The sequence below is a fragment of the Haematobia irritans genome, chromosome 4 (assembly GCF_050003625.1).
Source record: "Haematobia irritans isolate KBUSLIRL chromosome 4, ASM5000362v1, whole genome shotgun sequence".
In the NCBI taxonomy this organism is placed as follows: domain Eukaryota; kingdom Metazoa; phylum Arthropoda; class Insecta; order Diptera; family Muscidae; genus Haematobia; species Haematobia irritans.
The window spans coordinates 72,509,868-72,581,956 of NC_134400.1; the positions used below are offsets into that span (position 1 = coordinate 72,509,868).

At 37.7% G+C, this 72,089-nt stretch overlaps 2 protein-coding genes and 1 long non-coding RNA gene across 4 annotated transcripts; 1 reads left to right on the top strand and 2 right to left on the bottom strand.

The window, feature by feature from the left end:
• Nucleotides 1–26,226: 26,226 nt before the first annotated feature.
• LOC142233514 (uncharacterized) lies at nt 26,227–27,305 on the bottom strand. The gene is made up of 3 exons (XR_012721416.1): nt 27,018–27,305; nt 26,770–26,958; nt 26,227–26,714 (listed from the first exon to the last, which is right to left on the bottom strand). It is a non-coding gene; the product is annotated as an uncharacterized LOC142233514 (long non-coding RNA).
• Nucleotides 27,306–27,421: 116 nt separating this feature from the next.
• LOC142235569 (uncharacterized) lies at nt 27,422–28,373 on the top strand. The gene is made up of 2 exons (XM_075306830.1): nt 27,422–27,625; nt 27,681–28,373. The coding sequence occupies exons 1-2, from the start codon at nt 27,422–27,424 to the stop codon at nt 27,846–27,848; spliced, it is 372 nt and encodes a 123-aa protein (XP_075162945.1). The 3' UTR covers nt 27,849–28,373.
• A 15,645-nt stretch (nt 28,374–44,018) lies between these two features.
• Nucleotides 44,019–47,404, bottom strand: LOC142233510 (uncharacterized). Of its 2 annotated transcripts, none has more exons than XM_075304471.1 (3): nt 45,148–47,404; nt 44,580–45,060; nt 44,019–44,505 (listed from the first exon to the last, which is right to left on the bottom strand). In XM_075304471.1, the coding sequence occupies exon 1, from the start codon at nt 47,382–47,384 to the stop codon at nt 45,534–45,536; it is 1,851 nt and encodes a 616-aa protein (XP_075160586.1). In that variant the 5' UTR covers nt 47,385–47,404; the 3' UTR covers nt 44,019–44,505; nt 44,580–45,060; nt 45,148–45,533. The 2 variants fall into 2 exon arrangements, with proteins under 2 accessions (XP_075160586.1, XP_075160585.1); XM_075304470.1 differs by having other exon boundaries at nt 44,019–44,524.
• Nucleotides 47,405–72,089: the final 24,685 nt, after the last annotated feature.

Below are 72,089 nucleotides of genomic sequence, written 5' to 3' on the forward strand. Positions count from 1 at the left end.
AATCCACCCAAAACCTAAAAAAAATTTAAAATTTGATATGAAAAACTTATTTTGCCCATATCTCCTAAACTAAGCGCCCTAGCGCGAAAAGGACTTTAATTCATGACCACCCCCAAAAAAATTGAATAATCCTCCCAAAACCTAAAAAAATTGAAATTTTTATCTGAAAAACTTATTTTGCCCATATCTGCGTCCTAGAGCGAAAAGTACTTTAATTCGTAACATCCCAAAAAATTTAATAATCCGCTCAAAACCTAAAAAATTGCAATTTTTATATGAAAAAGTTATTTTGCCCATATCTCCTTAAATATACGTCCTAGGGCGAAAAGGACCACCCCCAAAAAATTGACAAATCCACCCAAAACCTAAAAAAATTTAAATTTTGACATGAAAAACTTATTATGCCCATATCTCCTAAACTAAGCGCCCTAGCGCGAAAAGGACTTTAATTCATGACCACCCCCAAAAAAATTGAATAATCCTCCCAAAACCTAAAAAAATTTAAATTTTTATCTGAAAAACTTATTTTGCCCATATCTTCGTATATACGCGTCCTAGAGCGAAAAGGACTTTAATTCGTAACACCCCAAAAAATTTAATAATCCGCTCAAAACCTAAAAAATTGCAATTTTTATCTCCTTAAATATACGTCCTAGGGCGAAAAGGACTTTAATTGACAAATCCACCCAAAACCTAAAAAAAATTTAAATTTTGATATGAAAAACTTATTTTGCCCATATCTCCTAAACTAAGCGCCCTAGCGCGAAAAGGACTTTAATTCATGACCACCCCCAAAAAAATTGAATAATCCTCCCAAAACCTAAAAAAATTGAAATTTTTATCTGAAAATTTTATTTTGCCCATATCTTCGTATATACGCGTCCTAGAGCGAAAAGGACTTTAATTCGTAACACCCCAACAAATTTAATAATCTGCTCAAAACCTAAAAAAAATTCAATTTTTATATGAAAAAGTTATTTTGCCCATATCTCCTTAAATATACGTCCTAGGGCGAAAAGGACTTTAATTCGTAACACCCCAAAAAATTTAATAATCCGCTCAAAACCTAAAAAAATTGCAATTTGTATATGAAAAACTTATTTTGCCCATATCTCCTAAACTAAGCGCCCTAGCGCGGAAAGGACTTTAATTCATGACCACCCCCAAAAAAATTTAATAATCCTCCCAAAACCTAAAAAATTGAAATTTTTATCTGAAAATCTTATTTTGCCCATATCTTCGTATATACGCGTCCTAGAGCGAAAAGGACTTTAATTCGTAACATCCCAAAAAAATTAATAATCCACTCAAAACCTAAAAAAATTGCAATTTTTATATGAAAAAGTTATTTTGCCCATATCTCCTTAAATATGCGTCCTAGGGCGAAATGGACTTTAATTCGTGACCACCCCCAAAAAATTGACAAATCCACCCAAAACCTAAACAAATTTAAATTTTGATATGAAAAACTTATTTTGCCCATATCTCCTAAACTAAGCGCCCTAGCGCGAAAAGGACTTTAATTCATGACCACCCCCAAAAAATTGAATAATCCTCCCAAAACCTAAAAAAATTGAAATTTTTATCTGAAAAACTTATTTTGCCCATATCTTCGTATATACGCGTCCTAGAGCGAAAAGGACTTTAATTCGTAACACCCCAAAAAATTGAATAATCCACTCAAAACCTAAAAAAATTGCAATTTTTATATGAAAAAGTTATTTTGCCCATATCTCCTTAAATATGCGTCCTAGGGCGAAATGGACTTTAATTCGTGACCACCCCCAAAAAATTGACAAATCCACCCAAAACCTAAAAAATTTAAATTTTGATATGAAACACTTATTATGCCCATATCTCCTAAACTAAGCGCCCTAGCGCGAAAAGGACTTTAATTCATGACCACCCCCAAAAAAATTGAATAATCCTCCCAAAACCTAAAAAAATTGAAATTTTTATCTGAAAAACTTATTTTGCCCATATCTTCGTACATACGCGTCCTAGAGCGAAAAGAACTTTAATTTGTAACATCCCAAAAAATTTAATAATCCGCTCAAAACCTAAAAAAATTGCAATTTTTATATGAAAAAGTTATTTTGCCCATATCTCCTTAAATATACGTCCTAGGGCGAAAAGGACTTTAATTCGTGACCACACCCAAAAAATTGACAAATCCACCCAAAACCTAAAAAATTTAAATTTTGATATGAAAAACTTATTTTGCCCATATCTCCTAAACTAAGCGCCCTAGAGCGAAAAGGACTTTAATTCATGACCACCCCCAAAAAATTGACAAATCCACCCAAAACCTAAAAAAATTTAAATTTTGATATGAAAAACTTATTTTGCCCATATCTCCTAAACTAAGCGCCCTAGCGCGAAAAGGACTTTAATTCATGACCACCCCCAAAAAAATTGAATAATCCTCCCAAAACCTAACCAATTGAAATTTTTATCTGAAAATCTTATTTTGCCCATATCTTCGTATATACGCGTCCTAGAGCGAAAAGGACTTTAATTCGTAACACCCCAAAAAATTTAATAATCCACTCAAAACCTAAAAAAATTGAAATTTTTATATGAAAAAGTTATTTTGCCCATATCTCCTTAAATATGCGCCCTAGGGCGAATGGACTTTAATTCGTGGCCACCCCCAAAAAATTGACAAATCACCCAAAACCTACAAAAATTTAAATTTTGATATGAAAAACTTATTTTGCCCATATCTCCTAAACTAAGCGCCCTAGCGCGAAAAGGACTTTAATTCATGACCACCCCCAAAAAAATTGAATAATCCTCCCAAAACCTAAAAAAATTGAAATTTTTATCTGAAAAACTTATTTTGCCATATCTTCGTATATACGCGTCCTAGAGCGAAAAGGACTTTAATTCGTAACACCCCAAAAAATTTAATAATCCGCTCAAAACCTAAAAAAATTGAAATTTTTATATGAAAAAGTTATATTGCCCATATCTCCTTAAATATGCGCCCTAGGGCGAATGGACTTTAATTCGTGACCACCCCCAAAAAATTGACAAATCCACCCAAAACCTAAAAAAATTTAAATTTTGATATGAAAACCTTATTTTGCCCACATCTCCTAAACTAAGCGCCCTAGCGCGAAAAGGACTTTAATTCATGACCACCCCCAAAACCTAAAAAAATTGAAATTTTTATCTGAAAAACTTATTTTGCCCATATCTTCGTATATACGCGTCCTAGAGCGAAAAGGACTTTAATTCGTAACACCCCAAAAAATTTAATAATCCGCTCAAAACCTAAAAAAATTGCAATTTGTATATGAAAAAGTTATTTTGCCCATATCTCCTTAAATATACGTCCTAGGGCGAAAAGGACTTTAATTCATGACCACCCCCAAAAAATTGACAAGTCCACCCAAAACCTAAAAAAATTTAAATTTTGATATGAAAAACTCATTTTGCCCATATCTCCTAAACTAAGCGCCCTAGCGCGAAAAGGACTTTAATTCATGACCACCCCCAAAAAAATTGAATAATCCTCCCAAAACCTAAACAATTGAAATTTTTATCTGAAAATCTTATTTTGCCCATATCTTCGTATATACGCGTCCTAGAGCGAAAAGAACTTTAATTTGTAACATCCCAAAAAATTTAATAATCCGCTCAAAACCTAAAAAAATTGCAATTTTTATATGAAAAAGTTATTTTGCCCATATCTCCTTAAATATACGTCCTAGGGCGAAAAGGACTTTAATTCGTGACCACACCCAAAAAATTGACAAATCCACCCAAAACCTAAAAAATTTAAATTTTGATATGAAAAACTTATTTTGCCCATATCTCCTAAACTAAGCGCCCTAGAGCGAAAAGGACTTTAATTCATGACCACCCCCAAAAAATTGACAAATCCACCCAAAACCTAAAAAAATTTAAATTTTGATATGAAAAACTTATTTTGCCCATATCTCCTAAACTAAGCGCCCTAGCGCGAAAAGGACTTTAATTCATGACCACCCCCAAAAAAATTGAATAATCCTCCCAAAACCTAACCAATTGAAATTTTTATCTGAAAATCTTATTTTGCCCATATCTTCGTATATACGCGTCCTAGAGCGAAAAGGACTTTAATTCGTAACACCCCAAAAAATTTAATAATCCACTCAAAACCTAAAAAAATTGAAATTTTTATATGAAAAAGTTATTTTGCCCATATCTCCTTAAATATGCGCCCTAGGGCGAATGGACTTTAATTCGTGGCCACCCCCAAAAAATTGACAAATCACCCAAAACCTACAAAAATTTAAATTTTGATATGAAAAACTTATTTTGCCCATATCTCCTAAACTAAGCGCCCTAGCGCGAAAAGGACTTTAATTCATGACCACCCCCAAAAAAATTGAATAATCCTCCCAAAACCTAAAAAAATTGAAATTTTTATCTGAAAAACTTATTTTGCCATATCTTCGTATATACGCGTCCTAGAGCGAAAAGGACTTTAATTCGTAACACCCCAAAAAATTTAATAATCCGCTCAAAACCTAAAAAAATTGAAATTTTTATATGAAAAAGTTATATTGCCCATATCTCCTTAAATATGCGCCCTAGGGCGAATGGACTTTAATTCGTGACCACCCCCAAAAAATTGACAAATCCACCCAAAACCTAAAAAAATTTAAATTTTGATATGAAAACCTTATTTTGCCCACATCTCCTAAACTAAGCGCCCTAGCGCGAAAAGGACTTTAATTCATGACCACCCCCAAAACCTAAAAAAATTGAAATTTTTATCTGAAAAACTTATTTTGCCCATATCTTCGTATATACGCGTCCTAGAGCGAAAAGGACTTTAATTCGTAACACCCCAAAAAATTTAATAATCCGCTCAAAACCTAAAAAAATTGCAATTTGTATATGAAAAAGTTATTTTGCCCATATCTCCTTAAATATACGTCCTAGGGCGAAAAGGACTTTAATTCATGACCACCCCCAAAAAATTGACAAGTCCACCCAAAACCTAAAAAAATTTAAATTTTGATATGAAAAACTCATTTTGCCCATATCTCCTAAACTAAGCGCCCTAGCGCGAAAAGGACTTTAATTCATGACCACCCCCAAAAAAAATGAATAATCCTCCCAAAACCTAAACAATTGAAATTTTTATCTGAAAATCTTATTTTGCCCATATCTTCGTATATACGCGTCCTAGAGCGAAAAGGACTTTAATTCGTAACACCCCAAAAAATTTAATAATCCGCTCAAAACCTAAAAAAATTGCAATTTTTATATGAAAAAGTTATTTTGCCCATATCTCCTTAAATATACGTCCTAGGGCGAAATGGACTTTAATTCGTGACCACCCCCAAAAAATTGACAAATCCACCCAAAACCTAAACAAATTTAAAATTTGATATGAAAAACTTATTTTGCTCATATCTCCTAAACTAAGCGCCCTAGCGCGAAAAGGACGTTAATTCATAACCACCCCAAAAAAATTGGATAATCCTCCCAAAACCTAAAAAAATTGAAATTTTTATCTGAAAAACTTATTTTGCCATATCTTCGTATATACGCGTCCTAAAGCGAAAAGGACTTTAATTCGTAACACCCCAAAAAATTTAATAATCCACTCAAAACCTAAAAAAATTGAAATTTTTATATGAAAAAGTTATTTTGCCCATATCTCCTTAAATATGCGCCCTAGGGCGAATGGACTTTAATTCGTGACCACCCCCAAAAAATTGACAAATCACCCAAAACCTAAAAAAATTTAAATTTTGATATGGAAAACTTATTTTGCCCATATCTCCTAAACTAAGCGCCCTAGCGCGAAAAGGACTTTAATTCATGACCACCCCCAAAAAAATTGAATAATCCTCCCAAAGCCTAAAAAAATTTAAATTTTTATCTGAAAAACTTATTTTGCCCATATCTTCGTATATACGCGTCCTAGAGCGAAAAGGACTTTAATTCGTAACACCCCAAAAAATTTAATAATCCACTCAAAACCTAAAAAAATTGCAATTTTTATATGAAAAAGTTATTTTGCCCATATCTCCTTAAATATGCGTCCTAGGGCGAAATGGACTTTAATTCGTGACCACCCCCAAAAAATTGACAAATCCACCCAATACCTAAAAAAATTTAAATTTTGATATGAAAAACTTATTTTGCCCATATCTCCTAAATTAAGCGCCCTTGCGCGAAAAGGACTTTAATTCATGACCACCCCAAAAAAAAATTGAATAATCCTCCCAATACCTAAAAAAATTCAAAATTTTTATCTGAAAAACTTATTTTGCCCATATCTTCGTATATACGCGTCCTAGAGCGAAACGGACTTTAATTCGTAACACCCCAAAAAATTTAATAATCCACTCAAAACCTAAAAAAATTGCAATTTTTATATGAAAAAGTTATTTTGCCCATATCTCCTTAAATATGCGTCCTAGGGCGAAATGGACTTTAATTCGTGACCACCCCCTAAAAATTGACAAATCCACCCAAAACCTAAAGAAATTTAAATTTTGATATGAAAAACTTATTTTGCCCATATCTCCTAAACTAAGCGCCCTAGCGCGAAAAGGACTTTAATTCATGACCACCCCGAAAAAAAATTGAATAATCCTCCCAAAACCTAAAAAAATTGAAATTTTTATCTGAAAAACTTATTTTGCCCATATCTTCGTATATACGCGTCCTAGAGCGAAACGGACTTTAATTCGTAACACCCCAAAAAATTTAATAATCCACTCAAAACCTAAAAAAATTGGAATTTTTATATGAAAAAGTTATTTTGCCCATATCTCCTTAAATATGCGTCCTAGGGCGAAATGGACTTTAATTCGTGACCACCCCCAAAAAATTGACAAATCCACCCAAAACCTAAAAAAATTTAAATTTTGATATGAAAAACTTATTTTGCCCATATCTCCTAAACTAAGCGCCCTAGCGCGAAAAGGACTTTAATTCATGACCACCCCCAAAAAATTGAATAATCCTCCCAAAACCTAAAAAAATTGAAATTTTTATCTGAAAAACTTATTTTGCCCATATCTTCGTATATACGCGTCCTAGAACGAAAAGGACTTTAATTCGTAACACCCCAAAAAATTTAATAATCCGCTCAAAACAAAAAAAAATTGCAATTTTTATATGAAAAAGTTATTTTGCCCATATCTCCTTAAATATACGTCCTAGGGCGAAAAGGACTTTAATTCGTGACCACACCCAAAAAATTGACAAATCCACCCAAAACCTAAAAAAAATTAAATTTTGATATGAAAAACTTATTTTGCCCATCCACTCAAAACCTAAAAAAATTGCAATTTTTATATGAAAAAGTTATTTTGCCCATATCTCCTTAAATATGCGTCCTAGGGCGAAATGGACTTTAATTCGTGACCACCCCCAAAAAATTGACAAATCCACCCAAAACCTAAAAAAATTTAAATTTTGATATGAAAAACTTAGTTTGCCCATATCTCCTACACTAAGCGCCCTAGCGCGAAAAGGACTTTAATTCATGACCACCCCCAAAAAATTGAATAATCCTCCCAAAACCTAAAAAAATTGAAATTTTTTCTGAAAAACTTATTTTGCCCATATCTTCGTTTATACGCGTCCTAGAGCGAAAAGGACTTTAATTCGTAACACCCCAAAAAATTTAATAATCCGCTCAAAACCTAAAAAAATTGCAATTTTTATATGAAAAAGTTATTTTGCCCATATCTCCTTAAATATACGTCCTAGGGCGAAAAGGACTTTAATTCATGACCACCCCCCAAAAAATTGAATAATCCTCCCAAAACCTAAAAAAATTGAAATTTTTATCTGAAAAACTTATTTTGCCCATATCTTCGTATATACGCGTCCTAGAGCGAAAGGACTTTAATTCGTAACACCCCAAAAAATTTAATAATCCGCTCAAAACCTAAAAAAATTGCAATTTTTATATGAAAAAGTTATTTTGCCCATATCTCCTTAAATATACGTCCTAGGGCGAAAAGGACTTTAATTCGTGACCACACCCAAAAAATTGACAAATCCACCCAAAACCTAAAAAAAATTAAATTTTGATATGAAAAACTTATTTTGCCCATATCTCCTAAACTAAGCGCCCTAGCGCGAAAAGGACTTTAATTCATGACCACCCCAAAAAAATTGAATACTCCTCCCAAAACCTAAAAAAATTGAAATTTTTATCTGAAAAACTTATTTTGCCCATATCTTCGTATATACGCGTCCTAGAGCGAAAAGGACTTTAATTCGTAAGACCCCAAAAAATTTAATAATCCACTCAAAACCTAAAAAAATTGCAATTTTTATATAAAAAAGTTATTTTGCCCATATCTCCTTAAATATGCGTCCTAAGGCGAAATGGACTTTAATTCGTGACCACCCCCAAAAAATTGACAAATCCACCCAAAACCTAAAAAAATTTAAATTTTGATATGAAAAACTTATTTTGCCCATATCTCCTAAACTAAGCGCCCTAGCGCGAAAAGGACTTTAATTCATGACCAACCCCAAAAAAAAATTGAATAATCCTCCCAAAACCTAAAAAAATTGAAATTTTTATCTGAAAAAATTATTTTGCCCATATCTTCGTATATACGCGTCCTAGAGCGAAAAGGACTTTAATTCGTAACACCCCAAAAAATTTAATAATCCGCTCAAAACCTAAAAATATTGCAATTTTTATATGAAAAAGTTATTTTGCCCATATCTCCTTAAATATGCGTCCTATGGCGAAATGGACTTTAATTCGTGACCACCCCCAAAAAATTGACAAATCCACCCAAAACCTAAACAAATTTAAATTTTGATATGAAAAACTTATTTTGCCCATATCTCCTAAACTAAGCGCCCTAGCGCGAAAAGGACGTTAATTCATGACCACCCCAAAAAAATTGAATAATCCTCCCAAAACCTAAAAAAATTGAAATTTTTATCTGAAAAACTTATTTTGCCCATATCTTCGTATATCTCCTAAACTATATATCTCCTAAACTAAGCGCCCTAGCGCGAAAAGGACTTTAATTCATGACCACCCCAAAAAAAAATTGAATAATGCTCCCAAAACCTAAAAAATTGTAATTTTTATCTGAAAAACTTATTTTGCCCATATCTTCGTATATACGCGTCCTAGAGCGACACGGACTTTAATTCGTAACACCCCAAAAAAATTAATAATCCGCTCAAAACCTAAAAAAATTGCAATTTTTATATGAAAAAGTTATTTTGCCCATATCTCCTTAAATATGCGTCCTACGGCGAAATGGACTTTAATTCGTGACCACCCCCAAAAAATTGACAAATCCACCCAAAACCTAAAAAAAATTAAATTTTGATATGAAAAACTTATTTTGCCCATATCTCCTAAACTAAGCGCCCTAGCGCGAAAAGGACGTTAATTCATGACCACCCCAAAAAAATTGAATAATCCTCCCAAAACCTAAAAAAATTGAAATTTTTATCTGAAAAACTTATTTTGCCCATATCTTCGTATATCTCCTAAACTATATATCTCCTAAACTAAGCGCCCTAGCGCGAATAGGACGTTAATTCATGACCACCCCAAAAAAATTGAAAAAAAAAACTAAAAAAATTGAAATTTTTATCTGAAAAACTTATTTTGCCCATATCTTCGTATATACGCGTCCTAGAGCGAAAAGGACTTTAATTCGTAACAACCCAAAAAATTTAATAATCCACTCAAAACCTAAAAAAATTGCAATTTTTATATGAAAAAGTTATTTTGCCCATATCTCCTTAAATATGCGTCCTACGGCGAAATGGACTTTAATTCGTGACCACCCCCAAAAAATTGACAAATCCACCCAAAACCTAAAAAAAATTAAATTTTGATATGAAAAACTTATTTTGCCCATATCTCCTAAACTAAGCGCCCTAGCGCGAAAAGGACTTTAATTCATGACCACCCCCAAAAAAATTGAATAATCCTCCCAAAACCTAAAAAAATTGAAATTTTTATCTGAAAAACTTAGTTTGCCCATATCTTCGTATATACGCGTCCTAGAGCGAAAAGGACTTTAATTCGTAACACCCCAAAAAATTTAATAATCCGCTCAAAACCTAAAAAAATTGCAATTTTTATATGAAAAAGTTATTTTGCCCATATCTCCTTAAATATGCGTCCTATGGCGAAATGGACTTTAATTCGTGACCACCCCCAAAAAATTGACAAATCCACCCAAAACCTAAACAAATTTAAATTTTGATATGAAAAACTTATTTTGCCCATATCTCCTAAACTAAGCGCCCTAGCGCGAATAGGACGTTAATTCATGACCACCCCAAAAAAATTGAAAAAAAAAACTAAAAAAATTGAAATTTTTATCTGAAAAACTTATTTTGCCCATATCTTCGTATATACGCGTCCTAGAGCGAAAAGGACTTTAATTCGTAACAACCCAAAAAATTTAATAATCCACTCAAAACCTAAAAAAATTGCAATTTTTATATGAAAAAGTTATTTTGCCCATATCTCCTTAAGTATGCGTCCTAGGGCGAAATGGAATTTAATTCGTGACCACCCGCAAAAAATTGACAAATCAACCCAAAACCTAAAAAAAATTAAATTTTGATATGAAAAACTTATTTTGCCCATATCTCGTATATAAAACTAACCTAATCACCCTAGCGCGAAAAGGACTTTAATTCATGACCACCCCCAAAAAAAATGAATAATCCTCCCAAAACCTAAAAAAATTGAAATTTTTATCTGAAAAACTTATTTTGCCCATATCTTCGTATATACGCGTCCTAGAGCGAAAAGGACTTTAATTCGTAACACCCCAAAAAATTTAATAATCCGCTCAAAACCTAAAAAAATTGCAATTTTTATATGAAAAAGTTATTTTGCCCATATCTCCTTAAATATACGTCCTAGGGCGAAAAGGACTTTAATTCGTGACCACCCCCAAAAAATTGACAAATCCACCCAACACCTAAAAAAATTTAAATTTTGATATGAAAAACTTATTTTGCCCATATCTCCTAAACAAAGCGCCCTAGCGCGAAAAGGACTTTAATTCATGACCACCCCCAAAAAATTGAATAATCCTCCCAAAACCTAAAAAAATTGAAATTTTTATCTGAAAAACTTATTTTGCCCATATCTTCGTATATACGCATCCTAGAGCGAAAAGGACTTTAATTCGTAACACCCCAAAAAATTTAATAATCCGCTCAAAACCTAAAAAAATGAAATTTTTATCTGAAAAACTTATTTTGCCCATATCTTCGTATATACGCATCCTAGAGCGAAAAGGACTTTAATTCGTAACACCCCAAAAAATTTAATAATCCGCTCAAAACCTAAAAAAAATTTCAATTTTTATATGAAAAAGTTATTTTGACCATATCTCCTTAAATATACGTCCTAGGGCGAAAAGGACTTTAATTCGTGACCACACCCAAAAAATTGACAAATCCACCCAAAACCTAAAAAAAATTAAATTTTGATATGAAAAACTTATTTTGCCCATATCTCATAAACTAAGCGCCCTAGCGCGAAAAGGACTTTAATTCATGACCACCCCCAAAAAAATTGAATAATCCTCCCAAAACCTAAAAAAATTGAAATTTTTATCTGAAAAACTTATTTTGCCCATATCTTCGTATATACGCGTCCTAGAGCGAAAAGGACTTTAATTCGTAACACCCCAAAAAATTTAATAATCCGCTCAAAACCTAAAAAATTTGAAATTTTTATCTCCTTAAATATACGTCCTAGGGCGAAAAGGATTTTAATTCGTGACCACACCCAAAAAATTGACAAATCCACCCAAAACCTAAAAAAAATTTAAATTTTGATATGAAAAACTTATTTTGCCCATATCTCCTAAACTAAGCGCCCTAGCGCGAAAAGGACTTTAATTCATGACCACCCCCAAAAAAATTGAATAATCCTCCCAAAACCTAAAAAAATTGAAATTTTTATCTGAAAAACTTATTTTGCCCATATCTGCGTCCTAGAGCGAAAAGGACTTTAATTCGTAACATCCCAAAAAATTTAATAATCCGCTCAAAACCTAAAAAATTGCAATTTTTATCTGAAAAACTTATTTTGCCCATATCTTCGTATATACGCATCCTAGAGCGAAAAGGACTTTAATTCGTAACACCCCAAAAAATTTAATAATCCGCTCAAAACCTAAAAAAATTGCAATTTTTATATGAAAAAGTTATTTTTCCCATATCTCCTTAAATATACGTCCTAGGGCGAAAAGGACCACCCCCAAAAAATTGACAAATCCACCCAAAACCTAAAAAAATTTAAATTTTGACATGAAAAACTTATTTTGCCCATATCTCCTAAACTAAGCGCCCTAGCGCGAAAAGGACTTTAATTCATGACCACCCCCAAAAAAATTTAATAATCCTCCCAAAACCTAAAAAAATTGAAATTTTTATTTGAAAAACTTATTTTGCCCATATCTTCGTATATACGCGTCCTAGAGCGAAAAGGACTTTAATTCGTAACACCCCAAAAAATTTAATAATCCACTCAAAACCTAAAAAAATTGCAATTTTTATATGAAAAAGTTATTTTGCCCATATCTCCTTAAATATGCGTCCTAGGGCGAAATGGACTTTAATTCGTGACCACCCCCAAAAAATTGATAAATCCACCCAAAACCTAAAAAAATTTAAATTTTGATATGAAAAACTTATTTTGCCCATATCTCCTAAACTAAGCGCCCTAGCGCGAAAAGGACTTTAATTCATGACCACACCCAAAAAATTGACAAATCCACCCAAAACCTAAAAAAAATTTAAATTTTGATATGAAAAACTTATTTTGCCCATATCTCCTAAACTAAGCGCCCTAGCGCGAAAAGGACTTTAATTCATGACCACCCCCAAAAAAATTGAATAATCCTCCCAAAACCTAAAAAAATTGAAATTTTTATCTGAAAAACTTATTTTGCCCATATACGCGTCCTAGAGCGAAAAGGACTTTAATTCGTAACACCCCAAAAAATTTAATAATCCACTCAAAACCTAAAAAAATTGCAATTTTTATATGAAAAAGTTATTTTGCCCATATCTCCTTAAATATGCGTCCTAGGGCGAAATGGACTTTAATTCGTGACGACCCCCAAAAAATTGACAAATCCACCCAAAACCTAAAAAAATTTAAATTTTGATATGAAAAACTTATTTTGCCCATATCTCCTAAACTAAGCGCCCTAGCGCGAAAAGGACTTTAATTCATGACCACCCCCAAAAAAATTGAATACTCCTCCCAAAACCTAAAAAAATTGAAATTTTTATCTGAAAAACTTATTTTGCCCATATCTTCGTATATACGCGTCCTAGAGCGAAAAGGACTTTAATTCGTTCAAAATCTAAAAAAATTGCAATTTTTATCTCCTTAAATATACGTCCTAGGGCGAAAAGGACTTTAATTCGTGACCACACCCAAAAAATTGACAAATCCACCCAAAACCTAGAAAAAAAATTTAAATTTTGATATGAAAAACTTATTTTGCCCATATCTCCTAAACTAAGCGCCCTATCGCGAAAAGGACTTTAATTCGTGACCACCCCCAAAAAATTGACAAATCCACCCAAAACCTAAAAAAATTTAAATTTTGATATGAAAAACTTATTTTGCCCATATCTCCTAAACATAGATTCTACCATGGAAGCCAGGAACGGACTTCGGTCAAAAATCCGCGAATGGGACATCAAAGTGGAGGTCATTACCTACATTTTGATGTATGTGATGTGTTCCAACAGTCTTTTTGGAAGAAGATATCCCTGATTCCAAGTTTTCCACTGGGGGGCAGAACATAGATTCTACCATGGAAGCCAGGAACGGACTTCGTTCAAAATTTCGCTAATGACACATCAAAGTGGAGGTCATTACTTACATTTGGATGTATGTCATGAGTTCAAACAGTGTTTTTGGACGACGATATCCCTGATTCCAAGTTTTCCACTGGGGGCAGAACATAGATTCTACCATGGAAGCCAGGAACGGACTTCGTTCAAAATTCCGCTAATGGGACATCAAAGTGGTGGTCATTACCTACATTTTGATGTATGTCATGTGTTCCAGCAGTGTTTTTGGACGAAGATATCCCTGATTCCAAGTTTTCCACTGGGGTGCAGAACATAGATTCTACCATGGATGCCAGGAACGGACTTCAATCAAAATTCCGCTAATGTGACATCAAAGTGGAAGTCATTACCTACATTTTGATGTATGTCATGTGTTCCAACAGTGTTTTTGGACGAAGATATCCCTGATTCCAAGTTTTCCACTGGGGGGCAGAACATAGATTCTACCATGGAAGCCAGGAACGGACTTCGTTCAAAATTCCGCTAATGGGACATCAAAGTGGAGGTCATTACCTACATTTTGATGTATGTCATGTGATCCAACAGTGTTTTTGGACGAAGATATCCCTGATTCCAAGCTTTCCACTGGGGGCAGAACATAGATTGTACCATGGAAGCCAGGAACGGACTTCGGTCAAAAATCCGCGAATGGGACATCAAAGAGGAGGTCATTACCTACATTTCGATGTATGTTATGAGTTCCAACAGTGTTTTTAGACTAAGATATCCCTGATTCCAAATTTTCCACTGGGGGGCAGAACATATATTCTACCATGGAAGCCAGGGACAGACTTCGTTCAAAATTCCGCTAATGGGACATCAAAGTGGAAGTCATTACCTACATTTTGATGTTTGTCATGTGTTCCAACAGTGTTTTTGAACGAAGATATCCCTGATTCCAAGTTTTCCACTAGGGGGGCAGAACCAGGGATCCGGAGCGGAGCGGAGCAAGCCCTTTTTTTGCCGGAGCGGGAGCGGAGCAGGAGCGGCATTTCTAAAATCCGGAGCGGTTTCCAAATGAAAAACCGCTCCGCTCCGAATAAAATATTACTTGAATGAAATGTGTAACTTTGAAATTACACTGTGTAGGTAATTTCAAATATAGCTAGTACTTAGCGTAGTGTGAGTAAACGTTTAAAATGTACGATATGTATTTTTGTACGTACGTACATTTGGGAAAACACAACGTGTTTTTTTAGTAATTGTTTTCAAAAACGGCAAATGTCAAAATATATCTCTAGTATGTGTTGTAAAAGTAACAACAGTACTTTCGATCAATTTCATCCCGTATTACTACAAAGATGTTTGTAATGAACGTCAAATAAATGCAATTAAACGATCTTATTTATATTAATTTTTTTAGTTTTCTACACTGAAAAAAATATTGTCGTGAAGTCAAAGATTTCATGTCCTTAGAATAAGAATGCAAATTTTGCTTAACATGGAAGACGCATTTCTCTAAAATAAAGTTTTTTTCCTTGTTCAAAAGTCAATAAACTTTTGAATGAAGTTGTAATGTCCTTATAATTAAGTGATTTTACTTAAAAATGTGTATTATAACATGAAAGATAAAATTTTTGAGGTAAGATCAACGTGACTTAAGAAAATTAAGAAAAATTCTTTAAAATTAATAAAATTGTCTTTAAATTTTTTTCCTTTTTGCATCTAGCCTACAAAGCAAAAAATCGTTAAAAAATAAGACATGTTTTTCAACACTTTATTTTAAAGACGCTTTTTACTTGAAACATAGCATAATTTCTACTGGAAGTCGAGTCTTAGTATGGAAAATAAAATGATCGTTAACTCGTTTTTAAAGGATTTTGATAACAACTGATGAAAAAATCTAAAAAAATGAAAAATTAACATTTGCTTCCTAGAAGCAAGTACATAACCCCCAAATTTAAAAGAGAATTGCGTCTTTAAAGTATCCTTACTTGTATTCTCCGCTTCTGTGGCTCGGAATTAAAACCCAAACTGTTAAAGTAAAGACAAAATCTTTGGAACCGGGCATGCTTTTTTTCAGTGTAAGGACATTCATATTTGCTTTACTATTGTACTAAATCCTAGCATTCTCTTTTTTCTGATATTAGTTCTCGAAAATTTAATTAAAATTATGGATAGTTTCAATGAAAAATGTGCGCATATACATTTATTTTAATATTTTCTCACATTGAAAACTAATGACTCGATTTGTATTATTGCATGTTATATACTTTTTTTGAGAACGAACATTTCTTAAAAACGCCGTTCGAAAATGTATTTTTACAATAAAGGGGAAAAAAGCGAAATTAGGTAACACTACACTGAAAAAAATATTGTCGTGAGGTCAAAGGTCTTTAAAATACGAATGCAAATTTTGCTTAGCATAGAAGACGCATTTCTTTAGCATAAAGTTTTTTTCCTTGACCAAAGGTCGATAAACTTTTCAATGAAGTCGTATTGTCCTTATAATTAAGTGATTTGATTTAAAAATGGATATCATAACATGAAAGAAAAAATGTTTGGGCTAAGGTCAACTTGACTTTAATAATTTAGAAAAAATCTTTAAATTTTATGAAATTGTCTTTAAATTTGTTGTCTTTTTGCATCTTGACTACAAAGCAAAAAATCGTTCAAATATAGGACATGTTTTTCAACACTTTATTTTAAAGACGTTTTTTACTTGAAACACAGCATAATTTCCACTAGAAGTCGAGTCTTAATTTGGAAAATAAAGTCGTCGTTAACTTGTTTTTAAAGGACTTTGATAGCATATGAAGAACAAAAGCTGAAAAATCGAAAAATTAAAATTTGCTTCCTAGAAGCAAGTGCACAATACCCGATTTTAAAAGAGAATTGTGTCTTAAAAGTATCCTTACTTGTATTCTCCGCTTCTTTGGCTCGGAATCAATACCAAATTTTTTAAAGTAAAGACAAAATCTTTGGAACCGGGTATGCTTTTTTTTCAGTGTAGATCTGAGTAAGAATATTCGTAGGTATACCACGGACTGATTTCGATGGAGGTTGTTGCAAACATAAACATACACACACACATTACAAATATAACAAAACCTCTTCTCTACGTCTGTTGCAAAACAAAAAAAAAACTTTCGGAGAGTAGTTACTTCTACTCTGTGTACAGACTTTCAATTCCAATCAGCGTTGCCGTTTTGGTCCGATCGGAAATTGGTCCAAAAGATTTCTAATTTTTAAATTTGGTCCGATGGTCGGACCAAACAGAATTTGGTCCATGGACCAACCATTTTCATAAATTTGGTTTCTATCACATATTAAATAGTAGATGGTGCACCGCAAAGAATATTGTCGGTAGGCCAAATATTTCACATGCTTAAAATACGAATACTAATTTTGCTTAGAATAGAAGACGTATTTCTCTGAAATAAAGTTTTTTCCTTGTCTAAAAGTCCCTAAACTTTTCAATGAAGTCTGTTTGTCCTTATAGCTAAGTGATTCGACATATAAATGTGTATCCTAGCATAAATGAAAATTTCGTTTTAATGAAGTCAAAAAGGATTTAATATTTCTGAAAAAATTTTCAAAATTAATAAAATATTTCAACACATTGTTTTAAAGTCATTATACCCTAAACCACATAGTGGTTAGGGTATAATAAGTTTGATCTGCCAAAAAATATGCCTACCAGAAATATTGATTTTAGACCCCATAAAATATATACCGATCGACTCAGAATCACCTCCTGAGTCGATCTAGCACTTGGTGTCCGTCCGTCTGTCCATATATTTGTTGTTCACAGGATTCCGGTTATTAACCGATTGTGATGAAATTTGGTATAGGAAGTTTTTTGGGCACAAGGACGAACGCTATTGAATTTGGAAGAAATCGGATCAAATTTAGATATAGCTCCCATTTATATGTATCGCCCGATTTCGACAAATGGGGTCACGCTGTGCCCCCATAAAATAAAATTCAATTGAACAAATAATACAATGTTTGTACTATAATTTTCTCGAAGAGGAGCGGAGCGGAGCGATTTTTTTTTCTCGGAGCGGAGCGGTTTTCCTTTCTCCGGAGCGGGAGCGGAGCGGAGCGAAAAAAATGGACCGCTCCGGATCCCTGGGCAGAACATAGATTTTACCATGGAAGCCAGGAACGGACTTCGTTCAAAATTCCGCTAATAGTACATCAAAGTGGAGGTAATGACCTACATTTTGATGTATGTCATGTGTTCCAACAGTGTTTTTGGACGAAGATATCCCTGATTCCAAGTTTTCCACTTGGGGGCAGAACATAGACTCTACCATGGAAGCCAGGAACGGACTTCGTTCAAAATTCCGCTAAAGGGACATCAAAGTGGTGGTCATTACCTACATTTTGATGTATGTGATGTGTTCCAACAGTGTTTTTGGACGAAGATATACCTGATTCCAAGATTTCCACTGGGGGCAGAACATAGATTCTACGATGGAAGCCAGGAACGGAGTTCGTTAAAAATTCCGCTAATGGGACATCAAAGTGGAGGTCATTACCTACATTTTGATATATGTCATGTGTTCCAAAAGTGTTTTTGAACGAAGATATCACTGATTCCAAGTTTTCCACTGGGGGCAGAACATAGATTCTACCATGGAAGCCAGGAACGGACTTCGTTCAAAATTCCGCTAATGGGACATCAAAGTGGAGTTCATTACCTACATTTTGATGTATGTCATGTGTTCCAACAGTGTTTTTGGACGAAGATATCCCTGATTCCAAGTTTTCCACTTGGGGCAGAACATAGATTCTACCGTGGAAGCCAGGAACGGACTTCGTTGAAAATTCCGCTAATGGGACATCAAAGAGGAGGTCATTACCTACATTTTGATGTATGTCATGAGTTCCAACAGTGTTTTTGGACGAAGATATCCTTGATTCCAAGTTTTCCACTGGGGGCAGAACATAGATTCTACCATGGAAGCCAGGAACGGACTTCGTTCAAAATTCCGCTAATGGGACATCAAAGTGGAAGTCATTACCTACATTTTGATGTATGTCATGTGTTCCAACAGTGTTTTTGAACGAAGATATCCCTGATTCCAAGTTTTTCACTGGGGGTCAGAACATAGATTCTACCATGGAAGCCAGGAACGGACTTCGTTGAAAATTCCGATAATGGGACATCAAAGAGGAGGTCATTACCTACATTTTGATGTATGTCATGAGTTCCAACAGTGTTTTTGGACGAAGATATCCTTGATTCCAAGTTTTCCACTCGGGGCAGAACATAGATTCTACCATGGAAGCCAGGAACGGACTTCGTTCAAAATTCCGCTAATGGGACATCAAAGTGGAGGTCATTACCTACATTTTGATGTATGTCATGTGTTCCAACAGTGTTTTTGAACGAAGATATCCCTGATTCCAAGGGTGGGTTTAGGTTCGAGTTAAAGTTGAGTACTATGTTCGGGGTTTCCACCAAAACACTAAACAAATTATGGATGGAAAAGAACCAAGGCATGGATTGCGAAACATATAATATTTGAAATTTAATTGATTAAAAAAGTAACCTAAAAATTAGCAGGTTTTCAGCTTGAAAACTGAACATAGTACACTGAAACAAGTATATACGGCCGTAAGTTCGGCCAGGCCGAAGCTTATGTACCCTCCATCATGGATTGCGTAGAAACTTCTTCTAAACACTGCCATCCACAATCGAATTACTTAAGTTGCGGTAACGCGTGCAAGGTATCTTAAAACCTCCTAACACCATCTTCTAAATTGTATGTAAGTCCATACGTGGTATATATTAAATCAAAAAAGATCGATCCAATACGTATATAATTCAGTTTGACAAAGTAGACATAAAATTTTGACAAAATTTTCTACAGAAATAAAATTTTAACAAAATTTTCTATAGAAATAAAATTTTCTATAGAAATAAAAATTTTGACAAAATTTTCTATAGAAAGAAAATTTTGACAAAAATTTCTACAGAAATAAAATTTTAACAAAATTTTCTATAGAAATAGACTTTTGACAAAATATTCTATAGAAATAAAATCTTGGTAGATTATTTTTGGTTCGAGTGGCAACCATGATTATGAACCGAATAAAATTTGAACAAAATTTTCTATAGAAATAAAATTTTGACAATGATGAAAATTTTATTATGAACCGAATAAAATTTTAACAAAATTTTCTATAGAAATAAAATTTTGACAAAATTTTCTATAGAAATAAAATTTTGGTAGATTATTTTTGGCTCTAGTGGCAACCATGATTATGAACCGATATGGACCAATTTTTGTGTGATTGGACCAATTGTTGTATGGTTGTTAGCGACCATATACTAACACCACGTTCCTAATTTGAACCGGATCAGATGAATTTTGCTCCTCCAAGAGGCTCCGGAGGTCAAATCTGGAGAACGTTTTATATGGGGGCTATATATAATTATGGACCGATATGGACCAATTCTGGCACGGTTGTTAAATATCATATACTAACACCATGTTCAAAATTACAACCGGATCGGATGAAATTTGCTTCTCTTTGAGGCTCCGCAACCCAAATCTGGGGATCGGTTTATATGGGCGCCATATATAATTATGGACCGATGTAGACCAATTTTTGCATGGTTGTTAGAGACCATATACCAACATCATGTACCAAATTTCAGCCGGATCGGATGAAATTTGCTTCTCGTTGAGGCTCCGCAAGCCAAATCTGGGGATCGGTTTATATGGGGGCTATATATAATTTTGGACCGATGTGAACCAATTTTTGCATGATTTTTAGAGACCATTTACCAACACCATGTACCAAACTTCAGCCGGAAATTTGGTACATGGCTCCACAAGCCAAATCTGGGGATCGGTTTATATGGGGGCTATATATAATTATGGACCGATGTGGACCAATTTTTGCATGGTTTTTAGAGACCATATACCAACACCATATACCAAATTTCAGCCGGATCGGATGAAATATGCTTCTCTTAGAGGCTCCACAAGCCAAATCTGGGGATCGGTTTATATGGGGGCTATATATAATTATGGACCGATGTGAACCAATTTTTGCATGATTGTTAGAGACCATCTACCAACACCATGTACCAAATTTCAGCCGGATCGGATGAAATATGCTTCTCTTAGAGGCTCCACAAGCCAAATCCGGGGATCGGTTTATATGGGGGCTATATATAATTATAGACCGATGTGGATCAATTTTTGCATGGTTGTTAGAGACCATATACCAACACCATATACCAAATTTCAGCCCGATCGGATGAAATATGCTTCTGTTAGAGGCTCCACAAGCCAAATCTGAGGGTCCCTTTATATGGGGGCTATACGTAAAAGTGGACCGATATGGTCCATTTTCAATACCATCCGACCTACATCGATAACAACTACTTGTGCCAAGTTTCAAGTCGATAGCTTGTTTCGTTCGCAAGTTAGCGTGATTTCAACAGACGGACGGACGGACGGACATGCTTAGATCGACTCAGAATTTCACCACGACCCAGAATATATATACTTTATGGGGTCTTAGAGCAATATTTCGATGTGTTACAAACGGAATGACAAAGTTAATATACCCCCATCCTATGATGGAGGGTATAAAAACAGTGAACCCACCAGGAAGAAAAGTTTCGGTTAATTTGAGAAAATTTTGAATATTTGAAGAAAATTTTAACTAAACAGTATTACAAACGTTGGCATCACGCCGATGTCATAAAATTAAGTAAATATTTTTCAACAAATTCAAGAAAATATAATAGACATAACTAAGTCTTTTCACTAGTTAAATAAAATTTTGTAGTTTGAAGGAAAAAATTGTAGTTCAAAATTGCAAGAATGTCTTTTGTTGACATACGAAGTTCATGATGGACGCATTTTTGGTAAAATTTACAAATTTAACGAAATTCTGAACTATTTTGTAGAAGACACGAATTTAGTTAATCTTTATGCTTCATTCGAGTATATTTTTTCCTCGGTAGTTAATTTAACCAACGTACACAAAAAATTATTAGAGTAAAGAAAACTTTCTCCAAACATAGTAATTCCATGAACTAAAATAAAGTTAAATTGGCTTTAGTGAAATAGAGAGTTCACTTTTTTTGAGTGAACTTAGCCACTAATATGAAGAATGTAAATTAAAACAGATTCAAATATTTTTGGAAGGGAAAGTTTATTTTCTTTAATATGAATTAACATCGAAAAATAACTATGAAAAATTACTATTTCGGCCGATAGTACGAACATAGTGACGCCCTTAAAGGCCATTATAAAGTTGGCATTATCGCGCTAAATTTGCCAATTTTCATGATTACTTTTCCTTAATAATCCATTTCACCGAAGATAAACATTTTCAATTTTGCATTGGATCTTAATTTTAATCGATTCAGATTTATTTCATCTACCCCATATCCTTATAACATTGCTATTGCTAAGTAGCAAAAATTAATTTTTTTTACCAATACCTGTAATATCAAATCATAAATGCACTTTTGCCAATTGACTGCAACAACACCAGCCAAGACCGAATACATCAAATAGTTATACTACACAATTTGTACATTACCCGTCTATAAATCAATATAATCAACGTCCACCTATACTTATTTCAACTACCAATAACCCAGTGCCCGTCAATAGTGCGCCTCCAGATCCACAAATGGTACCACCACCACCGCCTCCAGGGGAGATGGATATTTAATTTTTTACTATATATTTTGTTTTTTTTTTATTATTAATTTTTTGGATTTTTATTTATTTTTTTAATGTTAAGATGGATATTTATTTTTTTTACTATATATTTTGCTTTGTCTTTTATTTTATTTTTTGGTTTTTTAATTATTTTTTTTAATGGTAAGATTACTAGTTCATTGTGCCTTAAAATATTTTAAAAATAATAAATGAATTGAATTTATAAGTTAAAATCATATTGTTTTTTTACCCACCTTCATCTATGTAGTGAAAACATGGATTCTGGGATATCTTCGTCAAAAAATATTTGAAATTAATTTCATGACGGCTACAATTTTGGTAATTGGATTCATGATTTTTATAATAAGCTGAAAATCAAATACAAAAATAATTGAAATCACAATTGGAAATTGATGACATGGGTTATATCTTCTAAGCTGAAAATCAAATATAACAAGTATATACGGCCGTAAGTTCGGCCAGGCCGAAGCTTATGTACCCTCCATCATGGATTGCGTAGAAACTTCATCTAAACACTGCCATCCACAATCGAATTACTTAAGTTGCGGTAACGCTTGCCGATGGAAAGGTATCTTAAAACCTCCTAACACCATCTTCTAAATTGTATGTAAGTCCATACGTGGTATATATTAAATCAAAAAAGATCGATTCAATACGTATATAATTCAGTTTGACAAAGTATACATAAAATTTTGACAAAATTTTCTACAGAAATAAAATTTTAACAAAATTTTCTATAGAAATAAAATTTTCACAAAATTTTCTATAGAAATAAAAATTTTGACAAAATTTTCTATAGAAATACCATTTTGACAAAAATTTCTACAGATATAAAATTTTAACAAAATTTTTTATAGAAATAAACTTTTGACAAAATTTCCTATAGAAATAAAATCTTGGTAGATTACTTTTTGGCTCGAGTGGCAACCATGATTATGAACCGAATAAAATTTGAACAAAATTTTCTATAGAAATAAAATTTTGACAAAATTTTCTATAGAAATAAAATTTTGACAAAATTTTCTATAGAAATAAAATTTTGACAATGATGAAAATTTTATTATGAACCGAATAAAATTTTAACAAAATTTTCTCTAGAAATAAAATTTTTACAAAATTTTCTATTGAAATAAAATTTTGACAAAATTTTCTATAGAAATAAAATTTTGACAAAATTTTCTATAGAAATAAAATTTTGGTAGATTATTTTTGCCTCTAGTGGCAACCATGATTATGAACCGATATGGACCAATTTTTGTGTGATTGGACCAATTTTGGTATGGTTGTTAGCGACCATATACTAACACCACGTGCCTAATTTGAACCGGATCGGATGAATTTTGCTCCTCCAAGAGGCTCCGGAGGTCAAATCTGGAGAATGTTTTATATGGGGGCCATATATAATTATGGACCGATATGGACCAATTCTGGCACGGTTGTTAAAGATCATATAGTAACACCATGTTCCAAATTACAACCGGATTGGATGAAATTTGCTTCTCTTGGAGACTTCGCAAGCCAAATCTGGGGATCGGTTTATATGGGGGCTATATATAATTATGAACCGATGTCGACCAATTTTTGCATGGTTATTAGAGACCATATGCCAACATCATGCACCAAATTTCAGCCGGATCGGATGAAATTTTCTTCTCTTTGAGGCTCCGCAAGCCAAATCTGGGGATCGGTTTATATGGGGGCTATATATAATTATGAACCGATGTGGACCAATTTTTGCATGGTTATTAGAGACCATATGCCAACATCATGCACCAAATTTCAGCCGGATCGGATGAAATTTTCTTCTCTTTGAGGCTCCGCAAGCCAAATCTGGGGATCGGTTTATATGGGGGCTATATATAATTATGGACCGATGTGAACCAATTTTTGAATGGTTGTTAGAGACCATATACCAACACCATGTACCAAATTTCAGCCGGATCGGATGAAATTTGCTTCTCTTTTAGGCTCCGCAAGCCAAATCTGGGGATCGGTTTATATGGGGGCTATATATAATTATGGACCGATGTGGACCAATTTTTGCATGGTTGTTAGAGACCATATACCAACACCATATACCAAATTTCAGCCGGATCGGATGAAATATGCTTCTGTTAGAGGCTCCACAAACCAAATCTGAGGGTCCCTTTATATGGGGGCTATACGTAAAAGTGGACCGATATGGCCCATTTTCAATACCATCCGACCTACATCGATAACAACTACTTGTGCTAGGTTAGGTTAGGTTAGGTTATGTGGCAGCCCGATGTATCAGGCTCACTTAGACTATTCAGTCCATTGTGATACCACAGTGGTGAACTTCTCTCTTATCACTGAGTGCTGCCCGATTCCATGTTAAACTCAATGACAAGGGACCTCCTTTTTATAGCCGAGTCCGAACGGCGTTCCACATTCTAGTGAAACCACTTAGAGAAGCTTTGAAACCCTCAGAAATGTCACCAGCATTACTGAGGTGGGATAATCCACCGCTGAAAAACTTTTTGGTGTTCGGTCGTAGCAGGAATCGAACCCACGACCTTGTGTATGCAAGGCGGGCATGCTAACCATTGCACCACGGTGGCTCCCATGTGCTAAGTTTCAAGTCGATAGCTTGTTTCGTTCGGAAGTTAGCGTGATTTCAACAGACGGAAGGACGGACGGACATGCTTAGATCGACTCAGAATTTCACCACGACCCAGAATATATATACTTTATGGGGTCTTAGAGCAATATTTCGATGTGTTACAAACGGAATGACAAAGTTAATATACCCCCATCCTATGATGGAGGGTATAAAAATAATTGAAATCACAATTGGAAATTGATGACAAGGGTTATATCGTCTATGGCCAGGGCACGTGAGGCAATATAAGTTGCTATAAGATTTTTTACTTCACCAGAGGTAATATCTGCAATAGCGAAAACCATTTTATTTTAAATCATTAGACAAAACTTCCACATATTTAATAAAATTCTTTACCAAATAGAATTTTTCATCCTCTTCAACGATTTCGATTGTTTGCTCGGCCAAATCCAATGATACATCACGCACCGGTATGGGATTGTTCAAATAACCGTCGGTAAACACTTAATAATGCGACCGGAATTCTGTGAACACCAATGGTAACAACAAATACATGGACAGACGGACGGACGGACACCAAGCGCTAGATCGACTCAGGAGGTGATTCTGAGTCGATCGGTATATATTTTATGGGGTCTAAAATCAATATTTCTGGTAGGTACATTTTTTGGCAGATCAAAGTTATTAAATCCTGGCCACTAAGTGGTTTAGGGTATAAAAATATAATTGACACAATTAACTTTTTAATCAATCTCGGAAGACAGTCAGTTAAAACAAGTGATGGATTTTTTTTTTCATTAAAAATTTATTTCAATCAAGATTGATTATCGTTTAATCAAACTTAAAACACAAAGTCAGTCAAGAAAGTAACTGAAAATAGTTACGTTTTTAATTAAAAAAATTATTGTGTTTTGCAATCAACATCAATTAAATTTTTAATTGAATCAATAAAAAAATGAATTGAAATTTTCTCATGAAATCAATTAATTTTTTAATCAAGTATAATTCATAAACTCGAATGGAAGGAATTTCTCTTTACATTTGTTTATACAAATCTAAAACTTTCATCTTAACAGCAAAAATGTTACTACATACATATTTTAATAAAAAATCACCTTTAACGTTACTAATGAATATGTAATAGATTTTTTATGAAATCCAACAGAAAATCAATAAAAATGTTTGTGTTAATTCATAGGTCGTTTGGAAGATTTTCCATGTTATTTAATTTGATTATCAATAACGATAACGGTGACTCCCACCACTACGACCGCCATAACTTACGCCTACTCTACCACATTGCGTTTGATTAAATTTATGTGCTTCTTCAGCACAGCGTTCTTTGGTTTTAGCAAAAGGCTCAGCCATGGTCAGGAGTCAGATGGTATATGACCAGCTTCTTCAGGTATAGGAATTAATTCCGATGCTATGCCCCAAATCGGATCGAGGTCTATAACTAAAGCCCGGTTACTATACTCTTCGATATTTCGGAACTGGAAATTGATGACATGGGTTATATCTTCTATGGCCAGGCCACGTGAGGCAATATCAGTTGCTAGATTGTTTACTTCACCAGAGATAATATCTGCAATAGCGAAAACCATCTAATTTTAAATCATCATCAGCTAAAGCTACCACATATTTAATAAAATTCTTTACCAAATAGAATTTTTCATTCTCTTCAACAATTTCGATTGTTTGCTCGACCAAATCCAATGATACATCACGCACCGGTATGGGATTGTTCAAATAACCGTCGGTAAAATGTCGGACTCCTAGCACTTGTCATTGCGGGTTGTTTATCGGGCCGTATATCCAATGATATCTTCCGAATATGAGGTTCAAAACCTATATCCAAAATATGGGTTGTGTCAATAACATTCGCTTGTACAATTTAAACATACTACCTCCAACACATCCAATTTGTTCACGGCGATTGCCTTCACCATAAATCGTATTCCCGAATGAATTTGGTTGTTCCCTTCTTTCTCAATTTGCATGCCAATTCACGTTTTGGCGCCAAAACGCAATGACTGTGGAATATTTTGATATACAACATAGCGAACAATAAAAACCCTAATATGTCTACAATTTCTGTTTGTGCTGTACCGTGAGATGTTCATTCTTAATAAAATAATAAATAAAATTATTTTATTATTGTCTAAATTTTGCGCGACAAACCAATCAATCGGAGTTGCCAAAACTTTCGAATTTCATTGTTACCACGTCTTCTTCATGAATGCATTTTTATTGAAAATAATTGAACCTTCACATTGAGAAACATTCTCAATGTAATTTCAAGGTGTCAAAAATGGAAACCGGGATATCTTCGTCCAAATACACTCTTGGAGCACATGGCGTACATCAAAATGTAGGTAATGACCTCCACTTTGATGTCCGAGTCCGACATTTTACCGACGGTTATTTGAACAATCCCATACCGGTGCGTGATGTATCATTGGATTTGGTCGAGCAAACAATCGAAATTGTTGAAGAGAATGAAAAATTCTATTTGGTAAAGAATTTTATTAAATATGTGGAAGCTTTAGCTGATGATGATTTAAAATTAGATGGTTTTCGCTATTGCAGATATTATCTCTGGTGAAGTAAACAATCTTATAGCAACTGATATTGCCTCACGTGGCCTGGCCATAGAAGATATAACCCATGTCATCAATTTCCAGTTCCGAAATATCGAAGAGTATAGTTGTTGTTGTTGTTGTAACAGTTTATTGTGATTTCATCCATTTTTATGTTATACGCTTTGATACTTCAGCTTGTGGCCAGATCGAGGAACTCTGCGACTAAGGTGGGGTGCGTCCAGAGTGACCTGGCGGTAAGTCGGGTTGGTTTAGCTGGGCAAGAGAAAAGATGACGCGTGTCGTGTGGCCCTTGGTTACAAATTGGACATACGTCAGCTACGCTGCTATCAATCACTGATAAATATGAATTGAGGCGGCTGCACTTGCCTGATCTTAACTGGGCTAAAACTACCCTAGTCTGCCGTGGGAGGTCTCTTTCCTCCGGTGCTATGGGCGGTGGACGGACTCCGAGAACAGGATTAACCTTGTAGCTTCTCACCGCTTCAGCTACAGTATCCTCATGAATCCTGTTCAAACCTGCCTGGTACGCTGCTTGATCTAGAGGTTCTCTTTTGTAGCGCTGGATCTCGCGCTCTAGATTATGTATATCAACCCTTACGTTCCTGGGTGGTGGTTGTGCATCCATGAGATGGTGGTTTGGATGATTACTGCGATAACAACCCAGGAGATACTGCTTTGACAACATGTAGTTGTGTCTTCGCACCAGCATTGCCAGAATTGTTTCACCAAAAACCGCCAGATTTGCCCAAAAAAATAGCTAAAAAAAGCTAAAAAATGTTAAAAAATAGCTAGAAAAAAAGCTAAATTTTTTGTATCAAAAGTCGCATTTTTGATTGAAATTTAACAAACTTAGGGCCAGTTTCTCAATGTCTTGTTATTTTTTATCGTGTCGATAAAACAGCTGATCCCATACAAAAATTGTACTAACCGGAGGTCTATCCACCGGTTAAAATTAATCGGAGGATGAGAAACTGGCCATTAAAGGCTTTATTTCACTTACAATGCATATTATTTTCATTTTAATTCCACTTCTGTGAGACTGTAACAATATCTAAGGCATATTAGCTCTGTTTGAGTATTCGATACATTTTGATTACTATCACAAATTTTTTACTGGAAGTCCTTCGTTTTGTGGGAGCTACCTTCCCAACACCTCTATTTTATTTACTTGTTATTTTAAAATATTAAATGATCTAAGCATGCTTTGGATTTGGTAAAAAAATGATTTGTCATTTTTTTAAATAAAATTTTAGTTTGGATTTGAAATTGTGAAAAATTCGAAATACATTACTTTTATTTAAATTGTAGAAAATACCTATAGTTTACATTTCCCAGTAAAAACATTTTCCTTTTCTTCATGAGTTATCAAAGTGCTTTAAAAACGTGCTAACGCCAACTTAAATTTCCAAATTCTGACTCGACTTCAAGTAGAAATTATTGTATATATACGTTTTTAAAATAAAGTGTTGAAAAACATCTTCTATTTTTGAACGCTATTTTGGTTTGTGGTTAAGATGCAAAAACTCCTCACATTTAAAGACTATTTCATTAATTCTTCCTTCTTTCATGAAAACATACCCATTTTTAAGTTGAATCACTTAATTATAAGGACAAAACGACTTTATCGTCTTTTGGACAAGGAAAACAGTTTATATAAAAGAAATTCACAAATGCTATTATAACCAAAATTCGCGTTCGTATTTTAAGGAGACGACAATATTTTTTCAGTGCACAAAGCTATTCACATCTACTATTTTAATTTAGTAATATCGTAATAACTTTAGAATATTATAATAACATAAAAAGGATAAACGACTCAAATGATAATATTCCCAATAATTTACTGACAGAGTATCTAACAAATTTGTATGGTAATAGTAGATTTAAAGTTTACGATAACTTTTATGTATATAATGAAAAAACTTTACAACAAGGTGTATTTGCTACAAAAATGCCCGCATAATGGCTGGACTCATTATTGTTTCAACTGAGCTTTGAAATATGTGGAAACCCTTATACTTGCAGCAAGGCTTAAGGCCGGTACTCTGTTCGGTTTTCGCGTTGAAACTCCATACAAAACCAAAAAATGCGAAAAATTTGCGAAATTTTTTCCATTTGTGATACTTTGTTTTTTCGTGTTGAAAAACTGACGTTTATAGCACGGCGCCATTTGCAATGTGAATTAAGAAATTATTTATTTATTAAAAACTATTTGTGCGGGTTTATAAATCAAACACGGGCCATATTTTTGTTCCGAAACTATACAAAGGATCAAAGGAATAGCAGATCAATCGCCCAAGGAAAAATAAAATGTTATTTTGTAAAAACAAGCAACAACCAGCTTAATCCAATATCGCTCCCTGTAAAATAGCGCTCCAAGCTACCTAAAAAAACGCCGCTTTCTATGTGCGAAATAATGATTTCCATAAAAATTTTTCGCAAGAATGAACATAGTACCGGCCTTTAGATAAAAACGCCGATTTATCCATATTTCAATAGAAACATGTCGAAAATAAAAAAAGCCAAAAATAGCTAAAAGGGTCATGAAAAAAAGCCAGAAAAAAAGCTTAATGCATTTTTTTCCCGCTAAACGTCTTCAAAAAAAGCCAAATCTAGCGGGAAAAAAGCTAAATTGGCAACGCTGCTTCGCACAGGGATGATCTTTGTCTCCACATAAAGGTGATCCAGGGGTGTGCTGCGGAGACACCCAGTCGCAGTTCTAAGGGCAGCGTTCTGACAGGTTTGTATGTTATTCCACTGCGTATCACTAGTCTGCGGTGTCCACACTGGCGCTGCATAGTTTACCACTGACCGGCCAATTGCCTTATAGGTAGCTAACAAGGTTTCTTTGTCCGCACCCCAAGTACTGCCGGCAAGTGACTTGAGGACCTTGTTTCTACCACGGAGCTTATTACAAATTGCAGTGGCATGGGCAGACGACCTGAAAAGGCAAATGTGAATGTGACCCCAAGAATCTTGGGGTAATTTGTGGTCGGAATTATTTCGCCATCGACACTAATATTCAACTGCCTGCGCACTTCTGCCGTCCATGTAGTGAATAGTGTGGCTGAGGATTTGGTGGGGGATATCCTCAAGTTTCTCGCAGTGAAATAACTGGTAAGATTAGCTAAGTAGACATTTAAACGATCGCAGATGTCATCAACATTGGGCCCAGATGCCAAGATTGTACAGTCATCCGCATATGATACAATCTCGACGCCGTCAGGTGGGCGTGGAATCGAGGACAGGTAGAGGTTAAACAGTGCCGGAGATATCACCCCACCCTGTTTAACTCTACGGGGTTTTGACTTTTTGTCCCTGAATTCCACGTACGACTGGCGTCCACACATATAATTCAGCACCCAACGTTTCACTCCTGCCGGTAGGGACGTATTCTCGATGTCCTCAAATAATTTGGCATGGTTGACCGTATCGAATGCTTTCGATAGGTCAAGCGCCACGAGGACCGTCCTATGACACGGCCTGGGCTGATTAAGTCCCTTATTGATATGTGTCGAAATGGCATGTAAGGCTGTCGTCGTACTGTGTACCTTACGGAATCCATGTTGATGGTGGGCAGCTGGAAAATTCTCCACAAGGCTAGGGAGGAGTAGTGCCTCAAGTGTCTTGGTTACTGGCGAGAGAAGGGATATCGGTCTGTACGATTCACCCCTACTCGAATCTTTGCCTGGTTTCAGTAGTGGAATCACCCTTCCCATCTTCCAGACATCGGGTATAATGAGTGATTCTAAGGACAAATTGAGGAGTCTGGTCAGGTACTCAACTCCCAGTATTCCCAGATGCTTCAACATTAGCATTGAAATTCCGTCGGGGCCCAGTGCCTTGGATGGTTTCGCGCTGTTGATGACACTGGTAATTTCGGCTACAGTAAATTATGGTGTGTCGTCGGCTCGGAGACCACGTATACGACGTGTGGCTCTCGTTTTCGCTCTATCACTCTCGGGATGCTCGACAAACTGTCGGTTGAAGTATTTGGCGCATCTCTTCGGATCAGTCACGTCGCCAAAGGTGACTGAAATCCCATCATCCCTTGTAGCGGGGTTCGAGAGGGCTCTAACTGTTGACCACAATTTACCAGTCCCTGTGCCTAAGTTACATTGCTTCAGGTGCTCTAACCAAGTGTTCCGCTTGTGCTCGTCGACTATCTTACTAATCTCTAGATTTAGTTCTCTGATTCATCATCACGCTCGTCTGCGAGTCCCGCCGCTTCTGCTGGGAAGTTGGGCCTCACTTGGGCAATTCGACCAGCGGGTATGAAGCGAGCGGCTGCTGCGTTGATGATGTCCCGGAACGCCCTCTGGGCAACATAAACATGAGAGGGGGACGGGATCTCACTGAAGCGGCGATCGGTGTAATCTCTGAAGCCTTCCTAATTGGCTTTCTTTTGATTAATAAACGTCCGGCGTTCAGAGGTTATGAAATCGGAGGGTCGGTTGATGGTGAGAATTATGGGGAGGTGGTCCGATCCCAATGAAATGACGGGTTGCCAGGAGACGTCATTTATCAGACCAGGCGACGCTAAAGATAAATCTGGCGAACTGCTGCAGTCACCCATAATCCTCGTGGGGGCCTCTTCGTTCACCGTGCAAAATGTGGAGTCATCTATCTGCTCTGCCAAAGCTATGCCTCTCTGGTCATTACCTAGGAGAGAATGCCAAAGTTCATGGTGGGCATTAAAGTCTCCTAGAACCAATCGGTTATGCCCGCACAACAGCCACTCAATGTTTGGGCTATAACCTGGAGAACAGCTACCAACCGGCGGTATATACACATTGTATAGCTCTATCTCGGCAGCCCCAGACTTAACTGCTACCCCCATACATTCCATATACGGGTCACTAGTGTCTAGCACAAGCGGGATAGGTCTATACTGCACGGAACGGTGTAATATGAAAGCCAGGCCACCACCTCCACTTCTTGTGCGATCCTTTCGAAGCACATTGTATCCATCACAATGGCGTAGGCTGCAGGTGGAATTCAGCTTTGTTTCCTGGATCGCCGCGACCCTTATCCTTTTCCGATTCATAAAGTCCACGATCTCGCTAATATTACCCCGGAGCCCGTTGCAATTAAATTGCAAAAACGATGCACTATCCGGAACTGGAACAACAATATTGGGTGTGAGATGCTGCGGCGGAGTATATTGTTGTACGGGAGATGTCGGGGGAGTCGCATAGTCAGACGACCCGCTGCTGCTATCGCTGGCACAGCATCCTGCCACGTAGTCAGTATGACTATACTCCCGCAGCGATGTTAAGCCGGAGCAGTTCCGGAAGTGCACCCACTCCAAGCACCGGTTACACCTGACCGAAACCGAACGGTGGTGGATCAGGTTTCGGCAGACTGAACAATACCATCCCACGGCGGCGGGTTCTGAGTACCGGATCGACCCGATGGATCCCATCCATTGGCCAGCGGCTGCCATATCAGTGTACGTGTTGAAGAGTATAGTAACAGGGCTTTAGTTATAGACCTCGATCCGATTTGGGGAATAGCATCGGAATTAATTCCTATACCTGAAGAAGCTGGTCATATACCATCTGACTCCTGACCATGGCTGAGCCTTTTGCTAAAACCAAAGAACGCTGTGCTGAAGAAGCAAATAAATTTAATCAAACGCAATGTGGTAGAGTAGGCGTAAGTTATGGCGGTCGTAGTGGTGGGAGTCACCGTTATCGTTATTGATAATCAAATTAAATAATATGGAAAATCTACCAAACGACCTATGAATTAACACAAACATTTTTATTGATTTTCTGTTGGATTTCATAAAAAATCTATTACATATTCATTAGTAACGTTAAAGGTGATTTTTTATTAAAATATGTATGTAGTAACATTTTTGCTGTTGAGATGAAAGTTTTAGATTTGTATAAACAAATGTAAAGAGAATTTCCTTCCATTCGAGTTTATGAATTATACTTGATTAAAAAATTAATTGATTTCATGAGAAAATTTCAATTCATTTTTTAATTGATTCAATTAAAAATTTAATTGATGTTGATTGCAAAACACAATAATTTTTTTATTTAAAAACGTAACTATTTTCAATTACTTTCTTGACTGACTTTGTGTTTTAAGTTTGATTAAAAGATAATCAATCTTGATTGAAATAAATTTTTAATGAAAAAAAATCCATCACTTGTTTTAACTGACTTTGTCTTCCGAGATTGATTAAAAAGTTAATTGTGTCAATTATATTTTTATACCCTAAACCACATAGTGGTCAGGGTATAATAACTTTGATCTGCCAAAAAATGTACCTACCAGAAATATTGATTTTAGATATATAAATATATACCGATCGACTCAGAATCACCCCTGAGTCGATCTAGCGCTTGGTGTCCGTCTGTCCATGTATTTGTTGTTCACAGAATTCCGGTCGTATTATTAAGTGTTTACCGACGGTTATTTGAACAATCCCATACCGGTGCGTGATGTATCATTGGATTTGGTCGAGCAAACAATCGAAATCGTTGAAGAGGATGAAAAATTCTATTTGGTAAAGAATTTTATTAAATATGTGGAAGTTTTGTCTAATGATTTAAAATAAAATGGTTTTCGCTATTGCAGATATTACCTCTGGTGAAGTAAAAAATCTTATAGCAACTGATATTGCCTCACGTGCCCTGGCCATAGACGATATAACCCATGTCATCAATTTCCAATTGTGATTTCAATTATTTTTGTATTTGATTTTCAGCTTATTACAAAAATCATGAATCCAATTACCAAAATTGTAGCCGTCGTGAAATTAATTTCAAATATTTTTTGACGAAGATATCCCAGAATCCATTTTTTTCACTACATAGATGAAGGTGGGTAAAAAAACAATATGATTTTAACTTATAAATTCAATTCATTTATTATTTTTAAAATATTTTAAGACACAATGAACTAGTAATCTTACCATTAAAAAAAATAATTAAAAAACCAAAAAATAAAATAAAAAACAAAGCAAAATATGTAGTAAAAAATAAATATCCATCTTAACATTAAAAAAAAAATAAATAAAAAACCAAAAAATTAATAATAAAAAAAAACAAAATATATAGTAAAAAAATAAATATCCATCTCCCCTGGAGGCGGTGGTGGTGGTACCATTTGTGGATCTGGAGTCGCACTATTGACGGGCACTGGGTTATTGGTAGTTGAAATAAGTATAGGTGGACGTTGATTATATTGATTTATAGACGGGTAATGTACAAATTGTGTAGTATAACTATTTGATGTATTCGGTCTTGGCTGGTGTTGTTGCAGTCAATTGGCAAAAGTGCATTTATGATTTGATATTACAGGTATTGGTAAAAAAAATTAATTTTTGCTACTTAGCAATAGCAATGTTATAAGGATATGGGGTAGATGAAATAAATCTGAATCGATTAAAATTAAGATCCAATGCAAAATTGAAAATGTTTATCTTCGGTGAAATGGATTATTAAGGAAAAGTAATCATGAAAATTGGCAAATTTAGCGCGATAATGCCAACTTTATAATGGCCTTTAAGGGCGTCACTATGTTCGTACTATCGGCCGAAATAGTAATTTTTCATAGTTATTTTTCGATGTTAATTCATATTAAAGAAAATAAACTTTCCCTTCCAAAAATATTTGAATCTGTTTTAATTTACATTCTTCATATTAGTGGCTAAGTTCACTCAAAAAAAGTGAACTCTCTATTTCACTAAAGCCAATTTAACTTTATTTTAGTTCATGGAATTACTATGTTTGGAGAAAGTTTTCTTTACTCTAATAATTTTTTGTGTACGTTGGTTAAATTAACTACCGAGGAAAAAATATACTCGAATGAAGCATAAAGATTAACTAAATTCGTGTCTTCTACAAAATAGTTCAGAATTTCGTTAAATTTGTAAATTTTACCAAAAATGCGTCCATCATGAACTTCGTATGTCAACAAAAGACATTCTTGCAATTTTGAACTACAATTTTTTCCTTCAAACTACAAAATTTTATTTAACTAGTGAAAAGACTTAGTTATGTCTATTATATTTTCTTGAATTTGTTGAAAAATATTTACTTATTTTTATGACATCGGCGTGATGCCAACGTTTGTAATACTGTTTAGTTAAAATTTTCTTCAAATATTCAAAATTTTCTCAAATTAACCGAAACTTTTCTTCCTGGTGGGTTCACTGTTTTTTCAGTGTACTATGTTCAGTTTTCAAGCTGAACACCTGCTAATTTTTAGGTTACTTTTTTAATCAATTAAATTTCAAATATTATATGTTTCGCAATCCATGCCTTGGTTCTTTTCCATCCATAATTTGTTTAGTGTTTTGGTGGAAACCCCGAACATAGTACTCAACTTTAACTCGAACCTAAACCCACCCTTGGAATCAGGGATATCTTCGTTCAAAAACACTGTTGGAACACATGACATACATCAAAATGTAGGTAATGACCTCCACTTTGATGTCCCATTAGCGGAATTTTGAACGAAGTCCGTTCCTGGCTTCCATGGTAGAATCTATGTTCTGCCCCCCAGTGGAAAACTTGGAATCAGGGATATCTTCGTTCAAAAACACTGTTGGAACACACGACATACATCAAAATGTAGGTAATGACCTCCACTTTGATGTCCCATTAGCGGAATTGTGAACGAAGTACGTTCCAGGCTTCCATGGTAGAATCTATGTTCTGCCCCCCAGTGGAAAACTTGGAATCAGGGATATCTTCGTTCAAAAACACTGTTGGAACACATGACATACATCAAAATATAGGTAATGACTTCCACTTTGATGTCCCATTAGCGGAATTTTGAACGAAGTCCGTTCCTGGCTTCCATGGTAGAATCTATGTTCTGCCCCCCAGTGGAAAGCTTGGAATCAAGGATATCTTCGTTCAAAAACACTGTTGGAACACATGACATACATCAAAATGTAGGTAATGACCTCCACTGTGATGTCCCTTTAGCGAAATTTTGAACGAAGTCCGTCCCTGGCTTCCATGGTAGAATCTATGTTCTGTCCCCCAGTGCAAAACTTGGAATCAGGGATATCTTCGTCCAAAAACACTGTTGGAACTCATAATATACATCAAAATGTATGGAATTTTGAACAAAGTCCGTTCCTGGCTTCCATGGTAGAATCTATGTTCTGCCCCCAGTGGAAAACTTGGAATCAGGGATATCTTCGTTCAAAAACACTGTTGGAACTCATGAAATACATCAAAATGTAGGTAATGACCTCCACTTGGATGTCCCATTAGCGGAATTTTGAACGAAGTCCGTTCCTGGCTTCCATGGTGGAATCTATGTTCTGCCCCCCCCCCCCCCCCCCCCTTGGAAAACTTTGAATCAGGGATATCTTCGTCCAAAAACACTGTTGGAACTCATGGCGTACATAAAAATGGAGGTCATTACCACCACTTTGATGTCACATTACCGGAATTTTGAACGAAGTCCGGTCCTGGCTTCCATGGTAGAATCTATGTCATGAGTTCCAACAGTGTTTTTGGACGAAGATATCCCTGATTCCAAGTTTTCCACTGGGGGGCAGAACATAGATTCTACCATGGAAGCCAGGAACGGACTTCGTTCAAAATTCCGCTAATAGGCCATCAAAGTGGAAGTCATTACCTACATGTTGATGTATGTCATGTGTTCCAACAGTGTTTTTGAACGAAGATATCCAAGTTTTCCACTCGGCGGCAGAACATAGATTCTACCATGGAAGCCAGGAACGGACTTCGTTCAAAATTCCGCTAATGGGCCATCAAAGTGGAAGTCATTACCTACATGTTGATGTATGTCATGTGTTCCAACAGTGTTTTTGGACGAAGATATCCCCGATTCCAAGTTTTCCACTGGGGGGCAGAACATAGATTCTACCATGGAAGCCAGGAACGGACTTTGATCAAAATTCCATACATTTTGATGTATGTTATGAGTTCCAACAGTGTTTTTGGACGAAGATATCCCTGATTCCAAGTTTTCCACTGGGGGACAGAACATAGATTCTACCATGGAAGCCAGGGACGGACTTCGTTCAAAATTTCGCTAATGGGACATCACAGTGGAGGTCATTACCTACATTTTGATGTATGCCATGAGTTCCAACAGTGTTTTTGGACGAAGATATCCCTGATTCCAAAATTTCCACTGGGGGCAGAATATAGATTCTACCATGGAAGCCAGGAACGGACTTCGTTCAAAATTCCGCTAACGGGACATCAAAGTGGAGGTCATTACCTACATTTTGATGTATGTCATGTGTTCCAACAGTGTTTTTGAACGAAGATATCCCTGATTCCAAGCTTTCCACTGGGGGGCAGAACATAGATTCTACCATGGAAGCCAGGAACGGACTTCGTTCAAAATTCCGCTAATGGGACATCAAAGTGGAGGTCATTACCTACATTTCGATGTATGTCATGTGTTCCAACAGTGTTTTTGGACGAAGATATCCCTGATTCCAAGTTTTCCACTGGGGGGCAGAACATAGACTCTACCATGGAAGCCAGGAACGGACTTCGTTCAAAATTCCGCTAATGGGACATCAAAGTGGAAGTCATTACCTACATTTTGATGTATGTCATGTGTTCCAACAGTGTTTTTGGACGAAAATATCCCTGATTCCAAGTTTTCCACGGGGGCAGGACATAGATTTTACCATGGAAGCCAGGAACGGACTTCGTTCATAATTCCGCGAATGGGACATCAAAGAGGAGGTCATTACCTACATTTTGATGTATGTTATGAGTCCCAGCAGTGTTTTTGGACAAAGATATCCCTGATTCTACGTTTTCCACTGGGGGCCGAACATAGATTCTACCATGGAAGCCAGGGACGGACTTCGTTCAAAAATCCGCTAATAAGACATCAAAGTGGAAGTCATTACCTACATTTTAATGTATGTCATGTGTTCCAACAGTGTTTTTGAACGAAGATATCCAAGTTTTCCACTCGCTGGCAGAACATAGATTCTACCATGGAAGCCAGGAACAGACTTCGTTCAAAATTCCGCTAATGGGACATCAAAGTGGAGGTCATTACCTACATTTTGATGTATGTCATGTGTTCCAACAGTGTTTTTGGACGAAGATATCCCTGATTCCAAGTTTTCCACTGGGGGGGCAAAACATAGATTCTACCATGGAAGCCAGGAACGGACTTCGTTCAAAATTCTGGTTATGGGACATCAAAGTGGAGGTCGTTACCTACATTTTGATGTATGTCTTGAGTTCCAACAGTGTTTTTGGACGAAGATATCCCCGATTCCAAGTTTTCCACTGGGGGCAGAACATAGATTCTACCTTGGAAGCCAGGAACGGACTTCGTTCAAAATTCCACTAATGGGACATCAAAGTGGAGGTCATTACCTACATTTTGATGTATGTCATGTGTTCCAACAGTGTGTTTGAACGAAGATATCCCTGATTCCAAGTTTTCCACTGGGGGCAGGACATAGATTCTACCATGGAAGCCAGGAAGGGACTTCGTTCAAAATTCTGGTTATGGGACATCAAAGTGGAGGTCATTACCTACATTTTGATGTATATCTTGAGTTCCAACAGTGTTTTTGGACGCATATATCCCTGATTCCAAGTTTTCCACTGGGGGCAGAACATAAATTCTACCATGTAAGCCAGGTACGGACTTCGTTCAAAATTCCGCTAATGGGACATCAAAGTGGAGGTCATTACCTAAAGTTTGATGTATGTCGTGAGTTCCAACAGTGTTTTTGGATGAAGATATCCCTGATTCCAAGTTTTCCACTGGGGGGCAGAACATAGATTCTACCATGGAAGCCAGGAACGGACTTCGTTCAAAATTCCGCTAATGGGACATCCAAGTGGAGGTCATTACCTACATTTTGATGTATGTTATGTGTTCCAACAGTCTTTTTGGACGAAGATATCCCTGATTCCAAGTTTTCCACTGTGGGGCAGAACATAGATTCTACCATGGAAGCCAGGAACGGACTTCGTTCACAATTCTGCGAATGGGACATTAAAGAGGAGGTCATTACCTACATTTTGATGTATTTTATGAGTTCCAACAGTGTTTTTGGACGAAGATATCCCCGATTCCAAGTTTTCCACTAGGTGGCAGAACATAGATTCTACCATGTAAGCCAGGTACGGACTTCGTTTAAAATTCCACTAATGGGACATTAAAGTGGAGGTCATTACCTAAATTTTGATGTATGCTATGAGTTCCAACAGTGTTTTTGGACGAAGATATCCCTGATTCCAAGCTTTCCACTGGGGGGCAGAACATAGATTCTACCATGTAAGCCAGGTGCGGACTTCGTTCAAAATTCCGCTAATGGGACATCCAAGTGGAGGTCATTACCTACATTTTGATGTATGTTATGAGTTCCAACAGTGTTTTTGGACGAAGATATCCCTGATTCCAAGTTTTCCACTGGGGGCAGAACATAGATTCTACCATGGAAGCCAGGAACGGACTTCGTTCGAAATTCCGCGAATAGGACATCAAAGAGGAGGTCATTACCTACATTTTGATGTATGTTATGAGTTCCAACAGTGTTTTTGGACGAATATATCCCTGATTCCAAGTTTTCCACTGGGGGCAGAACATAGATTCTACCATGTAAGCCAGGTACGGACTTCGTTCAAAATTCCGCTAATGGGACATCAAAGTGGAGGTCATTACCTACATTTTGATGTATGGCATGTGTTCCAACAGTGTTTTTAAACGAAGATATCCCTGATTCCAAGTTTTCCACTGGGGGGCAGAACATAGATTCTACCATGGAAGCCAGGAACGGACTTCGTTCAAAATTCCGCTAATGGGACATCCAAGTGGAGGTCATTACCTACATTTTGATGTATATCATGTGTTCCAACAGTCTTTTCGGACGAAGATATCCCTGATTCCAAGTTTTCCACTGTGGGGCAGAACATAGATTCTACCATGAAGCCAGGAACGGACTTCGTTCAAAATTCCGCTAATGGGACATCAAAGAGGAGGTCATTACCTACATTTTGATGTATGTTATGAGTTCCAACAGTGTTTTTGGACGAAGATATCCCTGATTCCAAGTTTTCCACTAGGTGGCAGAACATAGATTCTACCATGTAAGCCAGGTACGGACTTCGTTCAAAATTCCGCTAATGGGACATCAAAGTGGAGGTCATTACCTAAATTTTGATGTATGTCATGAGTTCCAACAGTGTTTTTGGATGAAGATATCCCTGATTCCAAGTTTTCCACTGGCGGGGCAGAACATAGATTCTACCATGGAAGCCAGGAATGGACTTCGTTGAAAATTCCGCTAATGGGACATCAAAGAGGAGGTCATTACCTACATTTTGATGTATGTCATGAGTTCCAACAGTGTTTTTGAACGAAGATATCCCTGATTCCAAGTTTTCTACTGCCGGGCCGAACATAGATTCTACCATGGAAGCCAGGAACGGACTTCGTTCAAAATTCCGCTAATGGGACATCAAAGTGGTGGTCATTACCTACATGTTGATGTACGCCATGAGTTCCAACAGTGTTTTTGAACGAAGATATCCCTGATTCCAAGTTTTCCACTGGGGGCAGAACATAGATTCTACCATGGAAGCCAGGAACGGACTTCGTTCAAAATTCCGCTAATGGGACATCAAAGTGGAGGTCATTACCAACATTTTGATGTACGTCATGTGTTCCAACAGTGTTTTTGGACGAAGATATCCCGGATTACATTTTTTCCACTATGGGTTAGTAGATAGATTCTATCATGGAAGCTGGGAAGGATCTTCGTTCAAAATCAAAAGATGTCCCGGATTACATTTTCGACACCTTGAAATCACATTGAGAATGTTTCTCAATGTGAAGGTTCAATTATTTTCCATAAAAATGCATTCAATAAAAATGCATCCTAGCACTTGTCATGGCGGGTTGTTTATCGGGCCGTATATCCAATGATATCTTCCGAATATGAGGTTCAAAACCCATATCCAAAATACGATGAGCTTCATCTAAAAATAGATAAACCAATCCACCGGAGTAGCCAAAACTTTCGAATTTCATTGTTACCACGTCTTCTTCATGAATGCATTTTTATTGAAAATAATTGAACCTTCACATTGAGAAACATTCTCAATGTGATTTCAAGGTGTCAAAAATGAAAACCGGGATATCTTCGTCCAAAAACACTCTTGGAGCACATGGAGTACATCAAAATGTAGGTAATGACTTCCACTTTGATGTCCCATAACCAGAATTTTGAACGAAGATCCTTCCCAGCTTCCATGATAGAATCTATCTACTAACTCATAGTGGAAAAAATGTAATCCGGGACATCTTCGTCCAAAAACACTGTTGGAACTCATGACATACATCCAAATGTAGGTAATGACCTCCACTTTGATGTCCCATTAGCGGAATTTTGAACGAAGTCCGTTCCTGGCTTCCATGGTAGAATCTATGTTCTGCGCTCGAGTGGAAAACTTGGAATCAGGGATATCTTCGTTCAAAAACACTGTTGGAACACATGACAAACATCCAAATGTAGGTAATGACTTCCACTTTGATGTCTCATTAGCGGAATTTTGAACGAAGTCCGTCCCTGGCTTCCATGGTAGAATCTATGTTCTGCCTCCCAGTGGAAAACTTGGGATCAGGGATATCTTCATCCAAAAACACTGTTGGAACACATGACATACATCAACATGTAGGTAATGACCTCCACTTTGATGTCCCATTAGCGGAATTTTGAACGAAGCCCGTTCCTGGCGTCCATGGTAGAATCTATGTTCTGCCCCCCAGTGGAAAACTTGGAATCAGGGATATTTTCGTCCAAAAACACTGTTGGAAAATCAAATCATAAATGCACTTTTGCCAATTGACTGCAACAACACCAGCCAAGACCGAATACATCAAATAGTTATACTACACAATTTGTACATTACCCGTCTATAAATCAATATAATCAACGTCCACCTTTACTTATTTCAACTACAAATAACCCAGTGCCCGTCAATAGTGCGCCTCCGGATCCACAAATGGTACCACCACCACCGCCTCCAGGGGAGATGGATATTTAATTTTTTTTACTATATATTTTGTTTTTTTTTATTATTAATTTTTTGGTTTTTTATTTTTTTTAATGTTAAGATGGATATTTATTTTTTTACTATATATTTTGCTTTGTTTTTTATTTTATTTTTTGGTTTTTTAATTATTTTGTTTAATGGTAAGATTACTAGTTCATTGTGCCTTAAAATATTTTAAAAATAATAAATGAATTGAATTTATAAGTTAAAATCATATTGTTTTTTTTACCCACCTTCATCTACGTAGTGAAAAAATGGATTCTGGGATATCTTCGTCCAAAAATATTTGAAATTAATTTCACGACGGCTACAATTTTGGTAATTGGATTCATGATTTTTGTAATAAGCTGAAAATCAAATACAAAAATAATTGAAATCACAATTGGAAATTGATGACATGGGTTATATCGTCTATGGCCAGGGCACGTGAGGAAATATCAGTTGCTATAAGATTTTTTACTTCACCAGAGGTAATATCTGGAATAGCGAAAACCATTTTAATTTAAATCATTAGACAAAACTTCCACATATTTAATAAAATTCTTACCAAATAGAATTTTTCATCCTCTTCAACGATTTCGATTGTTTGCTCGACCAAATCCAATGATACATCACGCACCGGTATGGGATTGTTCAAATAACCGTCGGTAAACACTTAATAATACGACCGGAATTCTGTGAACAACAAATACATGGACAGACGGACGGACACCAAGCGCTAGATCGACTCAGGTGGTGATTCTGAGTCGATCGGTATATATTTTATGGGGTCTAAAATCAATATTTCTGGTAGGTACATTTTTTTGCAGATCAAAGTTATTATACCCTGACCACTATATGGTTTAGGGTATAAAAATATAATTGACACAATTAACTGTTTAATCAATCTCGGAAGACAAAGTCAGTTAAAACAAGTGATGGATTTTTTTTTCATTAACAATTTATTTCAATCAAGATTGATTATCTTTTAATCAAACTTAAAACACAAAGTCAGTCAAGAAAGTAATTGAAAATAGTTACGTTTTTAAATAAAAAAATGATTGTGTTTTGCAATCAACATCAATTAAATTTTTACTTGAATCAATTAAAAAATTAATTGAAATTTTCTCATGAAATCAATTAATTTTTTAATCAAGTATAATTCATAAACTCGAATGGAAGGAAATTCTCTTTACATTTGTTTATACAAATCTAAAACTTTCATCTTAACAGCAAAAATGTTACTACATACATATTTTAATAAAAAATCACATTTAACGTTACTAATGAATATGTAGTAGATTTTTTATGAAATCCAACAGAAAATCAATAAAAATGTTTGTGTTAATTCATAGGTCGTTTGGAAGATTTTCCATGTTATTTAATTTGATTATCAATAACGATAACAATAACGATAACGGTGACTTCCACCACTACGACCGCTATAACTTACGCCTACTCTACCACAGTGCGTTTGATTAAATTTATTTGCTTCTTCAGCACAGCGTTCTTTGGTTTTAGCAAAAGGCTCAGCCATGGTCAGGAGTCAGATGGTATATCCTGACCAGCTTCTTCAGGTATAGGAATTAATTCCGATGCTATGCCCCAAATCGGATCGAGGTCTATGACTAAAGCCCGGTTGCTATACTCTTCGATATTTCGGAACTGGAAATTGATGACATGGGTTATATCTTCTACGGCCAGGCCACGTGAGGCAATATCAGTTGCTATAAGATTGTTTACTTCACCAGAGATAATATCTGCAATAGCGAAAACCATCTAATTTTAAATCATCATCAGCTAAAGCTTCCACATATTTAATAAAATTCTTTACCAAATAGAATTTTTAATTCTCTTCAACAATTTCGATTGTTTGCTCGACCTAATCCAATGATACATCACGCACCGGTATGGGATTGTTCAAATAACCGTCGGTAAAATGTAGGACTCCTAGCACTTGTTGTGGTTGTAACAGTTTATTGTGATCTCATCCATTTCATGTTATACGCTTGGTACATCAGCTTGTTGGCAGATCAAGGAACTCTGCGACTAAGGTGGGGTGTGTCCAGAGTGATCTGGTGGTAAGTCGGGTTGGTTTGGCTGGGCAAGAGAAAAGATGACAATCCCATGGCGGCGGGTTCTACGCACCGGATTGACCCGATGGATACCAGCCATCGGCCAGCGGCTGCCACCTCAGTGTACGTGTTGTCTCGTCCTAGCACTTGTCATTGCGGGTTGTTTATCGGGCCGTATATCCAATGATATCTTCCGAATATGAGGTTCAAAACCCATATCCAAAATACGATGAGCTTCATCTAAAAATAGATAATAGTGGCTGTGTCAATAACATTCGCTTGTACAATTTAAACGATCAGGAGTGCAGATAATAATTTCCATACTACCTCCAACACATCCAATTTGTTCACGGCGATTGCCTTCACCATAAATCGTATTCCTGAATGAATTTTGTTGTTCCCTTCTTTCTCAATTTGCATGCCAATTCGTTTTGGAGCCAAAACGCAATGACTGTGGAATATTTTGATGTACAACATAGCGAACAATAAAAACTCTAATATGTCTAAAATTTCTGTTTGTGCTGTACCGTGAGATGTTCATTCTTAATAAAATAATAAATAAAATTATTTTATTATTGTCTAAATTTTATTTTATTTTATTTTATTTTATTTTATTTTATGTGTTTAGTGTTACCACCCCGCAAGTGACAAGAGGTGGGATTATTTGGCCCATCAATTGATGAAAACGCCATCGCCAATCATTCGGGGACAGGTTACAATCTTAAATCCAGATGAGCAAGAAAATCACAGAAGATAGTCAGCTTAGTAAAACCGTATTCATCAACAAATTGCTTGATAGTGTCGCAGAGCATCAATTCTGGAAATTTTTGTCTCTGCTGGAGGTACTTGTTACACTCGAATAGGATATGGGTTGGTGTGTCCTCAACGAGGCACACGTCACAAACCTTATACAATGTAGACTTGCAATAACATGTTCCGCTAAGGATTCTATTGAGAGATTTGCACCTCAACGCGCCAATGGGGAGAGAATCGAACCAGGTAGAACCACTAACTGTTGGATTGATCTCGTAATATGAAGAGTTGCCCCCTCTAGCCTCGGACTCATAAATATCTGCCCATTTTGTTGAGATTTTCTCGGATAGCACCCTTATCGCGTCTTGTAGCGGCCATGCTATCTTCCAGCATGTGCCAAATTCCAGTGGCCTCCTCGCCGCCTGATCCACCATTTCATTCATGTCGATGCCACTATGACCCGGAACGAAATGTAGTTCTACACCAGCAGGAATGTTGTCGGCCAGCCTATGGAAGTCCGATGCGAGGAAATTGTTGATATTAGGGTTTCCAAAAGCCGATATACTGCTCTGACTGTCAGTAAGGATTGCTATTTTTAGCATATGATTGTTAGCTGCATACTCTACAGCCTTCACAATTGCCATAAGTTCAGCGGACATTGAAGATAGATTCTTGTAGGTATAAAAGGAAAAAACAGTACCACTGTCATGGTGTATAAAAACCGCTCCCGATAAATTGTGGCACACTGAACCATCAGTGAAAAACACCTCAAAGCCGTCCTCAATCAGGTTATTCAGTTTTTCCTTATATATCGCCTTTACTATTTCCTCGCTGGCCTCTTGCTTGCGTCTGACTACTCCTTTGAAGAAATCCTTATAGAATTTTACATTGGGTGAGATGGTGATTGTCATTTCAGTGTAACCTATGTTTTTGAAGATGTCCTTGTAGTCGTCATAAGTCTTCGAGTAGCTGGTGTTAGTGATATTTGGAGACTCATTTAAAGTGGCAGCTGCGGGAAGTTTGTAGGCAAAGCATTTAGCGACCTCCTTTGCCGTTGCAATTTGTATTCGGTAATTAATGGGTAACTCTCCGGCCATATGGTATAAGACAGGTGTAGGTGTTGCCCTCATGAGCCCCAGTGATCTCCTTATGAATTCATTCGCTCGTGTTTTTAACTTGGCTATGTATGTATTGCCCATATTGAATAGTGAGGATGAGGCGTATTCAATTTTAGGTCTTATAACTGCCCGGTAAATGGTAAGTGCTTTTCTAGGATCGATGCCAAAATTACAACCACATAATATCTTCATGAAATTGCTGGTGCGTGAAATATCTTTCAAGGTCCTTTCCACATGGTCCCTTATAGAGTTGTTAGATGCAATGGTTAGTCCCAAATATTTAATTTTATCCACCTCTTCAATTGTGACTCCAACGAGGGTGATATCAAGAGGCCGCCTTCTCCTATTAAAATGTATGGCGCTTGTCTTTTCCAAATTAAAACACAAATTAATATCACTGCATCTATTGCGAAACTCTAGAACCTTCTGTTCCAGGGTCTGCCTAGCTATCTCGAACTTTCGATCATAAACAACTATAAAGAAATCGTCCGCAAACTGGAACAAAATGCAAGATTCAGAATTCAACTCGTGTAAGGTAGCAGTGTACAAATTAAAGAGGACGGGACTAAGGCAACTGCCCTGAGCAAGTCCATTGTCTATTGTTATATTCTGAGATCCAAGTAGGAGCTTTCTTCTCCCAAGAAAGTCACCAATCCAAGATGTGGTTTTTACGTGGATGCCAGCCCTCCTCATGGCCTCCACAAGGATTGCTTTGTTGGTCGCATCGTAAGCTTTCTCGATATCTACACAGAGACCAAGTACGTGATTTCCTTTTGCCTTAAGCGAATAAACACAATTGATCAGATCGTTAATGCACATCGAAGTTGATCTTCTCGGCCTGAAGGCGTATGATCTATCCGGTAATATGCCAGGTTTCTCGATGATAACCTGGATCTCAGATTTCAGCAAGCCTTCAAGAAGTTTCAAGGGCACACTTAGCAACGATATTGGTCTATAATTCTCCAATTTGGCAGGGTCTCTTCCCCTCTTCAGGATGGGTTTGATTGTTATAGCTCTCCATAGGTCTGGAATTACACCCGAGTTCCATGTAACCGTTATTAAATTGAAAAAAAAAAACGCCTTGCAACAGGACCCAGTGCGCGTAGCATGGCATAAGAAACACCATCCACTCCAGGTGCCGAGTGGATTCTTTTCGAGCCAAGTAGTCGGTCAAATTCTCGAAAACTGAAAGAGAGGCCGTTTTGATTGGAAGCCAATGGCCGACCCTCAGTGACACTCGACGTAGATGGAATAAACGGATTTGGTGACGGTGGTTTGTGAATGGTCCGATTCGTGTTCAGGAAGCTTATAGGGGGCTCGGGTGTTAATAACATGTTGACTACAGGTGGGTGTGACGTAGCTGATGACTGGCTGGAATCTGTCAATATGTTAGAGGGTGGTGAGTTTGATACAATAGGGTTGCTAACGGTGTTCAATGACGCAACTGATCTGAGAAAGTTCATGTTCTGTTCATCATCCCAACAATTTCTCGATTCCTTTGGCATTTTGTATTTACGAACATTTTTGATGGTTTCCCAAATGTTTTGCGGACCAGCAGCAGATATCTCATCAATGAGACTCTGAAAATTTTTCCTCTTAAGTTGTCTCACATGATGGTCAAAGGCTCTGTCGGCCACCTCAAGCTCGAGACAGTTCTCCAGCGTTCTTGATCTGAAATACTTATGCCTCGCAGCAGTCCTCAATCTAAAAAACCTGGGCGCATCCTCGTCCCACCAGACCTTCGGTAAGTACCTGTTGTTATCATCCACGGTGATTGTGTTCTTCTTGATAATATCATCAATTTTAGATTTAAATTCATCCAAGATATTACCAATTGTCATAGCCCCAATGTCCCTTAATACTCCTTTCTTACAAACTCTTCGACCTGTAATTGGCAGCGTACTACCCCCAAATTCCATCGTGATCGGGTGGTGGTTACTGTTGGTGAGTTTTAATAGGCTGACAGACCAGGATGGGGGAGCCCCTGGGCCTCTAAAGAAGGAAACGTCAATAGCAGATGCATACCGGTCATGAATGGTAAATGTAGGGTTGCCGCCATTGAGGCATACAAAATTAGCATCAGACATAAAGTTGGCCAAGAATTCGTCCTCGCTATTACCCCATAAGGTTGATTTCGCGTTGACATCCCCTACGAAAATTACAGGGTTACAAATGTACTTTGTCGCATTTATCAGATATTCAACGGAAGACAGAAAACCCACAAAGCACATATCAGGTGGAAAGTATACCAGTATGAAAGTGATGTTCCTCCTGAGATTCAGTGTCGATAATGTAATCGCCTCACCCACGCAGTCGAGGTCCATGATCGAGAAGCGGATGGACCGCTTGATGAAGACGCCGACACCTCCAAAGCCATCGACCCTGTTTCTCCCTGTGAAGCTATATTCAGCCATGCTAGTACCTGAATTATCGCGAAGCCAAGTTTCGCTTAATAAGGCAATATCAATTCCGTGACGATTCATATACATCTCCAAGACATCCTTGTTATTAGCATTATTTACACTTTGTATGTTAAATTGTAAGATCTTCATATTATAACGTAAAAATTGAGGTTTTCTCCAAGCTTGAAACTACGTTCTGGGTGTGTCCCCAGGACCCGTATTATTGTTAGTCATCGCCAATAAATCTAAATCAATCAATTTCTCATTAATAGTTTGGCGAATTTCGCCCAAAAACTTCTTTTGCTCAGCCTTCAAAGATTCTGCCACCATGTACTGTGTCACCTCTTGTGATAACACGGTTAGCACTTTCTCATACTCCGTAACTTTGTTCCCATTGGCGGCAATTAGCGCCGACCCATTGGCAGACACGAAACTTTCTTCCGAAAGTACTGCCCTTTGTTCCTTCATCGTTTTTCTGGCATTCTCCTCCTCTCTCTGCTTATTTACATTAACGCGAGCCACCTTTGCATATGGTAAAACTGCGTGCATACTCTTGGCCGATTCACGGAAATTGTCAAAACCCCTTGATACGGTTCGTCTGTCGCTCCTCGTTGGAGGCAACAGAGGGAAGGAGCTATCAACGTCACTATCCAGTAGTGAGAAACGGTTCGGGAATAAGAGGGGATATTTAATCCTCGTCTCTTTGAGAGAATTGTTCTCAAACGTCATTTTCTCCTTGATCTGATACGCTCTTTTTCTCGCGGGGCACTCCCGGTCAACTGGAGGATGGTCTCCACCGCAATTAGAACAGGTCACGACCTTCTTGCATTCGCCCTCGGGGTGTCTAAGATAACAAACACGACAATTGGACATAGCCTGTTTGTAATGCTGCTGGAAATGGTTAAATCTAAAGCATCTATAGCACTGCGAGAACGAGACATGTTGGTTGACCTTAAAATGAATATGTTCATAAAACACAATGTCCTCGTCAATCCGAGGACCCTTGTACAATATCTTGACTCGCCAAGTTGGCACCACCTCTCCACTTGATGCATCTTTGCGAGTTACCCGAAACATGTTCAGAACTGGTATACTGGACTCATAGTTGGCCATGAGGTCCTCAATGGAGTCCTTGGGGTCAACAGGAAAAATTACACCCAGAGTCGACACAAAATGCGCGAAAATCTTTGCCTGAAAGCACTAGCTGATAAGCCTTGCGTCACAAACTGCCTTGTTGGCAGTGTCCGCATCTTTAAAAACAATCTTGGCCCTTCCGTAGCCTATTTTGGAAATGCTGATGACATTTGGTATCGCCAGACGTTTCACCTGTCTGCCCAAATTCAAAATATTCAGTGGTTTACGCTGGTTTTCTTCTCCAATGGCATCGACATAAACCATATATGGTCCGGCGTAATCGCTATCATAAAAATATCTATTTTGGTATGCATTAGATGTCACTTTAGGCGTAGCACCCGACTTGGGGCTGCCTACAAGTTGTGAATTTTTAGTGCCCTCCGTAACCATAGGGGTTACACTTCCTCCACTTTCACTCTCAGGAGCGTGTCCGATCTTGCGTTCCTTGGATCTGATCCTTATGGTACCCCTGCGGGGAACAAATTTATCATCATCAGCCTTCCTCTTCCCTCTCGTACCATGATCCTCAGAAGGATTAGGTGGACCCACCCTAAGAGGGGGTGGATCCATAGTAACATGCGCAGCAAAAATAGATACACAGAAAGGTAAGCCGGGATGCAGAAACAAAAAAAAATTTTTCGAGAAAATTTTCGAAAATAAAAATTTAATTCTACCGTGAAAAACAAGAAATCACTGTCAAGATATTATTCAGAACCCAAAAAAAAAAACAAGATTTCCGTGTGAGCTGGTAAAATCTTGCGAAATTCCAAGAACGAGAAAAGTTTTTAAAATTTCAAAAGCCAAGAAAAAACGTGTTGCCAAAGCGACCGCTTAAACTCGAATGCAGCTTTGATATTGATTGTCTAAATTTTGCACGACGACAAACCAATCCACCGGAGTTGCCAAAACTTTCGAATTTCATTGTTACCACGTCTTCTTCATGAATGCATTTTTATTGAAAATAATTGAACCTTCACATTGAGAAACATTCTCAATGTGATTTCAAGGTGTCAAAAATGTAATCCGGGACATCTTCGTCCAAAAACGCTGTTGGAACTCATGACATACATCAAAATGTAGGTAATGACCTCCGCTTTGATGTCCCATAACCAGAATTTTGAACGAATATCCTTCCCAGCTTCCATGATAGAATCTATCTACTAACCCATAGTGGAAAAAATGTAATCCAGGATATCTTCGTTCAAAAACACTGTTGGAACACATGACATACATCAAAATGTAGGTAATGACCTCCACTTTGATGTCCCATTAGCGGAATTTTGAACGAAGTCCGTTCCTGGCTTCCATGGTAGAATCTATGTTCTGCCCCCAGTGGAAAACTTGGAATCAGGGATATCTTCGTCCAAAAACACTGTTGGAACTCATAACATACAGCAAAATGTAGGTAATGACCTCCTCTTTGATGTCCCATTAGCGGAATTTTGAACGAAGTATTTATTCAACCGTCGAACTGAACGGACGTGTTTTCTAATAGCGGAGTATTTCATCGTAATAAGTACTTATTACGAATTTCACGTGTGGTGGAAATAATAAACCACCATGCAGCGAAATTCAAAGTCATCCACTGGGTTGCTAACTTCAGGGCCCAGTGGACGGGTAACGACTGAAGTTATAAATTTGGGCAGCGACCAAGAGTCAGGCCCAATTAGTCGACCTGTAGACGGGTCGACTGGCGGTGACACTTTGGCAAGTCGAACCTTTTCTAAGGTGACGACATCAAAAGGAGGCAATCCCTCTCGATAGAGATTCAAGGAACGAAGAAATGCTTTGTTTATCCTAAAGAAATTAGGATCAGTCGACCCAAGCACGTTGTCGGCTAAGCAAAGCGATTCCTTAAAATGGGCTCAAGGAATTCTTGAAGCTGGAAAAAGGGAACGATCACCGGATGAGCTGCCATCCTCTAAACGGGATCAAAGATCCTTTGCCTCAGTTGCAAAAGACAGCCTTGTGATGGCTATTATTAATAAAGGAGCATTGGACGGTATGATTCCAAGGCAAAAATGGGGGGAAATTGAGAACGCGATGTCTGGTGTCTACTCAGAGGTGCGAAAAAAGTTTCCCGGACCAAGTCCTCGACGGCAAGATGCTGGATGGTATCAAGGACGATATAAGTTAATAGCTTTTGCAGACCAGAGGTCTATGGATTGCTTTAAAGCTGCATTGATGCTAATTGGTGAAGTTTGGGAAGGAGCCGCTTTGGAGTTAGTCGATAAAAAAGACATACCGGCTAAACCTAGAGCACATGCATGGATACCGGCAAACCCTCCTGATCCTGAGTCAATACTAGAGAGACTAAAAGAATGTAACCCAGATCTTCCAACCGCCGATTGGAAGGTTGGTCGTTTGGATGAGGTGGATGGACCAAGACGACATGCGGTGTTTATATTGTTACGAATTTGATAATTATAGATATAAGTTTATTTAAATTAGTTTCCGTTAATTTAAAATTTAAAATTGTAACGATAAAATTTCGCTATCACTTGTTGGAATCATCTATTCATTTTCTAGTATTTTCCTGAATTTCTTTTATGTTCTTTTGTTTGCTTACCGAAATGTTACTCTCTCATAGAATAACAACCCCTTTGCTTTGTTATTTTGCTTTCTCATTTCATCTCATTGTCTATTGTCATTGTTGTTGTAGTAATGCGAGCATATATCTATGTGAGTGTGTATGTGTTTGGCAGCCACCAGACGAATAACTTAATGATCGTAGATCCTTCTAGCATTGTCTAAGAATGTTCTGGCGTTGCCAGAATATTGTAGTGCTACCAGAATGTTCTCGTATTGCCACACCGTCATATATAAAAGAGCTCGCATGCTGCTAACGAGTCAGTCTTAATTAAAGCGTCAAACGAATAACTTCAGTGTGAACGAATTGTAAAGTGTGAAGTCATAGTAAATAAATTGTAGATTGTCGTTATTTAAAAGAACTGTGTTTTAATTGTCGGGTAATTAAAAACGCCTAAATATAAAAACGTAACAATATTAAACATAGAGTCGCTGCCACATCTAGCCCAGACCCAAGGACGCGTAAGTTATGGCTTTCATGATATCCATATGAAGGTATACAAAAGCGATCAGCCAAAGGATACCGAAACGGACAAGCCTCCGGTAGAGTCAGCAGTGAAAAAATCTCCTAGCGAAGCCGAAGGAGACATAAAACCTGCAGAATATGGCGAAACTCATATGCGGGAAGTTTCTACAGGCTCAAGCCTCACCAAAGCTGAACCGCGGATTGTTGCGAGAGTCACCGAGATCTGTGAAGAGGAAGCCCTTGATGACTCAATTGAAGCGGCTGATGTGACGGTGGTTGAAAATTTGGATGGTTCTACGGTTCCTCCAGATAAATCTTCACCATTGTAAGGCCGCTTGTGCTGCCTTAAAAGTTCTCCTGATGAAAGGAGACAAAGATATAGTTCTTATTCAAGAACCATACATATATAAGAACAAGATCTGTGAATTAAGCACTCCGGGTTTCAAACTTTTGCATAATACCGGTAACGATATAAATCGAGCATGTATAATTGCTAAAAACGAACTAAACTTGTTTCTGCTTCCTTCATTGAGCAATGCAGACACTGTCGTAGCCAGTCTAGAGATATCCACATGCAAATATTGGATATCTTCGGTCTACATGGGACATGATAGGGAGATGCCACACTGTGCCGTTAAGACCTTAGTTGAGGAGTCACTAAAAACAAAGACAAAACTCATTATGGGATGCGATGCAAATGCACATCATAGTATTTGGGGAAGTAGTGATACTAATGCAAGGGGAGAGTCGCTAATAGAGTTTATTTTGCGTACTAACCTGGTAGTTTGCAATAAGGGAGATGCACCAACCTTCGTCACCAGGAACAGACAAGAGGTTTTGGACGTAACGTTGACCTCTCCGGAACTGAATGATAAGATATCTGAGTGGCAAGTTTTGAGGGAACATAGCTTCTCAGATCATCGCTACATCAGTTTCAGATTGGCTGTTCGTACTTCAAAGATCATATTTCCGCCAAATGTTAGGAAAGCTGATTGGAATAGGTATGGGGAATCGTTCAATATGATGATACCGGAAATACCAGAGACAAATATGAGCACTGTGCAAGATATCGAACACGCAGTGGAGCGGATTAATAAGGCCTTCAACATTTCACTGAAAGCTGCATGCCCTAGAGGAAAGCCAAGGGGAAAAAATCGACCGCCATGGTGGACTACGGAGTTAAGTAATATGAGGAAATCCTGCAGGAAGCTCTTTAACAAAGCAAAGTCCACAAGAGCTCCGGAAGATTGGGACACTTACAAGATGAATCTGAGAGAATATAAACGAGAACTGAGAAGGTCTCAACAAAACTCTTGATTACTGTAGCAGTATTGAAAATACGTCAGAGGCTTCCAGACTACGGAAGGTACTAGCATCCACTAACACCGCTCCAGGTTTCATTAAAACATCGGAGGGAAATTGGACAACGTCCAGTGAGGAGACGTTGGAGGTACTTTTGGATACATACTTCCCTGGAAATCAGACGGTTGAACCATGTTCCGGCGGTGTAACAGAGGCTCAGCGATCATTTCCTATCGAGGAAATTGTGTCGGAATCTAGAATAAAATGGGCTTTAAATAGCTTTGGACCATTCAAATCCCCCGGACCTGATGGAATTACTCCGGCGGAGTTACAGGCAGTGGCTGAAAGAATTATCCCCTGGTTGACGGTGATATATAAACAATGTGTAAACTTAGCATATATTCCAGAAAAGTGGAGGGAAACAAAAGTTGATCCAGGTATACTTAGGCTGTTAGACGAACTTCTAATAAAGAGACGTATTTCAGCCACACTAGGGCAAGCAAACATACAAAGGTATGTGAACAGGGGCACTCCCCAAGGAGGAGTTCTATCACCTCTTCTTTGGAATGTTGCTATAAACAACCTTGTGGTTTCTCTAGAAAAAGAAAGGATAAAAGTGGTGGCATACGCAGATGATGTGGCGCTAGCAGTCAGGGGAAAATTCCCATCCACAATCAGAGATATTATACAGAGAGCTCTCCAGATGACTGAGAAATGGGCGAAAGATAATGGTCTTGGTGTAAATCCAGCAAAGACAGAAATAGTCATGTACTGCAAAGATCGCAAAACTCCCACGTTTAGGCCCATTTCCTTAGGGGGTACTGAAATTCCCTTTGGTGAGTGTGCAAAATACCTTGGCGTTATTTTGGACAGGAAGCTGAATTTTAGGCTTAATATTGAAGAGAGGGCGAGAAAAGCCACGGTAGCTTTGTACTCGTGCAAAAAGGCAATAGGGAAAAAGTGGGGACTAAGACCAAAAATTGTGCATTGGCTATACACGGCAGTGGTTAGACCTATAACGCTATATGGTGTTGTAGTCTGGTGGCCGGAAACCGACTTGTTTAGATAAGTTCAGCGTATGGCGAGCTTATGTATCTCAGGCGCATTTAGTAAGACAGGAACAGACTCCCTTAATATCATGCAACATCTATTGCCTTTAGACATTTTGGCCAAACAGTCAGCTGCAACAACGGCTGTGCGGTTGCGCGAGCTATCGCTGTGGTCAGAAAAAATGTACGGTCATAGTTCGGTCCTCAAAGTAATGCCAGATGTGCCTAACGTAGTGGATTACACCCTGGCAAAACCACTTTTCGACAAAAAGTTTGAAACTCTAATTCCCAACAGTGAGGCGTGGTATACACAGACCCCGAGGAATAGAAGATATATAGATTTCTATACTGATGGCTCCAAATTGAATGGACAAGTGGGGTTCGGAGTATTTTCTAAAGATCTGGAAATTCGAATACCGAAAAGATTACCTAATCACTGTAGTGTTTTTCAGGCTGAAATATTGGCAATAAGAGAGGTGGTGAATTGGCTGAGAAGTAATGTTCCAACAAATATTGGCATTAATATATACTCAGACAGTCAACCTGCAATAAAATCCTTGGACTCTGTGTTCCTTAACTCAAAAACGGCCATAGACTGCCGCAAATCTCTCAACGAGATGGCTGAGCAGTACAATATTCACCTAATATGGGTGCCTGGTCATAGGAACATACCGGGGAACTGTGAAGCAGATGTGTTAGCAAGGCTAGGAACTACCTTACATATTCCAGGGGAACTAGAATCTGTTGGTATGCCTCTGGCCACCTGCAAGCTCTTACTGCGTGAGAAGGCTGTTATGATGGCCAATATTCGATGGGAAAATTGCAAGGGTTGTAACGACATCAAGCAAATATGGCCCCATTTAAACTTAAACCGCACACTAGATATGCTAGTGTTCTCAAGGCGTCAGATAGCACTCCTAATATCTGTTATAACGGGTCGCTGCCTGATAGGCGAATTTGCAAAAACTATAGGTGCGAAGTATAATGACTATTGTATAAGCTGTCATGACGTGGAGGAAAAGGAATCAATTAAACACCTCTTGTGTGAGTGTCCTGCTTTTTGTGTAAGGCGTAAGCGAATTTTAGGAGCATATAGCTTTAGATTACTGGCTGACCTGGAAAACGTTAACTTAAGCAGTTTGTTAATGTTTTTGGAGCAATCTGGTTGGTTCCACAAAAGTAAATAATGGAGAAGGTTCAGTGGTTAAGACTAGAAGTGCCCATATGTAATAGGTAATTTTAGTTAAATGTGGTATCACAATGGACTGAATAGTCTAAGTGAGTCTGAAATTTAATCGGGCTGCCACTTTAACCTAACCTAACCTAACCTAACGAAGTCCGTTCCTGGCTTCCATGGTAGAATCTATGTTCTGCCCCCAGTGGAAAGCTTGGAATCAGGGATATATTCGTCCAAAAACACTGTTGGAACACACGACATACATCAAAATGTAGGTAATGACCCCCACTTTGATGTCCCATTAGCAGAATTTTGAACGAAGTGCGTTTCTGGCTTCCATGGTAGAATCTATTGTTACGTTTTTATATTTAGGCGTTTTTAATTACCCGACAATTAAAACACAGTTCTTTTAAATAACGACAATCTACAATTTATTTACTATGAATTCACACTTTACAATTCGTTCACACTGAAGTTATTCGTTTGACGCTTTAATTAAGACTGACTCGTTAGCAGCATGCGAGGGCTTTTATATATGACGGTGTGGCAGTACGAGAACATTCTGGTAGCACTACAATATTCTGGCAACGTCAGAACATTCTTAGACAATGCTAGAAGGATCTACGACCATTAAGTTGTTCGTCTGGTGGCTGCCAAACACATACACACTCACATAGATATATGCTCGCATTACTACAACAACAACAATAATGACAATAGACAATGAGATGAAATGAGAATGCAAAATAACAAAGCAAAGGGGTTGCTATTCTATGAGAGAGTAAGAACTAACATTTCGATAAGCAAACAAAAGAACATAAAAGAAATTCAGGAAAATACTAGAAAATGAATAGATGATTCCAACAAGTGATAGCGAAATTTTATCGTTACAATTTGAAATTTTAAATTAACGGAAACTAATTTAAATAAACTTATATCTATAATTATCAAATTCGTAACACTATGTTCTGCTCCCCAGTGGAAAACTTGGAATCAGGGATATCTTCGTTCAAAAACACTATTGGAACTCATGACATACATCAAAATATAGGTAATGACCTCCACTTTGATGTCCCATTAGCGGAATTTTGAACGAAGTCCGTTCCTGGCTTCCATGGTAGAATCTATGTTCTGCCCCCAGTGGAAAACTTGGAATCAGGGATATCTTCGTTCAAAAACACTGTTGGAACTCTTGACATACATCAAAATGTAAGTAATGACCTCCACTTTGATGTCCCATTAGCGAAATTTTGAACGAACGAAGATATCCCTGATTCCAAGTTTTCCACTGGGGGGCAGAACGTAGATTCTAACATGGAAGCCAGAAACAGACTTCGTTCAAAATTCCGCTAATGGGACATCAAAGAGGAGGTCATTACCTACATTTTGATGTATGTTATGTGTTCCAACAGTGTTTTTGGACGAAGATATCCCTGATTCCAAGTTTTCCACTGGGGGGCAGAACATAGATTCTACCATGTAAGCCAGGAACGGACTTCGTTCAAAATTCCGCTAATGGGACATCAAAGTGGAGGTCATTACCTACATTTTGATGTATGTCATGAGTTCCAATAGTGTTTTTGAACGAAGATATCCCTGATTCCTGGCAACCCTGTTGTGAGTTTGACGTATTTTATGTGCGCTCCTAAATATTTGTGTGAAATTAATTATTTTATTACTCTTTTATTGTGTATTGTGCCAAGTGTTGTATACCATTCAAGAGAGTGAGTCAAATCATATTGAGGTATTCTCATAGTTTTTGTGATTCTTGAGTGTTTTCCCCGTTTTGTTTTGAATTTATCTCCATTTGCTGTCGTATTGGGCTGTTGTTTGTGCATCTTTATCACTTTGTTGTTGTTTCATTTTTTGTCCGTATTATAGTTGTCATTGCGTGGACATAGATATTGCGGTATTTCAGTGCATGCTTTTAGGCATTTTTATTATTTCTTCTTTATATAAAGATTTAGATATTTCAGTGCATAGTTTTAGGCATTTTTATTATTTACGTGTATTAGGTTGTACCGTTGATATGGATTGTTTATATGACAATTGCAAGGTGACTAACGTTCTTGAACGGTCGATAACGTGTTGGTTATGTGATGGTCATGCTCACCTTCAGTGCGCGGGCTTGAATGGTCGACATTTTGATAAGATAGTGGATTGTTCTAATGGGTTACGTTGGTCTTGGTTGAAATGTAGGTCTTTGGATGTAGATTTTTATAAATTGTTCTCTGAAGCAAAGAAAGGTTTTTCTGAATTGCATAAGGACTTGTGTTTGGTTGTGGATAAGTTTAGGAAGTATGAGCGAATGTTCTCTGATTTTAAGTTTCCTGAGAATGTCTCTCCTAAGAGGAAGAGACCTGCGTCCTTGGTCGCTGATTATGCCTCGGTTACTACACCGACCACACCGGATTTGCGTAATTGCTTTGCGCCTTCGGTTGATATAACTGATGCTCGGTTGAGACCGTCTGATTCTTCTGCTACTTCATCTGATCAGCATGTTATGGGGACTCAGTCTTCTACTGGTTTTGATAATCTTAGGGTTGATATGGTTTCAGCGCGATTGCCTCCGAGTAATAGTTCTACCGGTTCTTCTGCATGTCGGTCTACTGTGGGAAATGTTCTTGAAGTTCAGTCATATGTTGGTTTTTTGGATACTCCTATTATTCGTGTTGAGTCTATTGATTTGTGTGGCTTGTATGACTCCAATCGCAGGGATTCGCGGATTGACAATGATCTTGTTCATGTGCCTAGGGCGTCTAATGTTCACATTTCCCCGCCAGTTTGTGAACTGGAGGTTGTGCCACCAAGAAAGACGGTTTTCGTGTCTCGCTTGGCCGAGAATACTTCTGTTGATAAGTTGGTATCCTATATTACACAGCGGTGTAGTGAGTTCAATGGGAATGATTGTGAGGTTCACAAATTTAATTATCAACGACCTAGGGATATTTCTTCTTTTCGGATTATTGTTCCTTCGAGGTTATTTGATTCTATCGTGAGTGAGTCGTTTTGGCCTTCGGGTGTTCTAGTACGTGAGTTTGTGCCTCGTGTCAGGCAGGGACGCTCTAATGGTATATATTTGGGTACTGTTTCAAAAAACTGAATCGATCATTGTCTCCTTCATTGTCTTTATTGTATCAGAATGTCCGTGGATTGAATACGAAGCTTAGAAAAGTTTTCTTGGGTAGTTTTGGTTGTGAATTTGATGTGGTGGTTTTCACGGAGACGTGGCTTAGGCCTGATGTACTAGATGGTGAGGTATTCTGTAGCGATTTTCTTCTCTATAGACATGATAGAACATTGCGTAGAGGGGGTGGGATATCCATTGCGGTTCGTTGTACGATTTCGTCGTCTTTATGCGAGGTTGATATTCCGGCGGGAATTGAGTTTCTATGTGTTCGTTTGGTGCATCATGGTAGGACGGTTTTTGTTACGTGCTCTTATGTTCCTCCGAATTCAGGTATTGAGATTTATGAGAGTCATCTCAGATTGATCGGTTATGTTTATGGAATGGCGTCATTGAGCGATATCATTTTGGTTCTTGGTGACTTTAATATGCCGGGTATTTTGTGGGATACGTGTTCGAAGTCTGGTGACTTGATCCCATCGTCTTTAGGTGCATTTGGGTGTTTCTTTGATTCTTTATTTGAGTTTGGTTTACGTCAGGTTAATGAGATTCGCAATAATAATGGTAGGTTACTTGATCTGGTATTTTGCAACTGTTTTGATGTGAGTGTGTCGCGTACTGCCATTTGAATTCACTGATATGGTAGTTTCGCGTACGGATGGTGGGACTCATGGTTCAAGGTTTTCTTTCAGGAATACGGACTTTGGCTTACTTTCTGAGAGGCTGCTCAATACTAGGTGGCCTACATATTGTGATCAGTCTGTTGATGGTCAATTGTCCGTCTTTTACGATTTACTGGGATCATGTTTTTCGGTGTGTGTTCCGATGGTGCGGAGGGGTATAGTATTATCAGGGCCACCTTGGTTCACAAAGGATTTACGGCGCCTTAGAAATTGTAGGAATAGACTATTTAGGAAATACAAGAATTGTGCTTCTACTTTGAATTATGTTAGGTATGTAGATGCGAGGTACCGATTTAATCAGATGAATAATAGGTGTTATGCTGATTACTTGCAGCGAATGAGATATGATTTAAAGGCGAATCCTAGGGGGTTTTACAATTTTGTGAATTCTAAGCGTGGGACTGTAGGTTTTCCCGTCTTTATGAGGTTCAATGATGTTGAGGCTTCTGATTCTCGAACTATTTCGGATTTATTCGCGGATTTCTTTCAGGGAACATATGTTGATTCCCCGGCTGCTATGTTGGAATATCCCTTTTATATTCAGTCATACGATATTGTCTCTTCTATCAGACTTTCCTATGATGAAGTTCTCAAAGGTTTGAAGTCGTTGAAATCTAATTACTCTCCTGGACCTGATGGTGTGCCCTCTGCGGTGTTGAGGCATTGCGCATGTGCGTTATATATTCCTCTGACTGACCTCTTCAATTATTCTCTGGCTAGTGGTCATTTTCCTTCTGTTTGGAAGGAGAGTTTTATTGTCCCTCTTCATAAGAATGGTAGTAGATTCGACGTTCGGAACTACAGGTGCATAGCGAAGTTGAGTGCGATACCGAAGCTGTTTGAGAAACTGGTAACTGATAGGCTTGTTCGGCAACTTCAGTCAGTGGTCTCGGTTAGTCAACATGGTTTTACGAGGAATAGATCGACAGTGACTAATCTGTTGGAGTTCTCGACTCATGTGTTTAGGAACTTTTCTCTCGGGTGCCAAACGGATGTCATATTTACGGATTTCAGCAAGGCGTTTGACACGGTTAATCATGGTATCCTTACGTATAAACTTGACTTGATTGGCTTTCCGCCGGGGTTTTTGAGTTGGATATCTTCATATATTTCTGGAAGGTCACAAAGGGTTTTATTTAGGGGTTGTGAGTCGAAGCGGATATATGTTAAATCTGGTGTTCCGCAGGGAAGTCATCTCGGTCCCATTCTTTTTGCTTTGTATTTGAATGATCTACCACATGTTATTCGATTTTCAAGGATACTAATGTATGCTGACGATGTGAAACTTTTTGCATCTGTCTCTTCAGATGTAGATTCTGCTAGGTTGCAAGGGGACTTTGATAGGTTGATTAATTGGTGCGTTGTGAATTGTATGACTCTTAATAGGGGGAAGTGTAAGAGTATGACTTTTTCGAGAAGGTGTGCTTTGTCTACTGATTATCATATCGATGACTATTATCTGGAGAAGGTATCTTGTTTTAAGGATTTGGGGGTTTGGTTGGACACTAAATTGAATTTTAACTACCACATTGATAGCTGTGTTGGGAAGGCTATGTCTGTTTTAGGTTTTATAAAGCGTTGGTCGAAGGAGTTTGATGACCCTTACCTAGGTAAGCGGTTATATACGTCTCTTGTGCGTCCGATTCTTGAATATGGTTCTATTATTTGGTCTCCTTTTTACAATTGTCATATTGATAGGATCGAGTCAGTGCAAAGGAATTTTCTGTTGTTTGATTTACGAGGATTAGGATGCGTCACCCCATCCGAGTTACCTCCATACGTGAATAGATTGAGGCTGATAGATTTGCCAACCCTTGAGAGAAGACGGCGCATGCTGGATATTTTATTTATTGTGAAGTTGGTTAATGGTATGATTGACTCAGATTTCTTGATTGGACACTTGAACTTTGTTGTACCAAGTCGACCAATGAGACATTTTTTGCCCTTGAGACTACCACTATTCAAGTACAACTACGAGGCCAATAGCCCATTGAATCGTCTTATAATTGAGTTTAACCATTCTTTTAATTTATTTTCACTCACTGATTCCATATCTTGTATAAAACGCGCTATCCTTATGGATTAGATTTGTGCTCTAATGGGTTGTCAACTATAATTATATCGTATTTCGTATTTTATTGTTCCTGTCTGTTCCTGCAATAACTCCCTATTATGCTCCTGTCCATTAACGTAATTTCCTGTGTTCGTTCCTGCTATCCTTATTCATGCTATCACTGTGTTCCTGATTCCTGCTATCACCATGTTCCTGCAATAACTCCCGTTCAAGCGATATTATTCTCTCCGATTTTATTTTCCATTTCCTTATACTGCTGTGTTCCTGATTCTTCCTGGTTCCTGAGTTGTAATTGCCTAAATTTCTTCCTTTCAACATACCTACTATGCTCCTACTATGCTTTGGCGTCATTTCCTGTATCCGTTCCTGCTGTTCTTATTCCTGCTATCACCATGTTCCTGATTCACCCTAGTTCCTGATTCATCCTTATACTGCTGTGTTCCTGATTCTTCCTGGTTCCTGACTTGTAATTGCCTAAATTTCTTCCTTTCAACATACCTACTACACAGAAAAAAATATCACCAAAATATTTCCAATTAAAAAGTTAATTGAAGTTGAAAATTTTTTCAATTAATAAATTAATTGATACAATTAACTTTTTAATCATGATAGAAACATTGAGTTAATTAAGTCAATGATTGAAATTTTTAAAATGTTTAATTAAAAAATTAATTGATACAATTAACTTTTTAATCAAATTCGGAAGACTAATTCAGTTAAAAAAGTGCTGATTTTTTTTACTTTTTTAATTAAAAATGTATTTCAAACAATCATTTGTTAATCCAAATAAAAACTCTAAGCCAATCTAACTAAGTAATTAAAAATAGTTACCTTTTTTAATTAATAAATTAATTGCGTTTTGCAATCAACATCAATTAAATTTTTAATTGAATCAATTAAAAAATTAATTGAATTTTGCTGAAAAAATCAATTAATTTTTTAATCAAGAATTTTTTCTATGCCCAATTAAAACTGTGATTGATACTATCATTTTCGTGATTGAAGACATTTCAATTAAAAAATTAATTGGATCAATTAATTTGGTGATTGAATCAGAGAAAAAATTTTTTGTGTGTATGCTCCTACTATGCTTTGGCGTCATTTCCTGTATCCGTTCCTGCTGTTCTTATTCCTGCTATCACCATGTTCCTGATTCATCCTAGTTCCTGATTCATCCTAGTTCCTGATTCATCCTAGTTCCTGATTCTCTTTGTTCCTGACCCATAATTCGTCTAATACAAAACCCATTCTATCCCTGGTATCCCATTTTTTCCGCAATGAATTTACTCCAGCTTTACACTATATTCCCAATCCTTGTTGTAAAATTGTTCCTTATCTTATCGTTTTTTTTTTTCTTCTTTTTTCTCTTGTTTGTTTGTTGTTTGTATCCAATTCTTAGTCCCAATCCTGCCTATAAATCTTCTATTGTCCCTACAATTTCTAAAATAGATTATATAGATATATTTTATTTTATTTTATTTTTAATGTATTATAAGCGTCATACTTTTTATTTTACTGTAACCAGCTGCTAATTATGCTGTGTAAATAAATAAATAAATAAATTCCAAGTTTTCCACTGGGGGGCAGGTACGGACTTCGTTCAAAATTCCGCTAATGGGACATCAAAGTGGAGGTCATTACCTAAATTTTGAGGTATGTCATGAGTTCCAACAGTGTTTTTGGATGAAGATATCCCTGATTCCAAGTTTTCCACTTGGGGGGGCAGAACATAGATTCTACCATGGAAGCCAGGAACGGACGTTGTTAAAAATTCCGCTAATGGGACATCAAAGTGGAGGTCATTACCTACATTTTAATGTATGTCATGTGTTCCAACAGTGTTTTTGAACGAAGATATCCCTGATTCCAAGTTTTCCACGGGGGGCAGAACATAGATTCTACCATGGAAGCCAGGAACGGACTTCGTTCAAAATTCCGCTAAAGGGACATCAAAGTGGAGGTCATTACCTACAGTTTGATGTATGTCATGAGTTCCAACAGTGTTTTTGGACGAAGATATCCCTGATTCCAAGTTTTCCACTAGGTGGCAGAACATAGATTCTACCATGGAAGCCAGGAACGGACAATATTGTTACGTTTTTATATTGAGGCGTATTTAATTACCCGATAATTAAAACACAGTTCTTTTCAAATAACGACAATCTACAATTTATTTGTTTAACTGATTGGTTTCACTTATTTCCTCTACGATGTGTACTGTATAAACTTTAGCTTACGACTGACTTGATTGCTCTCTCCGCTAGGGGTTTATATACCGAGATATGACGATTTCGAATGTTCTCGCTAATTGGCCTACAACCTTCGAGATTAAGCTACTACCTTGTAGATGTCGCACGGCGACATTGCACATATTTATCGACTTATGTTCATTGTCTCGGCTATCTAGAACTTTCGATGGGGCGTTATTTTACAGGTGATATGGCACACATACTTTTAGGCTTATTCTTATCTTGGCTAGTGCATTCTGGTCATATTACCGATAATTATAACAGTAAAACAAAAGGTGTTACTTTTACAAAGAACGATTGGAAAACTAAGAACACAAAAGATGTCTAGAAAAGTACTAGAAAATTCTAACAAGTTATGACGTAATTTTATCGTTACAATTCGAAATTTAAATTAACGGAAACTAATTTAAATAAACTTAAATCTAGAAATATCAAATTCGTAACACTGCCTCCCGCTTAAGCCTGTTCGTCCCGAATAAGCACAGAACCCAATCCGTAAGGAGCCAAACGTTCCAGGTTAACAACTGTCATCTTTGACCTTGGGCTGTCGTTCTTTTGAATGCGGTATACAACATCATTGATCTTCTTGATGACTTTATATGGGCCTTCCCACTGCGTTTGTAGCTTAGGACATAATCCTTTCTTTCGTTGCGGGTTGAATAGCAGAACCAGTTGTCCTTCTTTAAAGCCCTCAGTGTTCGCTGCACGATCATATCTCGCCTTCATCCTGTTGCTGACCATTTTTATTTTGTTTCGCACTAATTCGTGAACTTTACCAAATGTGTTGGTATGTCGTTACTGGTTTCTTCCATGGCGAGCTCATTGGGTGTAGCACCGAATATCAAATCTCCGGGCAACTTCAATTCCGTTCCGAATAGGACCTTGGCCGGTGTTCGTGACGTAGAATCATGTATGGCTGATCTATACGACAGCAAAAACTTTGGTATATGATCGTCCCAGTCTCGTTGGCCGGTATCTACCACCCTTCGAAGATGTTCTTCCAGGGTGCGATTAAACCTTTCTACCATGCCATCAGACTGTGGATGCAATGGCGTAGTCCTTGTTTTCTTGATACCAAGGGAGTCACACATCTCCTTGAATATGGCCGATTCAAAAATTCTTCCTTGGTCTGAGTGTATCTCGGTCGGCACACCGTAGCGACATATCCAGTTCTTGTCGACTACATCTACAATCGTCTTCGCCTCTTGGTTAGGAATGGCATAAACTTCTGGTCACTTGCTGAAGTAGTCCATGACCACAAGGACATATCGATTTCCAGAATCACTTACTGGGAAAGGCCCTGCAACATCCATTGCTATTCTTTCAAAAGGGGCTCCTGGCCTATACTCTTGCATAAGACCTCTACTTTTTCGTCTTGGCCCTTTCGCCTTTATGCACTTCTCACAATTTGCCACCCATTCAGCAATTGATTGCTTCACTTTCTCGGCTGTTTTGGTTATTCCTAAGTGACCTCCACTAGGTCCATTGTGGAATTCCGTCAAAACATCCTTTACCTTGGAATCTGGCACGATTATCAAGTTGCGGCTATTCTTGCCATCTTCACTTTCCCACTTACGTTGTAGGGTTCCGTTGACCAGACATAGACTGTCCCATTGAGCCCAGTATGATTTCATTAGTGGACTTTCGGCTGCGATGTCTTTCTTGCTAGGTTTCTTATCTTCCTCCTTTGCCGAAATAATTTTTCTTAAGATTGGGTCTTTGCGTTGTTCTGTTGGCCAGTCCGCTCCAGATTCGACGTGCAACAGCCGGATATCAACGATTTCTTCCTTATGTTCAGCTTTCGAGCAGTGTTTGCATTCGACATTACAAGTCGACGTGACAAGGCGTCCGCGTTGCCATGTTTGCCACCTTTCCTATGCTCGATACTGCAATCATAGCTTTGGAGTCTTTCGATCCACCGTGCCAGATGAGCTTCCGGATTCTTGAATTGAAGCAACCATCGTAGAGCTGAATGGTCAGTTCTTAGCAAGAAATTCTGTCCATACAAGTATTTGTGGTAATGCTTTACGCTTTCTATGACAGCAAGCAGCTCTCTTCTTGTTACGCAATAGTTCTTCTCGGGTTTGGATAACGTTCGGCTAAAATATCCGATTACCTTTTCTTTATCGTCAATCTGTTGAGATAGCACACCACCAATTCCGTACGCACTAGCATCTGTATCCAAAACAAATTTTTCGCCAGGAATAGGATACGCCAGAACAGGAGTTGAACATAAAAGTTCTTTTAGATGATGGAATGACTCCTCCTGTTCCTTGTTCCACTGGAACTTCGTACCTTTTTGCGTTAATTTATGGAGGCTTGCGGCGATGCTGGCGAAGTTTGGTACGAAACGCCTGTAGTATGTGCATAAGCCAAGGAAGCTGCACAACTCGTGGAGATTCCGTGGACATGGCCAATCTTTTACTGCTTGAATTTTGTCTTCATCGGTGGATATGCCCTCTGCTGTAACATGATGACCCAGGTACTTAACTTCTCGCTGGAAAAGCGAGCACTTCTTAGCGTTAAGTCGTAGACCAGCGGCTGACAGTTGCTGGATAACATCCTTCAAGTTCTTAAGGTGCTCGTCAAATGTCTTGCCCATAACTATGATATCGTCTAGGTATATCAAGCAGGGCTTCCAATGCAACCCCTTTAGCACCCGCTCCATCAATCGCTCGAACGTAGCCGGAGCATTGCAGAGCCTGAATGGCATTACATTGAATTGCCAAAGACCGCCATTAACGCCAAAAGCTGTCTTTTCTTTGTCTTTCTCGGCGATCTCTACTTGCCAATATCCACTCTGCAAATCAAGCGTGGAAAACCATGTTGTTCCGGCTAGTGTGTCCAACGTGTCATCAATGCGTGGAAGTGGATAACTGTCTTTCTTGGTGACATCATTTAACTTTCTGTAGTCCACGCAAAATCGGGTGCTTCCCTCTTTCTTTTTGACTAGTACAACTGGTGAGCACCAAGGACTTGATGATGGCTCGATCACACCACTTTCCGCCATTTCTTTTACAAGCTTATGTACCTCATCTCGTTTTGCCAGTGGAACACTTCGTGGGGCCTGTTTTATTCGTCTTTGCTCTGTTGTATTTATTTCATGCTTCACAACAGATGTTCTTCCTTGATTTCTCTTGTCAAAAGCAAAGGCAGAGGCGTTTTTCGATAACAATTGCTTGGCCTTATTTTTCTCGGTTGGTGATAGATGACGTGTCCAAGCTTCGACATAACCTTCAAGATGTTTCTTCGCTGTGCCATGTGCCTTCGATGAGTTGCTTTCAAAATTGACTATTGCCTCGGCTGGTGTACATTTGCCAATGTCAGAAAATTTTCCAATATGCTCTTGATTGTCGGACAAGTTCAAAACACGAACTGGTATTAGTCTCTCTCTATTCGCTGTTACCAGGGCATTTGCTATCAAGATGTTGTTGTTTTTGTTTTCTGCTGGTTCAACAACCCACAAATTGCCGACTTCACAATCTCCATTTATTGGCACCCATAATATCGCTTCAGAATGCGGTGGTATTAACTCTGGCTTGCTCGTAGTCAATTGTCTGATAGGGGTATTCTTGTCGTACCCCACATTAACCGGTATTTCGGTATTGGACCAGGTTATGACACGACGTTTCATATCCAGGTTTAGACCGAAGGCAATCATGAAATCCGCACCAATTATAACTTCATCTACTATATCGGCCACAATGAACTCACATTTAACGGATATGTTAGCAATAGTTAACTTCATGGCGACTTTCCAATATACTGTTGCGGGTTCCCCTGTGGCTGTGCGTAGTTTGACTCCAATCAATGGTGTATCTTTTTCTTTTACTATGTCTGATCTAATGATAGACTTCGACGCACCGGTATCCAACGTCAATGTACGCTTGTCGCCGTTAACAAACCCCGCGACAGTTAAATTGTTATTTTGCTGCTACTATTGCTATGGAGATTGTGGGGCCATCATATGTGGGAGCCAGCTCTTGCCCCGCTGAACTAGCTCGATTTAGTTTAAAGGTGACTCACTGGACTGTGGGTTCACCCACACATGGCTATTGTTTGATGGGGATGGCGGAATCTTGGAATCAGGGATATCTTCGTCCAAAAACACTTTGATGTCCCATTAGCGGAATTTTTAACGAACTCCTGGCTTCCATGGTAGAATCTATGTTCTGCCCCCAGTGGAAAACTTGGAATCAGGTATATCTTCGTTCACAAACACTGTTGGAACACATGACATACATCAAAATGTAGGTAATGACCTCCACTTTGATGTCCCATTAGCGGAATGTTGAACGAAGTCCGTTCCTGGCTTCCATGGTAGAATCTATGTTCTGCCCCCCAGTGGAAAACTTGGAATCTGGGATATCTTCGTTCAAAAACACTGTTGGAACACATGACATACATCAAAATGTAGGTAATGACCTCCACTTTGATGTCCCATTAGAGGAATTTTGAACGAAGTCCGTTCCTGGCTTCCATGGTAGAATCTATGTCCTGCCCCCCAGTGGAAAACTTGGAATCAGGGATATCTTCGTCCAAAAACACTGTTGGAACACATGACATACATCAAAATATAGGTAATGACCTCCACTTTGATGTCCCATAACCAGAATTTTGAACGAAGCTTCTTCCCAGCTTCCATGATAGAATCTATCTACTAACCCATAGTGGAAAAAATGTAATCCGGGATATCTTCGTCCAAAAACACTGTTGGAACTCAAGACATACATCAAAATGTAGGTAATGATCCCCACTTTGATGCTCCATTAGCGGAATTTTGAACGAAATCCGTTCCTGGCTTCCATGGTAGAATATATGTCCTGCCCCAGTGGAAAACTTGGAATCAGGAATATCTTCGTTCAAAAACACTATTGGAACACATGACATACATCAAAATGTAGGTAATGCCTCCACTTTGATGTCCCATTAGCGGAATTTTGAACGAAGTCCGTTCCTGGCTTCCATGGTAGAATCTATGTTCTGCCCATAGTGGAAAACTTGGAATCAGGGATATCTTCGTTCAAAAACACTGTTGGAACACATGACATACGTCAAAATGTAGGTAATGACTTCCAGTTTGATGTCCCATTAGCGGAATTTTGAACGAAGTCCGTTCCTGGCTTCCATGGTAGAATCTATGTTCTGCCCCCCAGTGGAAAACTTGGAATCAGGACATAGATTCTACTATGGAAGCCAGGACCGGACTTCGTTCAAAATTCCGCTAATGTGACATCAAATTGGAGGTAATGACCTACATTTTGATGTCCCATAACATAGGTAATGACCTCATTACCTACATTTTGATGTATGTCATGAGTTCCAACAGTGTTTTTAAACGAAGATATCCCTGATTCCAAGTTTTCCACTGGGGGGCAGAACATAGATTCTACCATGGAAGCCAGGAAAGGACTTCGTTCAAAATTCCGCTAATGGGACATCAAAGTGGAGGTCATTACCTACATGTTGATGTATGTCATGTGTTCCAACAGTGTTTTTGGACGAAGATATCCCTGATTCCAAGTTTTCCACTGGGGGCAGAACATAAATTCTACCATGGAAGCCAGGAACGGACTTCGTTCAAAATTCCGCTAATGGGACATCAAAGTGGAGGTCTTTACCTACATTTTGATGTATGTCATGTGTTCCAACAGTGTTTTTGAACGAAGATATCCCTGATTCCAAGTTTTCCACGGGGGGGGGGGGGGGGGGCAGAACATAGATTCTACCATGGAAGCCAGGAACGGACAATATGAATTGAGAAACGCTCCGATTAGATCTTGTTAGAGCGACAGTTGTTAGTGCAACGTAACGCGACGTTGCACTCAAACCCACAATTTACGAGGTCTACCTTATGATGAGAATCCCGCGCAAAAGGACGCTTTTTTTGAGAATTTTCTAATTAAAATAAAAAACCCGAATTTACTGTGGAAATGGTTTTCCCGGAAAGCGAGTATTTCGACACGGATGACGGGAAGAGGATTCCTCTTCCACGTATTAGGAGATATGATCACTTCCAGCTCGAATATACGGCGATCATTCAACCTCACAAGGCTGGGCCAAAATTTCGACTGATGGAACTGAGTAAGAATCTATACTCCAAATACAATGACTTGGAAATTCACTACATGACAAAGAGGAAGCTGCGTTTGATAAGTCCTAACAAGGATACAATAAATAATATTGTTAGCGATTCAGGAATTCGACGTGAATGCTATGTATACATACCAATGGAGCTTTGTGAATCAAAGGCAATTGTAGAGATTCCAGCAGAAGACAACATTGATGAGGAATACATTTACAAAAAGGCAGTGGTCAAACACCGTGCTGAATACGGTCCTCTTCTTGGAGATATCTGTATAACGGAGGTCAAACGACTGACTAAACCTGATCCTGAGAAGGCGGACATACGCATAGATATTGACATGGTTGTTATTTGTGTAACCGGAAATAAACTTCCATCCCACATAGCACTTGACAACATAATATTTCCTGTAAAACCGTTCATCGAACACGTAGTGCAATGTAGACGCTGTTGGAGATTCGGCCATACAACAAAAGTATGCCGTAGATATAAACAAATTTGCTCACGTTGTGGCGGATCTCACTCAGAACCGTGTGAGGGGATAGCCAAATGTTTGAATTGTAAGGATTCTCACGACTCCGCCTCCTTCGACTGCCCAATTCGCAAGGATTTGCGCGAGCGGGCAAGGGTCAAAGCGGAGCAAAGAATGCCAAGAAGAATCGTTACGATAGATAGTACTCAGATACACAATACACGGAACGACAATTTCCAGTGCAATGACACCGATTTTCCACCAATTGGAGTCAAGAGACCAAAGCTAAAACCACGGAAACGAACCAGAAAGCGACAAGGCACGGCATTAGAATCGGCCAACGAAGCCATTGAAACTAATGTTGATACATGCGAGGAGGAATTTGATGCTACGCCTCAAAACGGCACTAATACAACAATAGAGACTTCACCGACAGGCTTATTGTCAATAAAGGCCGGTACGCACCTCTAGCGAAATTTTCGGTATCAAAAATTTATTTAAGTCTACAACAAAAAAAAACAGGGCTGTGTACACAAATTTTAAACCAGCTAATCGCTTTTAAAAATTGTTAGTATATGTTCCAAATATT

Bases quoted from the DNA above. Each gene is read 5' to 3' on its own strand.
- LOC142235569 (XM_075306830.1), top strand. From the start codon at position 27,422: ATGGAAACCGGGATATCTTCGTCCAAATACACTCTTGGAGCACATGGC. The intron at 27,626-27,680 runs GTAAAGAATTTT...ATTTAAAATTAG, and splicing joins AGAATGAAAAATTCTATTTG to ATGGTTTTCGCTATTGCAGA.
- LOC142233510 (XM_075304471.1), bottom strand. From the start codon at position 47,384: ATGAGGAGGGCTGGCATCCACGTAAAAACCACATCTTGGATTGGTGAC.